At 41.0% G+C, this 60,948-nt stretch overlaps 2 protein-coding genes across 2 annotated transcripts; one reads left to right on the top strand and one right to left on the bottom strand.

Moving 5' to 3' along the window:
* Positions 1–17,229: 17,229 nt before the first annotated feature.
* SWA1 (transducin family protein / WD-40 repeat family protein) lies at positions 17,230–19,195 on the top strand. Its single transcript, XM_028210799.2, has one exon. The coding sequence runs from the start codon at positions 17,380–17,382 to the stop codon at positions 18,958–18,960; it is 1,581 nt and encodes a 526-aa protein (XP_028066600.2). The 5' UTR covers positions 17,230–17,379; the 3' UTR covers positions 18,961–19,195.
* Positions 19,196–21,465: 2,270 nt separating this feature from the next.
* LOC114269477 (NPL4-like protein B) lies at positions 21,466–26,320 on the bottom strand. The gene is made up of 2 exons (XM_028210797.2): positions 25,109–26,320; positions 21,466–22,078 (listed from the first exon to the last, which is right to left on the bottom strand). Exons 1-2 carry the CDS (start codon positions 26,087–26,089, stop codon positions 21,824–21,826), a joined length of 1,236 nt encoding a protein of 411 aa, XP_028066598.2. The 5' UTR covers positions 26,090–26,320; the 3' UTR covers positions 21,466–21,823.
* Positions 26,321–60,948: the final 34,628 nt, after the last annotated feature.

The following is a 60,948-nucleotide window of genomic DNA, read 5'->3' as shown; positions in this document are numbered from 1 at the left end:
TAGGCATACGCAATGACCTATAGTTATACAAAGCATGCATTATTTGATCATGACATGTGAAGACAGATTCAAGGCAGCTCCAAAACAAGCATGTTTACAGTTCTAAGCAAGGTCAAACAGCAAATGCAAATGGGGCTAAACTAGCATGCAAAAATGGCCCCGAAAGCAAGCTAATGAAGCAAGTCACAGCTGCAGGCCTCAAACAGCCGAGGGTCCTTCAACAATGTTGAATAGGGACCCAAAATATGATATTTTACAGTTCTAAAAAGAACCCAAAGACAAACAAAGGTATGGCTAAACCCTCATGCAAGAAATGGGCCAAAGGATGGACAAAGAAGCAAGTGAAGGTTGCTGGCCTCAAACACAAAGGGGCCCTTCAACAATGTTGAAGAGGGGCCCAAAATATGGCATTTTACAGTTGGTGGCCAGACCCAGAACAGCATATATACAAGCCAAAAATACTATGCAAAATATGGCCAAAAAGAGGGATATAACACAAAGTATAAAAAGGATGCCTCAAACAGTATTGAGCCCTTCAACAACATTGAAGAAGGGCTCAAAATAAGCCCCTTTACAGTTTATGACATGCCTCAAAACAGATTATACATAGGCCAAAAATACTACACAAGAAAATGGCATACAAGAGGGATAATGAAGCAAGTGCAACAAGGAGGCCTCAAACAGTGAGAGGCCCTTAAACAAAAGTGAAAAAGAGCTCAAAATAAGCCTAACTCCAGTTAGGGTCGGAGCCCAAAACAGCAAGCACAAGGAGCTAGAATAGCATGCAAAATATGGACCAAAATGAGGGGAATGGAACTTACCCTTGAAGACAAGTCTTTGGTAGCTTCTTGGACCAAAATGCAGCACTCCTAAGCTCTGGAGAACACCTTGAAACTGCTGGAATGGAGGATGGAAGGGTAGGGCTGTGGGTTGGTGAAGAAATGGTGTAGGGTTAAGGGTGTTTGAGCTTGGAAATATAGAGAGTGAGAGAGATATAATGCAAAGGTCTTGGAGGGAAATTTTGTAACCCTAAAACCAGCAGCTGGAGCTGCTGTTATATAGACAAAATAGGGGGGGAAAAGGGGGGAAAAATGGAGGGAAATGAATCAAGTTTCCCCCCAAAAGTTGGCTCTCCCGGATACACAATCTGGGGGGAAATAAAATGCACAGCTGGCATCCATTCGATCTGTAGAATACTCCGGAAGGTCGCCGGCTAGCAAAATTGGTCGGTCGGCTACTTTAACTAACCGGTCGGCAATCTATTTGGCCGGTCGGCCATCTATTTGGTTGGTCGGCAGGAAAAATCTGCTCTGCAGGTCCAACTTCAAACGGGCATAACTTCTTCATATGAACTCCTTTTCAGGTCAATCTTGTGTCCAAATTGAAGCCCCGGAATTAAGCTTTCCAATGGCACCATCCTTGCATCAAAATTCCAACTACGAAAAAAGTTATGCTTTTTTTGCTGAAGGCTGCTCTGTTTCGGTCCAACCGGGATGATGCCCAACTTCAACCAATCATATCTCCGCCCTCCGAACTCGGATTTAAGAGATTCTTGAATGAAAAATGAAGCCCCGGAAGTCTTATTTCCAACGGTGGTGGCCTCATAGCTAAAATCCAAGTATGCAGATGAATAAGCCTGATTCCGCGAGGGTCGCTTGACTCTCTTCTACCCGGATCCTTGCCGAACTTCTTCTCCAACTTGTTTTCTCCCCTCTTCTCCTCTTTTCTTCAACTTCAAACCCCTAAGTAAGGTGTTTTGAAAGATTTTTCAAAGATTTCATCTCTCTTTCATTAATTTCCACTTTGTCCTTGCTCGATTTATCGAAAAGCGCATCATTTGACAAAATGTGAGCTTCGGAACATTGTAGAAACTTTATTTCAAAAATGTTTTGAAAGAGAGGGTTTTAAGGTCTAAAAACCATCCAAAATAAATTTGGTCCAAAATGGGGGGTGAAGTTGAGATTTGTCTCTCTTCTTGCCGAAGAAACTGAACCTTTGCACTGCACACCTTTCTCTACCATGTAAACCATCAGTAACGCCCAAGTCTTAAGGGCGGTCAAAAATGGAGTGTCTACAGACCTCTACTCACACTTGAGCCACTTTCGCCAGGTCATGGCTGTGTATAGGCGAAATGAGGCCTTAATGTGTATACTTTTCCCATCTAGCCTTGGCGACCTAGGCTTGACTTGGTTCGAGAAACTTCCAGAGGGCAGCATAGCCTCCTGGGCACAATTGGCAGAGGCGTTCGTAACAAGGTTCCGAACAAACACTAAAACCCCAGTGAAGATCGACCAACTACTCTCCATCGACATGGGCGATCAAGAGACCCTAAGATCCTACAATAGTCGCTACTGGGAGACATTCAATCAGATTGGGGACTGCCCCACCAATCTCCCTATTGCACAGTATAAAAGAGGCCTTCCAGTCGGGAACAGACTAAGGGACTCGATCACCATGACGCCACCCCTCACCATGGAAGCCCTGATGGAAAGAGTGCATCAGCACATCAGGGTAGAAGAGGATGACGCTCGTGCCAAAGCAAAATATGGGGCGACCATAGTACCAGAAAAGAAGACCTCAGCAAAGGCTAATACGGTAGATCGACCGAACAGAAACAGACGTGGCAGACGAGATAACGGAGAAGACCAGGATAAAAGATGGTTGAGAATCTGCACTGCCATAACCACGGTGTTCAAGAAACCGATATATCGGATTCTGAGCGAAATAGGAGATGAGCCTTTCGTCAAGTGGCCAGCCAAGCTGGGAGAAGCACAAAAAGACTACGACGAAAGATCGCGGTGCACCTTCCATAAAGAAAAGGGGCACCGCACTGAGAATTGCACACCGTTGAGACAGCACCTGGAAGAGTTAATGGCGGCAGGTCACTTGGATAAATACATTGAAGGAGGGACGCAGCCAGCCCCCCAGGACCATAATAACCCCAATGGGATGCCAATCGACGCCCCGCCTCAAGGCATTATCAATGTGATACAAGGAGTTTTTGAACCTAAGTGTGTATGCGAGCTCAGGGGATCGATCAAAAAGGCTGAGCACTTTAGAAAAGTGCTAAGTGCCCAACCTGCCATCAAGAAGGGGAAGACAGAGGCAACAAACGTCATGTCCTTTTCGGATAAAGACTTGGAACGAATTTACTGCCCTCACAATGATGCCCTGGTTGTCACTCTCCGAGTCAAGGATTTTGACGTCAAGCGGATTCTGATTGACCAAGGTAGTTCATGTGAAATCATGTACTACGAAACATTTAAACAATTAAAACTGCAAGACAAAGACTTGGCGCCTGCCGTATCTCCCCTAATTGAATTCAACTCCATGCCAGAATGGCCCGTCGGTAAGATAATTCTTCCAGTCAGAGCAGGAAGCGTGACGAAACAAGTGGAGTTCTGGGTATTGAAGGTCCCCTCCACTTACAACATCATCTTGGGCAGAACATGGCTGCATGCCATGCGATCAGTGGCGTCATCCTACCACCAAGTAATGCGGTTCCCCAACGACACCGGTATACTTGAAGAAGTCTATGGAGATCAGATCATGTCAAAGTAATGCTTCGTCACGGTGAATGGCAGCCGCGCTGCCAAAGGATACGTTCATTCGGTGGAAGAACCTGAAAGTAATGAGCTATTCGCAGATGTCGGCAAAGCGGCGGATCAGAAAGCAGTGGAGGACTTGGTAGAGGTAAAAATAGATGAAAAGAACCTGGATAAGTTCTTTTTGCTCGGTTCGTCGTTGTCCAGCACTGAGAGATTAGAGGTCTTGGAATTCTTAACCTCTAACATCGAAGTGTTCGCCTGGACACCCTACGACATGCCAGGCATTGATCCAAACTTCATCAGTCACCAACTTAACGTCCACCCATCTGCCAGACCAATCATCCAATGAACATGCAGATCGGCACTCCACCACGCCGAGATAGTGGCAGAAGAAGTAGGTAACCTACTAGAGGCAGGAGCAATTAGAGAAGTACACTACCCAAGATGGATCTCTAACACAGTCGTAGTGCCAAAAAAGAATGGTAAGTGGCGTGTCTGCGTCGACTACAAAACAGTCAACAAGGCGTGCCCAAAAGACAGCTTTCCTCTACCACGGATAGATCAACTGGTAGACCTAACAGCGGGGCATAACCGACTTAGCTTTTTGGATGCATATAGAGGCTACCACCAAATCGCCATGCATGAACCAGACCAGGAGGTCACATCCTTTACAACTCCAAGAGGACTATACTGTTACAAGGTCATGCCCTTTGGCCTAAAGAACGCAGGGGCAACATTCCAACGGATGGTCACCAAGATGTTTGAACCATTGTTAGGCAAAACAATGGAGGTTTACATCGATGACATGGTGGTCAAGAGCAAGGATGAGAATGACCATCTCAAGGACTTAGGAGAGATGTTTGAAATCCTGAAGAAGCACAAGTTGCGCTTCAATGCATCTAAGTGTGCGTTCGGAGTAGGGTCTGGAAAATTCCTGGGCTTCCTTGTTACCAACCGGGGTATAGAAGCAGACCCCTCTCAGATCAAAGCAATCTAGGATTTGGAGAGACCAAACTCAGTAAAAGAAGTGCAGCATCTCACCGGCATGGCGGCTGCGCTCAACCGATTTATCAGCCGGTCGTCAGACAGACTACGACCATTTTTTCATGCCTTAAAGGCCAAGTTTGAGTGGGATGAAGAATACGACCAAGCTCTGGAAAGCTTGAAGGAATATATGTCTTCCCCACCCTGCTTGTTACCCCAGTACCTGGTGAAGAACTCTTCTTGTACCTGGCAGTCTCTCAGCACGCAATTAGCGCAGTGTTGGTTCATACAGAAGGAATCCAGCATCTGCCCATCTATTATGTCAGCAAGACATTGCTAGGGGCCGAAACAAGGTACTTACCCTTGGAAAAATTAGCATTGGCCTTAATGATAGCCTCCAGGAAATTGGCACACTACTTTCATGCCCACACCATAGTCATCCTCACAGCCTTTCCACTAAAAGCTTTGTTTGAGAGGGCGAATTTTTCTGGGCGAATCTTGAAGTGGGAAGTAGAGTTGGGACAATTCGACATCAAGTTCCAACCCAGAATCGCAGTAAAGGCCCAATCTTTGGCAGACTTCGTCGCAGAGTTTACTCCTAGAAGTCATCATATCTGCCCAATCGACCTAACTGACACAACCGAACTAGGGATGGAAATTGACGCCGGAATAGCGCAACCCCTAGCAGAAAGCACTTGGTCAGACTCCAAGGCAGTCCAGACTAAAGATAGCAAGGAAGAAACAAACCAAGACTCACCAACAGTACAATCAGATGGCGAGGGGCAGACAGCAAGCATGGACCTTGAAGAAAACACCAGCAACATTCTTGACCCCACGACATCATCTGACCCCTCCACTTGCTGGAAGTTGTTCGTTGGAGAGATGTGGAAGCTCTTTGTGGATGGAGCATCCAACCGGCATGGTGCAGGACTTGGCATAGTCCTCATCTCACCAGACGGCCTGGTTGTAGAGCAAGCAATCAACCTTGGCTTCCCAGCATCAAACAACGAAGCGGAGTATGAAGCGCTTCTCGCAGGACTCAAATCAGCATACTACATGAAGGCCACCGAACTAATGGTCTACAGCGACTCACAGCTGGTGGTAAACCCAATTTCTGGCGACTATGAAGCAAAGGATGATAGGATGGCCAAGTACCAAGAATTGGTCCGAACAGAGATCAAGAAATTTGAAGTAGTAAGGATAGAACAAATCGGCAGGGAGGAAAACAGCAGAGCGGACGAACTAGCAGGCTTTGCCTCAATGGCAGATACATCCATCCCTCATCCATTGCTCAGCGACTACTTACCAAGACCAAGCATCGAAGACCCAGAAGCAGAAGAAGTATGCTGCGCAGAACTAGGCCCCTCTTGGATGGATCCCATCATCTTGTTCTTAAAAGACGGAATCTTACCAGAAGAGAAAAAAGAAGCCAACAGAATAAGAGCGAAGTCGTAGCGATTTTGGCTCTCCCCATCTTTGGCATTATACAAAAAATCATTCTCAGGACCTTACCTAAAGTGTGTTCATCCCAGCAAAGTAGAAGCATTCTTGTTCGAAATACACGAAGGGGTGTGCGGAAGCCATCAAGGAGGAAGATCGCTAGCTTACAGGGCCATTTCGCAAGGATACTGGTGGCCATACATGCAGGTAGACTCGGAGAAATATGTGAAGAAGTACGAGAAATGCCAGAAATTCGCACACCAAATACATCAACCAGCTAGAGAACTCCTACCATTGACTAGCCCATGGCCTTTCGCAATGTGGGGCTTGGACATAGTAGGACTACTTCCAACAGCACCCGGCAACAGGAAGTTCTTTCTCGCAGCAACAGACTACTTCACAAAGTGGGTGGAAGCAGAAGCATTGGCGTCAATCAAGGAAAAAGATGTGAAGAAGTTCGTCTGGCAAAACATCATCACTCGGTTTGGCATACCAAAAGCCCTAATTTCCGACAATGGCACTCAGTTCGACGGCAGAATCTTCAGAGGCTTTTGTGAAGAGTACAAGATAGAGTTCTATAATTCTACACCGGCATATCCTCAAGCAAATGGCCAAGCAGAAGCATCAAATAAAGTCGTCTTGGATGGACTGAAGAAAAGGTTAGAGAAGGCAAAAGGCAAGTGGGCGGACGAACTTCCTCATGTTTTATGGGCTTGCCGCACCACACCTCGACGATCAACAGGAGAGACACCATTCTCCTTAGCCTACGGAATGGAAGCAGTAATTCCACTGGAAGTTGGCCTCCCCACAATTCAAAGCGAAAATTTTGATCCAGACTTAAATGGAAAAGCCATAGCATTAGAACTCGACCTTGCGGAAGAAAGAAGAGAAAGAGCACTGGTTCACATTGCCTCATACCAACAAGAGTTATCCAGGAAATACAACAAGACAGTGCATCCAAGACAATTCAAGATCGGCGATTGGGTACTGCGCAAAGTGATTGGAAACACCTTGATACCAGGAGATGGCAAGTTAGGGCCAAACTGGGAAGGTCCTTACAAAGTGGTTGGGTTAGCAGGCAAAGGGGCATATCACCTAGAAGACAAGGACGGCAAAGCAATCCCTAGGCCATGGAACACGGCCAATCTCAAGTTATTTTATTTTTAGCTTTCTTCTTTTCGAACATATGTAATTTCTTTTCCCTCAATAAAACAATCAATTCTTTTTAACATGAGTTGTTCTCTGTAAAAGTTAGCTTTAGTGACGTTTAGGTACATTGCAAACATTTTATTCTAAGTTAGCTGGAAAAACTAACTTAGAGGTTGGCTGGACTAAACCAACACCCCTCCTAAGCCCAGGATAAGGATCCAGGCTGCAGGACGTTTGGTCGGAATAACCAAACATTATTCTAAGTTGGCTGGAAAAACTAACTTAGAGGTTGGCTGGACTAAACCAACACCCCTCCTAAGCCCAGGATAAGGATCCAGGCTGCAGGACGTTTGGTCGGAATAACCAAACATTATTCTAAGTTGGCTGGAAAAACTAACTTAGAGGTTGGCTGGAATAAACCAACACCCCTCCTAAGCCCAGGATAAGGATCCAGGCTGCAGGACGTTTGGTCGGAATAACCAAACATTATTCTAAGTTGGCTGAAAAAACTAACTTAGAGGTTGGCTAGATTAAACTAACTCTTTATACTCTTCAGCCAAAGTAAGGGTATGGCTAAAGAGTGGTTGGCTGGATTAAACCAACTCTTTGTACTCTTCAGCTGAAGTAAGGGTATGGCTGAAGAGTGGTTGGCTGGATTAAACCAACTCTTTATACTCTTCAGCCGAAGTAAGGGTATGGCTGAAGAGTGGTTGGCTGGATTAAACGAACTCTTTATACTCTTCAGCCGAAGTAAGGGTATGGCTGAAGAGTGGTTGGCTAGATTAAACCAACTCTTCGTACTCTTCAGCCGAAGTAAGGGTATGGCTGAAGAGTGATTGGCTGGATTAAACCAACTCTTTATGCTCTTCAGCCGAAGTAAGGGTATGGCTGAAGAGTGGTTGGCTGGATTAAACCAACTCTTTATACTCTTCAGCCGGAGTAAGGGTATGGCTGAAGAGTGGATTGGCTGGCTTTTAACTCTTTGTACTCCTCAGCCGAAGTAATTATGTCGGCTAAAGAGTGGTTGGCTAGTAAGCATAGTTAGATTGACCAGCTAAAACCGAGATAACAGTTGAAAGTAAAAAGACCATGGAAAAATCATAACAAGTACAAACGTACAAATCAACCGAAATAAGAGTTCAAGCAAATTTTCATTCATCAAAAAGCAAATACAAAGGAGGGGCCATAGCCCGGTTACAAAAACAAAAAGTAACAAAGAAGAAAAGTACAAAATCAAGCGAAAAGGTCTTCAATTTCGGCGTCAATATCAACTTGAACACCGGTTGCAGATGGAAGATCAGTCTCGGTAGCAACTGGCAGAACGATATCAGTCGATGGCTCAACAGTCAGGTCTTCAACCATTGCCTCCAACCGAGCTGATTAATCGTTGACTTGCTCATTGACTACCGGAGTAACAGTTTGTTCGTTTTCATCATCTTCATCATCTGAATCCTGCAAAAATTGTTCTTGGACCGAAGCAGCATATTCTGCTAGTGAGGCCGGAATGAAGTATTATGGAGCAATGTAGACCTCGGTTTCAGGCCCACAGCCGAGCTGTTCCACAGCACTCCTCCAGCCATACTTGAAGAACAAGTCTTTCGCCCCCTCGCATTGTGGAATGTAGAGGCCCTCCGCCTCTTTGAAACCTTTGGCGTTGGCATCACCGACCTTCTTCTTTAGATCGGATATTTCGGTGTCTTTTTTGCTTTCGAGTTTGGCCAACTCACGCAAGTATTTGTCTTTCACCGTTACTGTAATTTTTTGTTTTTCAGCTTCAGCCGAGCTAACAAGTCTGGTCAAGCGACCGTTCTCGAACTGTAGCTCGGCTATCTGCTTCTTGGCTTGCTCAAGTTCGGCTGTCTTTGCCTCAGCATCTGCTATGGCCTGCCGGGTAGTCTTGCGCAGCTCCATCACTTTCTTATGTGCAATATTGTTCTTCTGAATGGCCTGCAAAAGAGTAGTGACTCTCTTTAGCCGGACTGACAGTTGGGATAAGTTAGACAAAGAAAAGGGAGAGCCACTTACCAGGATCATTGATTTTGTTGATGACCGGATGGCCTTCAGCTCGGTGTTTAGTTGTTTGTTGTGGTGCTCCATGTCTTTGGGAAGGCAATCACTCTTGGCTAAATTAAAAGCCATTAAGTGATCCTTCTCAGCAACAACCGAGTCAGTTTCCTGAATATCTCGATTTTGAAAGCTAAGACTTGGAGCCCATTTGGAGGAGTTAGCTCGGTCAGAATACTCCAGTCGAGGGCTTGGTTGTGGGCTGGGCGGAAGAATGGTCTCAACCTCGTCAACAAGTCGTTGCTCGGTTTGGCTAGTCCGGGCACGCTTGTTCGCCCGAGATGAGGATGGCTGTTGGGATGGAAGGGCTACCACGGTCTCAGTCGTCTGACCGGTTTGTGGTACCTCGGGTCTGTTAGTTTCGGTTAGAAGCGCCGTTACTCTGTTCCTTTTGGCCATTTCTTCTTCAGCAGTTAGTGGGATTAGTCTGATTTCTGGTAAGGTTGGGTCCGGTTCTGGTGCGTCTTCAAGAAGAAAATCAGTCACTCTGGCTTTTCGGCGACCACTGTATCTGTAGGTCGGCTCGAACTTTAGCAGTTTGGCCCAACTACGTTCTGGATACCGTAGTGCGGCGCGCAAGGTCGCTAGATTGGGGTAGCTGTATAGAGAATGAAGATGGGTAGAATCTGCGAAAGAAGACAACTGTTAGTTCGGCTGAAAGATTGAAAAACCGAAATATAGTAAAGCAAGCAAGAAAACCGAAGTAAATATACCGGGTTCTCCTTTTTTCCAGTTTATACGTCGGCCAGAAATCTGGGCTTGATGATCTTTAAAGTTCCCAAACACTCAGAAAAAGTCGTCGTCGTTAAAGTCGTCGTCGTTTAAGTCTTTATCCAGTGTATATTTTATTATCTTCTCTCAGCGACGGCGTATTCTTAAATAGTAGACCCACCCATCTTCCTTTGAACCAATGGAGTATTGGTGGAAGATTTCGGCCAAACCGAGGTTGAGACCGGCTTGGCGGTTTAGTTCGGCTATTCCCATTATGATACGGTATGAGTTGGTGGATAGCTGGGTTGGGCATAATCTGGTTTGCCTAAGAAACTCACAAATTAAGGGTTGGACTGGAAATCGTAGTCCGGTTTCTATTATGGACAAAAGGGTGAAGGGGACAAAGCCTTCGTTACCCCAAGGAATGACATCTTTTTTGGCTAAAATCAGTTGGACGTCATCGGGTATATTGTAGTCTTTTCTGAATTCGGCTAGGCCGCCTGGAGTATTTACTAGATATCTATACTTCCCCATTTATTGTATAAATTATGAATAAATTAAAGTTCGGTCCAAAAAATTGTCTCAGTAGCTCGGTTGAGCGCGCAGAGGAGTGCCTGGGCAACCTAAGTCTGCAAAGTAGAAAACAAAGGGGTTAGGCACAGATCATTGGACCGTGCTACAAAATAGAAGTAAAAAAATAGGAGCCCTACTTCGGCTATGTGGATGCTACAGGTTTTATCTCGATTTCTGCAAAGAGATTGGTAGCCCGGTTTGAGCAGGACTTTTATTAGTTCGGGCTTGGGAAGCGTGTAGATATCTCGGCTGTGGAAACAGTTCTGTTTGACCGGTTGATCGCCTAAGGGCAGCTTTCTGAGTTCCATCTAAAAAACTAAGAAAGCTGGTTTAGCCCTAAAGACCTAGATCGGTTGGAGTTCAGGTATCTCTGTATACTAAGTGCAAACCTAGTTCGGTTGGTTACCTCGGCTAAGGTCTATCAAGAAGTGATTCCTTATTCAAAGCTACTGGTGTAAACATGAAGTGTTAGTCCGGTTGTAAGCTGACTAGACTTTTACCTAGCTTAAACAGTATCCTAGTTCGGTTGCATCGTGATTTTGGATCAAAAACTTGTTTTCTACAGGATATTTCATATACTCATGTGTTCTACTGTTAAGTTTTTTCCATAGAAGTACAGAGCAAAGCAAAACGGAAAAACGTGTTTGCAAAAAACACAGAAAACAAAACACATAGAACAAATACGAAAACAAACAAAGCGAGAAAGATGGATTTGCTTACCAAGTCGAAGTAGAGGACCTGGAAATGGATGCAACAGGAGTAAAAGACAAACGCAAAGCAAGCTTCACAGTTGGAGAAGTTGGGAAGCAATGAAGGCTCAGAAAGAAAGAAGTTGAAAAGTGTACCAAGATGAAGAGATTTTTGCTTTAGGGTTTGCTTTTGTTAGAAAGCCCAAAATTTGGGCGGGACTGTTCAAAAAACACAAAGTACGAAGACGGCGTGACAACCGTCCTCAGTCAATCAGAGCGTGCCACGTGTCATTAGAATGGGAAGCGTTACAGTCGCTGTGATTGAAGAGACGTTTTAACCGGACAAGCAGAGCCCGAAGTGAAATTAGCTCGGCTGGAAGGCTAAAGAGTTTTTAGCTCGGCTGGAGAGGCTAAAGGGTTTTTTAGCTCGGCTGGAAAGGCGTAAAAACTTCAACCCGGCTGATAGACAAGTAATCCCTATCATGCTGTGCAGATGGAATTAAGGGGCAATTGAGAGGGTAATTTTGGTGAAAATTGGGCCGAGCTATAAGATGGTCATTAGGGCCCAAAGTACGAAGGGCTGGGTAAAGAGGCCGTAAAATTACTCCGGCCCAGGAGAGGTACAAAATTACTCCGGCCCGAGAGAAATGAAAAGTTACTTCGGTCCGAAAGCGACTTGGAGTTAGGCCAGTCTCAGAGTTAGTCCGGTCATGGCGTATTGTGGTTAGAACGGTCAGAACCTTGCTACTCGGAAGCTCGGTCTAAACACACCATGGGTTGTACATGAGAGAACCGAGATAAGGAGGAGTAAAAGGAAGAACCGAACTAAGGATAGTTCGGCCTACTCTGTGGCTCAGCATAGCCAGTATTATTTCGGTCATGTTGTAGTTCGGCTATGGTAAAAACCATCTCACTTGGTTTAAGCAGTGAGGGGGGTGTTGAAGGATAAGCATTATCTTTCAGGAGTATGAATCCTAGGAGGACTCTGCATGGAGGAGTAGAAGTCCTACTGGGATTGTGCCACACGAAACCTATAAAAGCTCACAAACATCACCTTTGGAGAGGTAACACACAACTTTGCTTTCTGAATACACAGAGGTTTTGTCTATTTGTCAAGCTTACTGACTTAGGCATCGGAGAGGCTTCCGGAACACACCCGCCGACTAGCTCACGATTATGTTTTCAGGTGATAAGGCGATGTCATGCGGAGGGGCGCAGACTTGGTCAACAGGATTATACGAGAAGGTTTATTTCTTTCCTGTACACAACTAGTAGTAATATATTGGTTATCATTAACAATCCAGAATATTAATTTGTGAAGTTGGTTAGAAATTAATTTTGATTTTCAGAAATAATTTATGAGTTTTCATTAGTTAAAATCCTATTTTCAGTATTTTAATTTTTGAAGTGTTACAGAAATATTTTTTTTATGTGGAATTAATTTGTTTAAATAAAATATTATTTTCAAATTAATTGGAAATAAAGTTACAATTCTTGTTTCTTTTATTTTTTCAGAATTAAATTATGTGTTTTGGTTTAATTTTTTGTGTAGTATAAAATTCTAATTATAATTTTGTTTTATAATTTAGAATTCATGGCAACTGAAACTAATGCTCAAACCAGTACTTGTATAGTGACTACAATTGCTCTAACCCCTCATTCTGTTATGACTGTGCCAGTCAATCACAGTGAAAAGTCAGAGAAATTCTTATAAACTGATTTTAAAAGATAGCAGCAGGAAATGATGTTTTATCTTACTACACTCAACCTGACGCGTTTCTTTCGTGAGAATGCTCTTACTCTGAACGAGAATGAAACCGGCTAATAAGTGGTTGCAGCGGTCGATGCCTGGAAACATGTTGATTTCCTTTGTCGGAACTACATCTTAAACAGACTTGACAACACATTGTACAACATCTACAGCCCTATCAAGACGGCAAAGGAACTTTGGGAGTCCTTGGAGAAAAAGTACAAAACAGAAGATGCTGGCTCGAAGAAATTCGTAGTAGGCAAATTTCTAAACTTTGTGATAGTTGACTCTATGGCTATGATCGGCCAAGTTCAAGATCTCTAACTCATTCTGCATAACATTCGTGTAGAAGGCATGTCTCTCAGTGAATCCTTCAAAGTTGCTACCTTAATTGAAAAATTACCACAAGGCTGAAAGGAATTTAAGAACTACCTCAAATACAAGCGCAAAGAAATGACTTTGGAGAAATTGATTGTGCGTTTGAAGATTGAGGAGGACAACCGCAATTTTGATAAGCGGACTAGTAAACATCCAATAGAGTCTAAGGAAAATGTAGTGGAATATACTCCAAAAGCAAAGAAAACAGAAGTATTCTGGAAAAAGTTCCGCACATGGCTTTAAATGAAGTGGAAACTAAGAAGTACAAGTTTAATGACAAATATTACATTTGTGACAAAGAGATATATCGGCCCAAAGATTGCGATATCAAGTACAAAGGCAAAAGAAAATCAAGCAAGAAGCTTGCTCAAGCTAATATGACCGAAGTGGACAAAATTTCCAATAGTGTAGACGACATAAATCTTTCTGTAGTTGTTTCCAAGGCAAACCTTGTCGGAAATCCTAAAGAATGGTGGGTGGACACTAGTGCTATTTGCCACATCCGTGTTGACAAAAAGATATAAGAAATGAAGAAAAAGAAACAAATGAAAAATTCTGTATAAACAGAATAATTCGAATCTATCTTAAGATTGTTGGAACAATATTTCTGTATAAAATAAACAACTTGAAACCAAATCAAACAAATAAAAATAAATTATATACAGAATTTATTCACCGAAATGAGTAAGTACAAAAAAGATCAAGTCGAGTGTGTGACACTCTATCATTAAAACAGATTCGCCTCGCTTCGGTGCTTACAGATAAATGGCGTCTATCTCCCAAGATACAATGATCTACACAGATTGTAGTAGCACTCCAAACAATCTGTACGGCGAACTAAAACATCTGTTCTATACTCTTTGAATTTTCCATAAAAATAATATAAAGAATAAATCTATGCAAAATAGCACGAAGAAGAGAATAAGAGAAATTTCGGAATGAGAAAGTTACTAGAAGAGGGTTTGCTTTTATAGAGCCGAACAAAAATGAATTTCAAATCGAACAGGTGCAAATTTCAAACTGAACAGATGCAGTTTGAACCAAATAGGTAAGGTTTGAATTTGAACCTGTTGAAACAAGTTTGAATTTGTCAGGTGCAATTCTATAAAAACTGTTTGAAAAAGCTGTTTAAATCTGCTAGAAAATGACTAGAAGAAGCACTATTTGGACAGAAAAAATTTGGTGCATAATTTAAATTAATTTCATTTAGAAATTCAAAAAAATTTCCTGCAAAAATGCAAAAAAATTCAAATAAATTTTGTCTAAAATATTAATGTTAGGACTGACCCGATCCACAACCCACACCTGTGCTCGGCACGGCTCGGCTGGCAGCACGTATGTGTGGTGGTTTGAGCCAAGGCTTACTTTGTCCATAACTCTTCCCTTCTACAAAGTTGGGGTGCCCCTTACCCAAGTTTATCCACCTAGAGCTTATATACTCACTCTCTTCAAGTTTCAATGTGGAACAATCCATTTCAATGAAACTCACATTTACTTCTTTAATTGTCTATTCCATGAATCTGAGAACGACGTCTACTTCTCATTCATTCATAAATGGTTTTGACGAACCGTTTGTATCGTGTTACTCATCACGCGGTAAGAAACACGTTACCTTTTTGGACCTACCCCAAAAGACATGTGAACTCTACTCAAATTTAAGTTCAAAATTGACCCAAATAAGTTGGTTGGCTTTTTGACTTTTTTGGTTATTTTAGCTTGGGGCTAAAAAGCCTGGTTTGGGAAGGACTTTTGATTTTTTTGACTTTTTTGTGAGAAAAAGAATGTAATGATTATGGATTGGATGTGATGTTTTGTCTTATTGAGCTAAAAAGTCTATTTTATTTTTTGCGGCTATTTTAACTCAAAAAATCTCAAAACCAACTTGCCAAACGAAGGCAAAATAAGCTTATAAAAATTATAATTCCAACATACACAAGTCTTAAAATTTTTTAAATTTAACTGAAGTTTAGATTGAGTGATCTCAAGTTACACTCTATTCTATTCTTAGTTGGTGGACGTGTCATTTAATTAAAGGCAAGTTAATTTTAGAAATTAAAAAAAAAATGGTCTCTATTATTTTTTATTTTTTCCATTTTTAACAAATCAATGTATTAATTGGATCTGTTAAAAAAGAATGTACTAATTGGAAAAAAATCAAAATAATAATAAAAATGATAAATTTTAGGTTTTTTTTTTTTTTTAGGGTCCCTGGTAGTAAGACTTTATAGTATAAAGGACATCTAATATTTTCATAATGTCTAAGGTCTCTCAATTTGATCCAGAGAAATTCTGGTCCAGAGAAATTCTCTGAGTTGAAAATGTTGAGAATAAATTGATGACAATTCTGGGAAGGAAATGATCATGAAGGGCAAAGCTTGCGATTCAACATCAGGGGATAAATGACAAACTCTATGCTGAAAAAACTTAATACCAGGGACCAATCTAGAGAAATTTTCAAACCAAATCAGAGAATTTCTCTGGACCAACTCAGAGAAATTTCAGTTTAAACTAGAGAATTTCTCTAGACCAACCCAGAAAAATTTCAGTTCAAAGCAGAAACACATAATAGACAAACATACATAGAAAACAAGCAGTCAGCAACAGTGAATTGATGAATTATTGTTGAATTATTGTTTGCAGTCAACAACTCTTTGTATCATCCATTCATCCATCAATCCCAAAAACCCAACTCAGTCAAATCTACAATGAACCAACTCTCTGCATATTTATCAAGTTCCTTTTTAATTCTGTTTTTGGTCTTTGAAATTTCTCTGGACATTTCAACGCAGAGAAATTCTTCAAAACTAGAGAAATTCCCTCTCCACCCCAGAGAAATTCACTCAAACCCAGAGAAAATCATGAGAACCAACCACCCCTTCTGTTGGTGAGTGTACCTAACTTCCAAATATTGGTTCCACCCTCACCGATCTCTTTCTCACTCACCGAACTGTTCTTTTTCTGAAGTGAAACACAGGGACCAAGGGCTCCACAGATTTTCACGCCTTTTGTCGTCACTATCTCAATAGTCACATCAAAACACATCTTCAAGTTCCCTTCTTCATCACGATTAAATAAGTGGCGCAAGAATTTTTTGAATTGCTCTGATTCAAATGATTCCCCTAACATCATGAATCCACCTAAGCTCTCGATAGCGGCACTTAGCTCAGCTGCTTCGACTTGATTAAGAGAACAAACAAACAAATCAAGAACAATAGATGAATTCATTAACCTCTGTGATAATTGTTTATAGAACTGGCTCGACTTTCTATAGTTAGCTGCGTGTCCACTATTCAGGTCTCAGTGAGTTCTAATTGAATGACCAAAATCTGAGTTTACAATCATCCCAGAGCCAGCAGTTCCAGGCCCATATGTAAATACCAAGATTTGTGAACCTGTGTTAATTGAGTATCCTTCTAGGAGTCCAACAACAGCTGATATTGCAGCGCCTGGGTACCACCGGATCACCACCGGTTTGTCCGATTCCGTCGCCAGAGATTGACTAGGGTTCCGAGCTCCTTCATTCCAGTCGGAGAATGTGTCGGTGCCTCAGTGATCGACGGCGGATTTTAGGGAGAGGAGAGAGAGGCCGTCAGAGGAGAGAGAGTGTGTGAAGTTGAGATTTTGGATCTAAATGAAAAAACATAATAGGAGCAGAGAGAGTTGAGACATTTGGGGAAAACAGAGCTGAGCTGAGTTGATATATGTTTAGAGAGATAAAGAGTCAAATTTCTCTAATATATGTTTAGGGATTTTAGACATCAAAAAATAATTTTGTGAATCTCTTCCATTACAAAAAATGGGATAGGGACCCTAGACTAATTTTTTCTAAATTTTAATTATTAAATTCATAAAATTTTCTTGTAGGTAATTATTTTTAAAAATAAATATGATTTGTAATTTTTCCTAGATTATTTTCCCAGAAGAGTCTATAGACTATAGACTACAGACGACGTCGTGCAAGCATGTAAAGGGAAACCAGAGAAGTATACCCTTCTCGCAAACCCTAAACCCTAACCAACTTCAGAGGCCAACAAGACTCTCATCTCAGCCCACTCGAACTCTACATCCACTGTAACTTCCTCAAGCTCTTTCAATGGCGGCAGACCAGCCAGGCATAGCCAAAACCTTCCCAGTGAAACCAAAACTCAAACCCATTTCCAAAAAATCAACACCAGAATCAAAGTATTGGAAATCATTCAAAACCCAACCAACCCAAACCGTAATCTCCTCCATAACCTCCCTCTCTTTCTCCCCAATTTCCCCTCACGATTTCGCCGCCACCCACTCCGCCACCGTCACAATCTTCTCCTCCCAAACCCTAGAACCCAAATCCACCATCTCCTCCTTCTCCGACACCGCCACCTCCGCCTCCTTCCGCTCCGACGGCCGCCTCATCGCTGCCGGCTCCCACTCCGGCCTCGTCCAGGTCTTCGACGCCAAGTCCCGAAACCCCCTCCGCCGCCTCCGCGGCCACTCCCGCCCCGTCCACCTCGTCCGCTACCCCCGCATCGACAAGCTCCACCTTTTCTCCGGCGGCGATGACGCCATCGTCAAGTACTGGGACGTTACGTCCGAAACCCCAATTGCTCAATTCATCGAGCACAAAGATTATGTTCGGTGCAGCGATGGATCGCCTGCGAGTGACGATATGTTCGTTACGGGGTCGTATGATCATAGAATCAAACTTTGGGATGTTAGGGTTTCGAGTGCTAGCTCGGTTATGGAGGTCAATCATGGAAAACCGGTAGAGGATGTAATTTTCTTGCCTTCCGGGGGGTTAATTGCTACTTCTGGTGGGAATTCTGTGAAAATTTGGGATGTGATTGGTGGTGGGAAGTTACTCTATTCAATGGAGAGTCATAACAAGACTGTGACTTCGATTTGTGTAGGGAAGATTGGGAAGGATAGAGGTGAGGAGGCTCAACAATATCGTATTTTAAGTGTATCTTTAGATGGGTACATGAAGGTTTTCGATTATGCAAAATTTAAGGTTACTTATTCCATGAGGTTTCCATCGCCACTTTTGTCAATTGGGTTCTCTCCTGATTGTTTGACTAGAGTTATCGGCACTTCAAATGGGATAATATATGCTGGGAAGAGGAAAACGAAAAAAAATGTGGGGTCTGAGTTGGGGAATTTTGTGGGTTTGGGTCCTATTGAGGAGCCTCCAAAGCGGGTATTGAGGCCTTCGTCTTTCAAATATTTTCGTCGTGGCCAAAATGAGAAGCCTTCAGAAGGGGATTTCTTGATTATGAGGCCAAAGAAAGTGAAACTGGCAGAGCATGATAAGTTGTTAAAGAAGTTTACACACAAGGAAGCTTTTGTATCGGCATTGAGGGGGAAGAATCCGGACTTTGTGGTGGCTGTTATGGAGGAATTGGTGGCAAGGAAGAAGTTGTTGAGATGTGTTTCAAATCTGGAGACAGAAGAACTTGGTTTGCTGTTGGGTTTTTTGCAGAAGTACTCAACAATGCCAAAGTATGCAGGATTGCTGTTGAAATTGGCAAAGAAAGTTCTTGAAATGAGAGCTGAAGATGTTAGATCTTCTGATGTCTTGAAAGGCCATATTAGAAACCTAAAGCGATCAGTTGACGAGGAGATAAGAATACAACAGTCATTGCAGGAGATACAAGGCATAATTTCCCCTTTACTGAGGATTGCTGGGAGGCGATAAATGAGGAGCTTTTTTTTTGTAACTTACCCGGTATTTTTAATTTTTGTTTATCTGCTTGGTTTTCTTTCAAGATGATAGTTATGCAGTTTTGTTTTATCAGAATTTGATATTTGTTTCTCTTTTTAGTTTTTGTGCCTTGAAGGCAATCTGCTAGAAAGCTAAGGCTAGGGCATGCCCTTGTTTTGGTTTGTCCAATTATTGTTTTATTGCTAAATGAAAACATTTCTTTGTGGTATGCTTGTTCTTACTATCTATTTATTTATGCATATATATATGTTAATGACCCATTTGTTATACTGGAAATCTGTGTTAAAATGCCTGGAAACCTATGTTTGGGCTGTTGATTGAAATAAATAAGGATGTGATGTGATTTCTATAACATGTTCTTAGTGTCTCTATTTTCCGAAAGCCACCGAGACTAAGAGATTGTTAGTGATAAATAAATATGCCCAATGGAAAATTTGCAGTAACATCCATTTTCTGTTGGATTTGAACTATTACACCTTGTATTGACGCATACTTGTTCTGTTGATGCCACACAGAAAAATGACTTTCATTAAGTAATATAACTAGTGGTGTTTCATATTGTATTGGAAAGTCTAGATCCTCAAGTTGGAGGATGTACACATTAGGGAAGTTAAAATGTCCTCCAGCAAGCATTTGTCCTGGTTAGTTAAACAACAATTCTGATTTCCCCAAAGAAGTTGGGTTAAATGGAGCTTAGAGGACAGTGGATTGGAGGGAATAAAAAAACAAAATTTGGTGGAATGTTTATAATTTGAGGGCCTATTGTCATAGTTGTTTGGTTGCTTCGACCAATGTTGCTCCATATAACCCAAGGCCACTAGTTTTGACGTCTTTTGTTTTTTGATGAAGGTGGGAAACCCAGCACGACAGTTGACTGAAAGGTTAACAGTTGTTGTTTGATTGAACAAACAAGGTTCATTTTAAACAAAGTTTTAATTTATTAGATTCCTTTGTATTAGAAGAACAATTGCTAAGCTCAATACAATTGGGACATGTATCTTACTCTTAAGCTTTGGAACCACATCATGGTTAGGATTGACTTGCCCTTGCTGCTCGAATGCTTGCTCTTCATTGGTTGAGTGAATATTGCAGGACATGGCTTCATCAGGATCATTGAGGATGCAGGCCAGTCATTATTTGTTAACATGTTTTGCTTGCTTGGAAAATAGTTTAAATGAATTCCTAACCTCCTGTGTTGGGGATTAAGTGGCCTTCATTTTTTTTGTTGGCCAACAGAACCTACTTGTGTAGTGATTACTTGAATGGCTTGTAATAACTGCAAGGAATAATTCACTCTATTTTCATGTTTAAATGGTGCGTGCACCCTTGTGGATGCTACCCTGTTTTCTGCAGTGTTTCAACTTTTCATTGTGTAAGATATTGTGTATTTGAGTTAAAAAAAAAAAAAAAAAGAGTGTATTGAACCTGGCTTTGATGATTTACTTCTAATAAGCAGCAGATTACTGTGTCAACTGCTTTTTTTAGCTCTTTTTTTTTTATGGCAGCTTAAGTTTGCTTTTTAGCAGCTTAAGGTAACTGCTTAAGCATTTCTATGGCAGATTACTGGTCAAGTTCTAAAAAAGATCAAGGTAACTGCTAAAAAAGCTGCTTGCATTCAAGCGTTCAACTTCTCCCATGTGGTCTAACTTTGCATTATGTCGTCATGTATCAACATTGCATAGAATAATAGGTAAGGTTTTATCACTGAGTTAGTCTTTTGTATGACATGTACATGCTAACTCATAGCCTTGTGAGAAAGGGCTAGACTTTCTCCCACTGTTCATGTATATGTTGATGCTTGAGTTGATAAATAAAATGTGATAAGAAAATGTATTGAATAAAAAGTAAATAGATGAGAGTGTAAAAAGGGTGTATAGGTCTTTCATTCATTTGCTCGAGGGTAAAATTGGTAGCATGGTATTACTATTGATTGATTTTTTAGAAAAATTAAATTCAAGAGATTTGTGAAATCTTGCCTATAAAATCCATGTGATTTTAAACTTGTTCATCAAATTTAATCCGTTTCAGAAAATTTTGATTTAAAAGCAAACTTTTAATCCTAAAGTCATGTTTTTCAAAACTCAACTTCAATTAATATATTGCGAACACAAGGTCATTGTTTGAGAAAGGAAAACTTTTAATACGTACAGAAAATTTTGTCAAGAGGAATTTGCCACTTCTTCCTCAGCAATGCTAGACACCTAAAAATTTACATGCTAAACTGCTATTTCCCTCTTAAGTCAGTATCTTTACTCCTCCATAGCTATCAAAAGAAACATTATTCATAATGATCGTCACCATCACAAGCAACAACAGAATACTAGCCAAAAGGAAAAAGAAAATTGCTACAGTAAAAACCAAGCATAAAGAGAGCAAAGTTGATATTTTGAAACCACTTTTGGATTTGCATGTCTGAATTCGGAAAAGAAAGGTATTTGGGGGGAAACACGTACTAATCATAAAAAGAAAAAAGGATCATGCTTCCAACATAAAACGACTTTCATTCATAACAGAAAATGTTTATAAGAAGATTATATAACCATGGTCCTAAATTCTGACTCCAGCTTGATCAACGACTAACCCATGTCCTGTACTAATAAATACACAGGCCGTGTCTTTGAAAACACAAAATATCCAGACAAATTGAAGCAATATAATGCTTAGATTTAAGTTACAGCCAAAACAAAGAGCCAAATTTGGAGGGCCATGCAGATTGTCCAAAGGTGATTGAGAATGCTCCACCGGACATCTTGAGCTCAAGCATTAACACATGGTTGAAACCATCCAAAAGGATTGATGAGGTGTATCAGTTTGCCTAAAGGAATTACAAACAGCATCAAGAAGCACTGGCCATGGACTCAATTAGGAGTTGGTAACCTTCTGGCACAGCAATCTGTGTCTGTACACACTGTGCCAATGCAGGAACATCAGCGCTGACATCTAAAAACCTGGCCAGCAAGAGCAGCAGATGAAAATCAGAAATTCGCTTCACAAATGGAAGGCTCCTTGTTCGGTCCAGATGATTCTTCAGGGCTTTCATTGTCACTGCTGTATTCCTGTTCTCAATGGGAAATGTTGATGAAAGTGGGCCCTGCATTACCATAAAAATTCATCAGAAGCAACGTGGTGAGAATAACTTGCAGATTAAAAGAGTGGCACACAAAATTTGTACTCTACAACAAACACAATAATTTATGTACATTAATTTAGGAAGAAGAAACGTAGCAAGCCATTGAAACAGCAAATGGGTCTCGCAAATGCGCATTACAATGTAGTGATTCTATCAATTAGGTGTCACTGGTGTGTAGATATAGCCATATATGGGGCTAATATTGTGTCCAGAAATGAATTACCTAACACGACCTGAACCCTAAGAGAAATCTAGACGGCCAGTGATGAAGTAGAGTCCAGACAAAAACCAATAATAGAGCAGTGTCATAGGCTTTCTTTAGGAAGGGCATGGAACAAGTACTCCCAGGGGACTAGAACAGGTTCAGAGGCAACAAAGAAATAGAGCAGCAGTGCCATAGGCTTTCTTTCAGACGGGGCAAGGAGTAAATACTTCCAGGGGACTGGGATTTTCATCTCCGTAACTGTGATTTTCTCTGCCCAGACCTATTTATCACCAGTGCTAACCCCGGATCTGACACCTAAAACGGTAAAAGATAGCTTATCCAACAGAATCTTGCCATGCGAGTAAGACAAGTAATTGCTGTACAAGGGGCACATGAAAATGTTCATCAAACTACCCATAACAGGGACATTTTTTTCCCCTCTTCGTACGCACGAAGTTCCTATCGAGTAATGAAAAGAAAAAATGAAAAAATAAATTATTTCACGCTAATAGACATACCACCACAAATAAAACTTCATAAATCCTGAATAGCACAGTGATGCCTTCTAGATTTCAATTGAAAGTTTCAAGTGGCTGTCCAAGGCAGGGGCTTCCTAAAGCAGTTAGCAGAAGTTAGGTGAAGGCCTGGCAAAAAGCTTAAGCAAGCTCTGGGCAATGATGTTCCCGAACAAGGGAAAAGAAAATAAACCACCTAAAATAGTCAAAAAGCCAAAAAAGTCACTACCAAAAAGTACTTTCTACACGTCTTTTCGTAAAAAGCCAAAAAGCTAGCTAAAATAACTAGTTCCCAAAATTTCATCCAAAGTACCTTGCCACATGAGAAATTGAGATCCATACAATAAAATGGTTAAATTTTCCTCTCTTTCACATAGTTGGTTTTCAGGGATGATTGTCCCATCCCATCCTTTAATCAAATTCTGGATTTGTTGAGACTTAGGTAGTGTTTGGTGTATAGATCCTTTCCTCTTTGTACACGAGCTGCACCCCCTTGATGCAATTTTTTCTATAGAACCTTGTGTGTATAAAAATTAAAAAGGGATTCACTTACCTGATGTTGGGCATAATAAGAAACATAAAATAATGATGGCTGGAATTGAATTCATGGTGGATCTTAGTCATAAAAAGCAAGTAGGCTTATAGTTTTAAAAGGTGAAAAAGTAGTATTAGGCTATGTGATGCAGGACAAAGTCAACAAAGGATGCCCCATGACCAAATATGATGGGGCTCGGGCTTTAATGTTTATAGTTTTGAACCAAGAAGGTTGAGTTTAGGTTTAGAAGGTTGAGTTTAGGTTTAAAAGCTTGAATTTGGTAGAAGTTTAGGCTGGATTTGGGTATGAAATCAAAAAAATAAAGACCACTAGAAATTCTGGAAAAAGGGTATTGTTAAGATATTTAAGCTTGCTAATAATTAGGGATGGCAGTTTAATATGAAATAAGGGCTGATTCCCGTTATGCATATTTTTTGAAAACAATCGAAGAAGATAGAAACGCGTACTATGTGTGGTAGGGAGTTAAGAAAGTAGGAGGGAAGGAAAGTTTCATAAACGAGAAGGCAAATCTTGCTACCTAGAATGAATGCTCCATATCAACAGGGTGAAGAGCACATTACCTACAAAATTCACAAGGGAAGTCTAGTGGATTCATCTACAATTAGTGGGTGTGACAAATTAAAGAGATACAATATAAGATGCCTATATGGCCACCCATGTTTAATTAAATGTAGTTAAGCTTCTAACAGTTAACATGCCCAAATAACCCTGAAGTAACCGTTACCAGAGTGAGTGTGACGAGATGGACGAATCGCATGATGAAATAATAAAATAAGGGGAAATAAATTTACGAAACTTAAGGGTCACAAGTCCAAAAGGACTGGAGAAGAAATATTGTTTTTAAGTCAAAGGAACTATAAAGATAGGAGAAATTGACAACAGAAAAAAGTATGACAAGCTTCAATTGAACAAAATACATCCCCCATGCTAAAGGTAATAGTAAATAAAAAAAATTCAGGCCACACCCATTAAAAAAATGTTAAATTGAGATTATATATTAAATTGTTATGTTTCTTAAAACATAAATATGTTTACAACAGTAGACGACACATTTTACTTATCAACCTTTTGTCATAATGAACTAAATTCTGTGTCAGAAGTCACAATTTATGTGAATCAGCACAACGATTTACTTCGCTTACTATGTCAAATATTTTAAAAAGTAATTATTACATGGTCCCTGCCTAGTATAAGTGAATCAATCTCATCCTGGACGCAAATACACACATGGACACGCGCGCGCAAAGAGAGAGTTAAACCAAAAAAAAAAAAAAAAAAGAGCTCATGTGAGTATAACCAACATAAAGACCTAAATGTCATGATATTTCTTACATTAATGGTTAAAGGAAAAAAGACATTACAGCGATAACCACCAAAATAAATCTTTTTCCTCTATAAGCCAAAAAATGTTTAAATTGCTACTATCCTTTTAGCTAAGAGAGATTGTTGTTTCATTATCTTCTTGTTGCATGTGTCGCAAACATGCATCAAAGCTTTTCTCTTTTTGTGTTTTGTTTTCTTTTTTTACTAATTGTCTTCGGTTAATATCTCCAATTAGATAGTCAAGAACAAAAGAGACAATTACTTGTGCCCAAACCAATAATCCCACGATACAGCTTACTAAATCTCCTATAAAAACATGCAAAATCAATATAAATCAGATTGTAAACTACAGATATGATATATAAGTAACCAGAGTGATATATAGATCGCACCTGGTGATCGAAAATCTTAACTACCACCAAGAAAAAGTCGTTATCAACTTCCTTAGTATCCTTCCCTCCAACAACCACTTCTTTCTTCATCTTCGACAACTTTGGATCATCATCTTCCCCAATCTCCGTCTCGAACCACCCTTCCTTAAACAACCTAATACACATATCACTCATCTGAAAAGCCTCGAAATGCACATCAGCACCACCATCCTCATTCACCTCCAATTTCACCACCGCCGTCACCCACTCCTTCAAATCCCCTTCCCCGTGCATCTCCGCCGCCTGCAAAATCTCCGCATTCGACAGGGTATAATCCTTCTTGTTCTGACTGATCGTCTGAGTAAATATAAATCCTACTTTCCTCATCCCCAACCCCATAGCAATCGCCTCCACAAGTTTCTCCTCATCAGGATCTCTCAAAATTATCAAATTCTCCTCCGTGCCCTGCTGCGGCGGCTCGTATATGAAATCGACTTCCACCTTCCCCTCCGACGACACCGTGCCGTACATAACTCCGCCGCGCTTGACTGCAAAAGCGAGCGATTCATTGACGTAGTTCTGGAACGCGTTCGCAGCGTCGCGATCGAACGAGACAAGCTCGCAATGAGGGTTTTCTTGGCGAGTCACCCTCATTTGCTTGGCGATCAGGTCATCCATGGTCATCTTCCGGCCGAACGAACCGGCCGGGTTGAAATTGGGACCGGAAACGGTTCGCTCGCCTTCGTAAGCGAGGTAGATCATGGAGCCGTGGGTGATTCCGAGAGTGGAGATTGGGGTTTGAGGGTTGGACATGTCGGTGAATCGAGCGATTTCGTCTAGGGTTTTGGCGAGCAAGAGGTTCTGGTTGGTGGATAGGGTTTGATTGAGAGTGGGGACTCTGAGTTGGGATTCGATTAGGGTTTTGAGTTGGGCAATTGTGATGAGTGGGTTGTCGATTGAGACTCGCTCTGACCCATCTCTGCTTCGAATTCTGATCATCATCTTGTGAATGACCTAGCAATGGTTAGAGAAATTGATAGATATGGGTATTGATAGAGGGAGAGAGAATAGTTGGAGTATAAGTAATGTTCTGGAATCACTTGGGGAGCAAGAAGAAGAAGAAGAAGAAGAAGAACACGAAGCTACTGCTGGACAACGGAGTGTGGGTATTTATTGGTTTCGAGGGTTTGGATCTGGTACAAGTGATGTCTCAGTCGAGTTCTACAACTGTTACCGTCTCCCCCCCCCCCCAATTGATAAGAAATCCAATTTTGATGGGCTTTTGCCCTAGGATCCTGAGCTTAAGCCCAACAGTACAAATCTGAAATCAAATCACTAATACCATCTTGCAAAGCCCGGTTCTACGAGAGGTGATCCAAAATGTTGAAGCGAAGCCATTGGGCTAATCATAACCAAAGCGATTAGCTAATCTCTTTTCAAAAATAAAAGATAGTGGGCTAATCCATTATTATTATTTTGTTTTTATTTCTTTGGTTTTTTGTTTGATGTGTGTGGTGGTGTCTATTGGCTGATGGTGTTGGGAAGCAAGGGTAGGTGGTGGCTGAAGGTGGTGGAAATAGAGGAGAGAGTGAAAACTAATTTTATTTTTTATTTGTTGTTTTTTTTTAGTCCAAACCCCCTTCCCATAACCATCGCAGTCCTTCCTTAGCATTTTTTTTAATTCCCCTATGAAAATACTAGATTTTACTGAGACAATCTTTTACTTTCTTTATAAAAATCCTAAAATGTGGGTGGTATTATTATTTATTTCATCTCTAAAAATCGTAAATCTAATATGGAGAAAGGAAGATTATGGTGGTGGTTCGAGGTGAATAGGTCACGATGATAATGGTGAGTGGGAAGGAGGTAGGGTTGAGGAGGTAGCGACAAAGAGAAAAAGAGGTGGAGTCAATTGCTAGCGATAGGAGTAGTAGTAATAAGTGATTGTTTAAGGTTAGGATTAGAGCAATAATGTTCAAAATGAGGGTATTATGAAAACTTATTAGAGTGAATTGAGAATAAAAAATACAAATTACTTATATTGAAGTGTAAGCCTTTGTTTGGAATAAAATTTTAGTATGATTTTTTAATTTTTTAACTATTTTATTCTGATTAAAAAAATTCTGTTTGAAATTATGATTGACTTTTTTTTATATTAGATTTGATAATTGTAAAAAAGAAATAATTATAATTTAAATGTAATATTTTATTTTATTAATTAAAATAACTTATTTTATCTTTATTAATTGTCTTAGTTCCCAACCAACCTCCCAAATGACCCTTAAATTTAAATAATGATGTGTGATAAAAGGGTTGATGTGTATAATACATCCCGTTAATAATAATAAATGACTCATATAAACTATTTTGAATTCGAATGGTACCTTTTGTAGGGAGACCAAATGGTCATGGGACCCACGTCGCGGTCTATGGATATTGTTGTCTTCTCCTTGTTTGCATTTGCCATTATTTTATCGAGTATTTTATATTATTTGCCTTCGTAAAGATTAGGAAACGGAAGGGTGGACTTAAAAAACAAAACATACAAAAAATAGTAACGTAAGAATCTAATCATATCATTTAATGAGTTTTACATTTTATGAAAAAAAAAATATGGAGCAGTTTGTCTTGGATTGAATAGTGTTGTTGGATCAGTAAGACTTATCATGACTCATAATTCGAATTGTTCAATGTGTAAAGTCTATTAAATATTTAATTTTTGTAAAAAATTATGTTGATCGGATCAGATTTTTGTCAATAATTTATTTTGAAAATTATATTTACCATTGATAGAAATCTGATCCGATCAAGTAGCTATCGATATTCAGTCAACGGAATTTTTTACAGGAATAAAATACTCACAAAGTTCTACATATTGAATAGTTCGAATTATCGAAACGAGATCCGTGATGGGCTCCCGCAGACAATAGCACACTTCAATTCGATCACACAAACTGGTGAGAAGTCTGACCTAAAAAATATGAAAAATGTTTCAGATCACTAATTCAACACTACTAATACACCACTAATGACATGACACCATGTGGACCCTACTATTGATGCGATAGTTTGGCCTTTGTTTTTGTTTTTTTTTTTGTTTTTTTTTTTCTTTCTTACACTTGCCAGCTCATTAGTGATGCTTTTAGAACTGCTAATTTAGTGTTCTAAATTGGAACTGAAAAAATATTATCCCTATATTTCAATACATCAATGATTATTAATTTTTAGTATATTTGATTGTGTAGATTGGACTTATTAATATATTATTTATAAATTTTTTATATGAAAATTATATTTAAAATTATATGACAGTAATATTTGACTAAACTACATTTTTTTAATATATTAATTTTATATTTTGATATAATTATATTAAAAAATGTTAAATGTATCACATATTTTATGATTATTATATTTGTTAATACATGATTATGAATGTGATACACTTTTCATATATCGATGTGCCCAATTTATGATTATGAATTTGTCACATAAATTGATAAACTATAGATAGGAAAATGATTGGTGGCCCTAAAAAAGTTGCCCATAATATTCTTAATTTTCAATTTTAGAAACTGTTTTCTTTTTTTCTTTCTTTTTTCTTTTTTTTTTTTTTTTTTCACCTAAAATGGAATTTCGGGGCATTCGAGCCCCGAAATTACGGGCACTCAAGCAGCACCGTTATAGATAATATAAAAAATTGATAAATGTAATAATATTATATTTAAAAAAAAAAAGAAAAGCGGAACGGGGCTCCCAAAGACGATAAATATATGATTTGGGAAACACAAAAAATAATAATAAAGAAAACAAAACCTTAAAAAACTTCTAATATGGTATCTATGCAACAAACAAACACGCCATTTGATTTGACATGAAAAGCAACCCCCGCCATTATTGGAAATACCAACCTTGTCCTCGTCGCTTGCTTGCGGGCTGACGGTTTTCTCAAAGGAGATTTGTTGACTTATTTTTTATACAAACACAAATATTATAAATATAAATATGTTGGTAGAGATTAAAATTTTTTTACAGATAAAATTTAAGTTAATTGTAGGGACGTATTTTTTGAATAATAACACGTGGTTAATATGGTATCGAAGTGTCAGTCGAGGTGCTACGTGTCCTGATCATGACGCCAAGATTATCTCGACTAAGCCGAGATTATCTGCAGAAATACCGGAATTTAGGATAAACGGATAAGCTATAAGAGTTCTAGAATAGGAGATGATCTCAGCCTAAATAAGGATAAAATTTTTAGGAAGTTTATCTTTATCTATAGGAGAGTCCAAGATGAGCATTGAGCCAGAGTCTAAGATAAACTAGGCTTCTAGAGGAACCAAGTTAGTGCTAGCTATAAAAGTAAGGCACCCTCGTAGATCTAAGGTATGCTTTTTGTTTATTGGATAGTGAGTTAAACCACTATTTGCTATCTTTAAGAGATAATTGAGTACTGACTTGATCATCGGAGTATCCCTGGGTGGACGAACCACTACCGGAGTCTCATCTTTTTGTGACAGGTCGTTCGGGAACAATCTATTCTGCCGGTGTTCTCTAGCTGAGTATCTGTTTGGCAGTGTGGTCAGAAAATAGCACACACAATTTGGCACCGTTTGTGGGAAAGAAAGGAGAATAAATGACTAACGACAGACAGAAATAGAAGATTGGGGACGACATCCCTGTTGGAAGTGGTAAACACTTTGATCCTAACGTAGAGGAGGATAATGCAACGAAAAAACTCGAGATCAGAATCTCGAAGAGAAAGACGTCGGCCAGGAGGGAGACATATCAAAGAAGGCAGACCGAGGCAGGTATTATAACTAGGACAACCTCCTGGTATGGAAATATAGATGCCTGCGGAGGGACGGCGAGATGAAAGGAATGGCGAACAAATTGGCAGACCTGCAATCGACCGTCAATTTCATGATGCAGAACAACGTCATGCAGCCACCGTTTCCGTTACAAGATACACCGATTCCAGCGGCCAAAAAAGATGCCCAGAAAGGGGGGCAGAAAACAGTTCCTCTAGTCCCTCAGCACAACAGGACCAAGGAACACTCTCACCAGCCTTTACGGGAGGTCGGGCGAGGAGAGTCAATGAAGGGAGAGTCTCGGAAAACACATCGTACCAAAGAAGCCTATACCAAAGAACATGGGTATGTTCAAGGGGAAGAAGCTTTGTTTTGACACGACTAATGGATGGAGGTCACAAAAGGACCTATAACGACACCGAGAGTAGCGCACCAAAGAGGCTAAAATTCGTTGATAGCCGAGCTCCTGGACGGACCAAGGAGGATCTGAGGGATTACCTCCAGAGAAAGTGACAAGATGCCGACGTAACCTGTCCAGTCAAGCCGAGAACGCCGTTCTTGGTAGAATTGTAGAAATTTGAGGCCCCGAAAAGGTTCCACATGCCGAGATTCTAGATATACGACGGTAAGTCTGACCCTAACTTTCACATCGGCTTGTACTTGAACTCAATGACACTATACACCGAGAACGAACCGTTGCTCTGCAAGGTGTTCCCCTCATCCTTTGGGGAAATCACATCAGACTGGTTTCACAAGTTGTCGAAATGAACTGTGAAAAGCTGGGAAGGCCTGGCCAAGATGTTCGTGGCCAGGTTTGTGACAAACAAACTACAGCCGTTGAGGGTAGACTCCCTGATGGCTCTGAAAATTGGCGAGGATGAAAGTCTCAGGGCTTATGCCAAGAGGTATTCTAAGGTATTCAACCGAATACCAAGGTGCAACCAAGAGGTGGCGGTCATGTCTTTCAAAAACGGCCTGAACGATAATTGTCTGCTTCAAAAATCGCTGGCAAAGACACTGTCAAAAAGTATGGAAGAACCTATGGCCAAGATAGAGAAGTATGCAAGAGCCGAGGAAGACACACCAAGGACAAAGACGTAAAAATAAGAGAAGAGAAACGGCTCGCCGAAGCGAGGCCGAGGTAACACTAGATATAACAAGCAAGAGACATGACTGAGGGCTGCACAGGCAGTCACAACCGTATTCCGAATTTCGGTTTACAAAGTCTTGGAAAGAATTCAGAATCAGCCCTATTATAGAGCACCAAAGAAAATTGTCACGACCCAAACCCGTCCCTATGGGTTTAGCATCGCAACCGGCCAGTAATCAGTGATTACCGAAGGCCTGCTTAACAATAATGACAGTAATACAGAGTAAGGGGCTGGCGGAAGCCAAACAGTAATAGAAAGATGTCCAATGAGCTGTGACATTCTGTATGCAAAAAGACTTCTACGAACAAGTCACATACATAACGAAAAGCATATATACATCTCAGACATACATAACATCCAGGTTAGGGACCTAATTCCTTCAACATAACTGTACAATCACATCCTATTCAATTTATTACAAAACAGGGACAGAAAAGGACGAGTCTAAAACACCCCACAGACAGCCTTGGCTTGACGGATTTGGAACCTCGAAGTGAGGCACAGTGGTTGGCTGGACAAAACAAAAGCTTAACTCGACGCTCCTAGCTCCGGTCCGGTGCCTGGACAGCTACATATAAATATAAACAGTGAGCTAAAGACTAGTGAATAACATATGCGTAAAGGGGTTATGTGACGCCCTGATTCTACACTATTGGTTGCAGTCAAGGGAGAGTCACTAATGAGTCCTATGGTCAATAACCAAGTAAGATCGCAGATCGCCGGAGGAGTTAAATTAGCCTTCCTTCTAAGTCCAGCTTTCTTAGGCAGCGCACTACCCTTTTGACAGATCTTAAAAGGTATTGACACAAGGTCTCATAAGTAACGATAGGGTTCACACATAGAATATAAATACATAACAACCACAATATATATATTCTTAATTCAAAAGATGGTTTCATTACATTACATCCCAAAAGAAAGCTTAAATCTTCCAATGGGTCTTTACAAAACATCCAAAAGAAAACTTCTAATTTTTCTAGGATAGCCAAAAGTCTTTAAAAGTTTCGGGCTCATCGTCTCCAGCTATAAGTTTCGCTTCGTCACCTGGCATGGTACGCCGTGAGCTTTGAATGCCCAGTAAACACACACACACCCTACCCCTTTTTCCCAGTCCAATATACAATCACAATTATAACATCAAGTAATAAAGCATAATACTCAAATAAATAAGTAAAGAGTTAGGTCAGATGTTAATAAACTAGAAATTTCCCAAAGAGATTTCGTCCTCCCAACCACAAGAATCGGACGCGGATTATTCGGTATGCCCCCTCTTTTGCTGCTTTGTTGCAGACCTAACCTCGGATGCCTACCAACAGTTATGTACCATGTAGCGCCAACCGCAGGGCCTCAAAAGAGACGGTAAAATAGGGCCTTTCCCGAATCCCTCCTCACACCAAACCACCTAGGGTCCGAATACAACCGCTCCGTTCAAGGGTTCCGAAAACCACTTGCGCAAGACTTTGACTTTCAAATAGGGAACGCAACCCAACAATCCATATATCACATATTCTTATCTTTTCATTACTCAAGTGCTCGAAAACCCAATACCCTCCCAATTAGGTTTCCCGTTAAATTAAATGTTTTAAATCAAGTTAATCCAACTTACAAGACAATAATATCCACATAGGCATGCATCCATAAAGCAAGGAAGATAAATAACATAACCATAACACATACAATATCATGCCGAGATATGATCATAAGCTAATAAACATTTTTATGAATACAAGGGCATAAAACATCCATGCATAACGAATTTTTCATATTTAGCATCACATAAAAATTAAAATGAAAGGACTATTTTAGATCTTCCACCGGACTTGGTCTTCCTATGGTTCGTAGAGAATTTGATCTAGTTTCTAGAACATTTTTCGGAAATGGGATTACTTTTCCAGATTTTAAATTATTTAAAAAATAGTCCAGTGCTGTCCAGAATCTGTCCAGATCCGTCGATCGTTACGAAAACTTGATTTTATTGCAAACCGCTTAATGTTTTTCGATGAAAACAATTTTAGTTGAAAGCTAACTCCTTAAGGAAGGTTTTGACATAAAATATAGGTCCAGAATATTTTTGTACATTTTTCTGGAATTTTTTAAAGTGGGCTAAAAAAACAAGTTCTAAGGTAGACTGTTCAAAACATGAAGATTTGTGAGAAAAGGGTTCCACCAAGGGAAAGTTTTCATTTATTTTGTGAATAAAACATGCTAACTAACATATATTTACTCAGAAAGTTTGCTTGAAAGTGTGCCTTGGAAAGTTGAGAGATTGGTAATAAAAGAGGATGGTTTTGTGCCAAAAGGGAGAAAATACAAGAGAGATGGAATAAATACTCAAATCTTAGTATTTTTAACATAAGAACTCTTTAATGACAGATCTGAAACACATTATTTAGAGACATGTATTGAAGAAGGAAAATAAAAGAGAAGTTGTGTTTGTGGCTTACTTGCTAATTTTGCACAAGAATGCTCTCTTCTCCCTTCCTCTTCTTCTCTAGACTCCTTTCTCTCTTGCTCTCCTCCCTCTCCCTAACCTAATGTGTGTATGTGGGTGTGGTGTTTGTGCTTTGCCAAGCTAGGGGAGGTTGATGTTTATAGACAATTTTGGATGTAAAATGTCCTAAAAGCCCATTAGTTGGAAATAAATGGAAATGTTAGGATTTGTTTGGATTCTAAGTAAATGGAAGGGATTTGGGAGGCTTGGTCAATGATTTAGGCAACACTTAGTTAAAAGGGAACTAGTTTTGGAATTAGCACCCTAGGTCTAGGTACTAGGTTGGTGGTTTTTCCTAGAAGTTCATGATGATGTTTCTTGGAAATTGATTTCTCACTTTCTTCTAGGAAGGCTAGGCATAGGGAAGGGTGAAGGGAAATTTTTTAATTATTTTATGTCCTAGGCACATTCCTCAAGGTGTATACACACACACATATATATATAAAGTTGATGGTACTTCAAGGTACAAGGTACAAGTACTAGTTTTTGGGGCAAGTTTTGAATTTAATTAAAGGGTGAAGGCTTGGAGTTAAATACATGTAACTTATGTAGAATTAAATTAGGTTAGGGAACTTATTCCGGTTAGGGAAATTCCTGTTTCGATAAAAATAAAAATAGTAATGCTAACCGTCAAGATTCGAATTAATTCAAGTAACCGAGGGGCTTTAAGAAAATAATTCAAACATTAGGGTCTTAAAAGTAAATACTTATTTCGGGGGCTTCACAACCTATCCCCCTTAAAATAATTTTGTCCCCGAAATTCAACTATATACTGCCTTCGAAAAGCTCGAGGTAGTTTGCCTTCACCCAGTCCTGTCGTTCCCAAGTAGATTCCTCAATTCCCCGATGACGCCATAGCACTTTCACCAATTGAACCGTCTTTCCTCTAAGGTTCTTCTCTCGATGATCTTGTATTGCTACCGGTCCTTTTTTTTGTCAAGACTGATCTCTTCCCATTTGAGGACGTGTGTCGGGTCGGCGATGTATTTTCTCAACATAGATACATGGAAGATGTTGTGTATCCCTGCTAATTGCGGGGGTAGAGCTAGTCTATATGCTACTTCGCCCACTCTTTCCAATACCTCAAAAGGCCCGATATATCATGGTGACAGCTTCCCCTTTCTCCCAAAACGTACGACTCCACGCCTGGGTTGCACCTTTAGGAACACGTGGCTGCTTACTTCAAACATCAATGGTCTTTTCCTCCTATCTGCATAATTCTTTTGATGGTCTTGGGCAGTCTTTAACCGTTGTCGGATCAATTTGACCTTTTTAGTAGTCTCTAGAACAAGTTCGGGTCCTATCAAATTTGCATCACCCACTTACGTCCAACAAATCGGCGATCTACAAGGTCGTCCATGTAATGCTTCAAAGGGTGCCATACCGACGCTAGCTTGAAAGCTGTTGTTGTAGGCGAATTCAATTAGGGGTAGGTGTCATTCCCATCCTCGTTGAAAATCCATTGCGCAAGCTCTCAGCATATCCTCGAGTGTCTGGATAGTGCGTTCAGATTGTCCATCTGTTTGTGGGTGAAAGGCGGCGCTAAAACATAACTCAGTACCAAGAGCTTCCTGTAGGCTCCCAAAATCGAGAGGTTAATCGTGGATCTCGATCTGACACAATAGTTACCGGAATTCCATGTAGTCGAATGATCTCCCCAATGTAGAGTCTGCACATAGACTCTAGAGTGTCGGTCATCTTATAGGGTAAGAAATGTGCTGACTTGGTGAGGCGGTCCACTATTACCCATATAGCATCGCGCCCTCTAGGTGACTTAGGCAACCCTGTCACAAAATCCATCGTCACGTATTCCCACTTCCATTCGGCTATTGGTAGACGTTGCAACATTCCTCCTAGTTTCTGATGTTCTGCCTTTATTTGTTGGCATGTCAGACATCATGCTACAAATTTAGCCACTTCCATCTTCATCCATTCCACTAATATTGCCTCTTCAAATCTTGGTATATTTTAGTCCCTCTTGGATGTACCGCGAATGCAGAATGATGACATTCCTTCAGTACCGTTTCCCTAAGTAACTCGTCACTTGGTACAAATAATCTACCTTGGTATCTTAAACTCCCATCGGGGTGAATTTCCCAATAGGGCATGGGCTCTCCTGATTCCAGACGTCCCTTGATCTAGGCTACCTCTTGATCGTGCTTTTGGTCCTTCATGACCTCATTCATCAACTTGGGCATCACCTTCTGCGCACTAAGATATGCTTCTGTATCTTGAGATTCTACTTGGATCCTGAACTCATTGAGTGTCTTAACCATATCTCATTCCTTGACGGAGATCTTAGCCATCATCCCTCTACTCTTGCGACTTAGGGCATCTGCTACTACATTGGCTTTGCTAGGGTGATATGAGAGAGTGAACTGGAAATCCTCAAGATACTCTATCCATCGTCTCTGTCTCAAGTTAAGGTCCTTTTGTGTGAATAGATACTTCAGACTCTTGTGATCTGTGAAAATCTCAAATTGTTCCCCGTACAGGTAATGTCGTCACTGCTTTAGGGCAAAAACTACGGCTGCTAACTCCAAGTTGTGTGTGGGGTAGTTGCGCTCGTGAGGTTTTAACTGCCTGGATCCATACGCGACCACCTTTCCATTTTGCATGAGCACGCAACCTAATCCTTCTTTAGACGCATCGCAATACACAGTGTACCCCTCTTCTCGTTCTGGGATGGTCAAAATTGGTGCACTAGTTAACCCCTTCTTTAGTTCTTGGAAGGATTTTTCGTCCCACTCATACTTTACTCCTTTTTGCGTCAAACGAGTCATTGGTTTAGCTAGTTTGGAGAAATCTTGGATGAACCTCTGGTAATAACCGGCCAATCCTAAGAAGCTGCGGATTTCTGACACGATTTTTGGTTGTCTCCAATGTAATACTACCTCTACCTTGGTTGGATCCACCGCAATTCCATTCTCCGATACCACATGCCCTAAGAACTTTACTTCATTCAACCAGAACTCACATTTACTTGCCTTGGCATATAACCGATTATCCCTAAGAACTTGAAGGACAGTCCTTAAATGTTGCTCATGTTCTTCTTCAGACCTTGAATATACCAAGATGTCATCAATGAACACTACTACAAACTGGTCGAGGTATGGTCTAAAAATCTTATTCATTAGGCTCATGAATATTGTCGGTGCATTAGTTAGTCCGAAGGGCATTACTACAAAGTCATAGTGGCCATATCTAGTACGAAAGGCAGTCTTTGGTATATCCTCCTCCTTGACTTGTAGTTGATGGTAACCTGACCCGAGATCGATCTTTGAATAGCACCTTGAGCCTCTAAGTTGGTCAAAAGATCATCAATCCTCGGGAACGGGTTTCGATTTTTTAATTGTGACTCGATTGAGTTAATGATAATCGATGCATAGGCTCAACGACCCATCTTTCTTTTTAGCAAACAACACGGGTGCTCCCCATGGCGAAGTACTTGGCCTAACGAATCCTTTCTTGAGCAATTCCTGTAATTGTGTCTTCAATTCTCGTAGTTTTGCTGGTGCCATGCGATACGGAGCCATGGATATTGGGGTAGTTCCAGGTTGTAGCTCGATGCCAAAGTCTACTTCCTGGGTTGGTGGCAATCCTGGTAACTCCATAGGAAATACATCTGCATAATCGCATACTATGCGCAGGAGTTCTCTTTCCCCTCGGCCTTCCTCATTTAGAATCAGACTTGCTATTCTACCCGCAGGTTGATCGCGCCACTGCATCCGATGTTTTGTTGAAACCACAGGGTCTTGTCTATTCCCCTTAAACTGGAAACGTGTTCCATCTTGCGTGTGAGCTACCACTTTCTTCTGTCGACAGTCGATCACCGCTCGGTGGGCAGACAATCAGTCCATGCCCGAAATGATATCGAAGTCCGACATTTCCATGACACGAGGGTCGCAAGTTAAGCGTAGGTTCGACATTCCTATTTTACAATCTTTACAGATCAATCCTACCCGAATGCATCCTCCCATAGGTGACATTACACTTAAGGCAGTTTCTAAAGGTTCACATTCAAGTTCTAATAACTTAGCACAAGCAGAGGATATAAAAGAATGTGATGCACCAGTATCAAATAAAACATGCACCCAAGAATTGTGTAGTACTAAATTACAGACGGGTCCGCTTCTTCCTCTTGCAGGGCGAAGATTCTGCCGGTTGCTCATTTCTGGTCCCTCGTGAAGTTGGGTCTTCTTTCCACAAGCTCCAAGTCCTCTTGGATTCTACCTCCCCTCATTCTGAAGTCAATGTTGTGCCGATTATTTCCACAAAGATGGTAAGACTCTTCCAAAATTTGATTCTTGATAGGGTTCGGGGTTTTAGCCACGGTTACTAGTCCATTCTTAAGGTTTCGATTTCCTGGTCCTGCATTTCTATTGTTACTTGCAAGCTCATGTTATTACTTGTCTCGAAGTATGGTCCACCATTTGTTTTTCTTTGAATGGGGTGAGGTGTAAGTCAAATTCGAACTACAGAGGCAATTCCTTATGGGTAAGCAACTAATCTTAAGTTAGAGTTTGATTATCTTAGGGTGTTCACACATCATAACTTCATATATACATAATAATAATTACAAGATTCTTAAAATTGGATTAAAGTGGAGACGAAGAATACGAAGCAGTTATGGTGATAACGTTAGGATTAACTAAAATATGGATGAATGGTATGATGTTATGGTTTCGAACTTCAATGTGATCAAGGTTATAGATGTAGTGACTAAACTAGATATTTAACTTGAAACTGCGTTGGCCATCCTCATTTCAAACTGAATATCCAAGATTCATCACCGAGTAAGGAAAACGAAATCATTTACAAGAAGTCTTGGGCTAAATAAAATAATCAAGGGCCAAAGGAGGATGAATTTACAAATAGTAGTATATAAAACAGGACCAGATGGACAAGACTTAATCTTGGAAAAGGGTGACATTGAATAAAGGTTATGAATACAAGATGAGGGTACGACAACCGATAGAAGACGCGTAGAACTAATAGTACCCCCTACTGCGCGATGTGAGGCCTCACTCAAAGTTAAAACCATTTCACGATCCTGAAGTAGATCCTCATGAGTTGATGTTGGCGTGCCCGAAATTCAAAGAAATTCCCTAAGATAGGTCAAGAAAGATTCTAACATAGTCAGGGCAAGGTAGTCTCTAACCGCAGGTCAAAACGCGTGGGTAAAGGGTTGAACCTAGGCTCTGATACCAAGTTGTGACGCCCCGATTCTACACTATTGGTTACAGTCAAGGGAGAGTCACTGATGAGTCCTATGGTAAATAACCGAGTAAGATCCCAGATCGCCGGAGGAGTTAAATTAGCCTCCCTTCTAAGTCCAGCTTTCTTAGGCAGCGCACTACCCTTTTGACAGATCTTAAAAGGTATTGACACAAGGTCTCATAAGTAACGATAGGGTTCACACATAGAATATAAATACATAACAACCACAATATATATATATATTCTTAATTCAAAAGATGGTTTCATTACATTACATCCTAAAAGAAAACTTAAATCTTCCAATGGGTCTTTACAAAACATCTAAAAGAAAACTTCTAATTTTTCTAGGATAGCCAAAAGTCTTCAAAAGTTTCGGGCTCGTCGTCTCCAGCTATGAGTTCCGCTTTGTCACCTAGCATGATACGCCGCGAGCTTTGAATGCCTAGTAAACACACACACACCCTACCCCTTTTTCCCAGTCCAATACATAATCACAATTATAACATCAAATAATAAAGCATGATACTCAAATAAATAAGTAAAGAGTTAAGTCAGATGTTAGTAAAGTAGAAATCCCCTAAAGAGATTTCGTCCTCCCAACCACAAGAATCGGACGCAGATTATTCGGTATGCCCCCTCTTTTGCTGCTTTGTTGCAGACCTAACCTCGGATGCTTACAAACGGTTATGTACCGTGCAGCGCCAACCGCAGGGCCTCAAAAGAGATGGTAAAATAGGGCCTTGCCCGAATCCCTCCTCACACCAAACCACCTAGGGTCTGAATACAACCGCTCCGTTCAAGGGTTCCGAAAACCACTTGCGCAAGACTTTAACTTTCAAATAGGGAACGCATCCCAACAATCCATATATCACATATTCTCACCTTTTCATTACTCAATTGCTCGAAAACCCAATACCCTCCTAATTAGGTTTCCCGTTAAATTAAATGTTTTAAATCAAGTTAATCCAACTTACAAGACAATAATATCCACATAGGCATGCATCCATAAAGCAAGGAAGATAAATAACATAACCATAACACATACAATATCATACCAAGATATGATCATAAGCTAATAAACATTTTTATGAATACAAGGCATAAAACATCCATGCATAACAAATTTTCCAGATTTAGCATCACATAAAGATTAAAATGAAAGGACTATTTTAGATCTTCCACCAGACTTGGTCTTCCTATGGTTCGTAGAGAATTTGATCTAGTTTCTAGAACATTTTTCGGAAATGGGATTACTTTTCCAGATTTTAAATTATTTAAAAAATAGTCCAGTGCTGTCCAGAATCTGTCCAGATCCGTCGATCGTTACGAAAACTTGATTTTATTGCAAACCACTTAATGTTTTTCGATGAAAACAATTTTAGTTGAAAGCTAACTCCTTAAGGAAGGTTTTGACATAAAATATAGGTCCAGAATATTTTTGTACATTTTTCTGGAATTTTTGAAAGTGGGCTAAAAAAACAGGTTCTAAGGTAGACTGTCCAAAACATGAAGATTTGTGAGAAAAGGGTTCCACCAAGGGAAAGTTTTCATTTATTTTGTGAAGAAAACATGCTAACTAACATATATTTACTCAGAAAGTTTGCTTGAAAGTGTGCCTTGGAAAGTTGAGAGATTGGTAATAAAAGAGGATGGTTTTGTGCCAAAAGGGAGAAAATACAAGAGAGATGGAATCAATACTCAAATCTTAGTATTTTTAACATAAGAACTCTTTAATGACAGATCTGAAACACATTATTTAGAGACATGTATTGAAGAAGGAAAATAAAAGAGAAGTTGTGTTTGTGGCTTACTTGCTAATTTTGCACAAGAATGCTCTCTTCTCCCTTCCTCTTCTTCTCTAGACTCCTTTCTCTCTTGCTCTCCTCCCTTTCCCTAACCTAATGTGTGTATGTGGATGTGGTGTTTGTGCTTTTCCAAGCTAGGGGAGGTTGATATTTATAGACAATTTTTGATGTAAAATGTCCTAAAAGCCCATTAGTTGGAAATGGATGGAAAGGTTAGGATTTGTTTGGATTCTAAGTAAATGGAAGGGATTTGGGAGGCTTGGTCAATGATTTAGGCAACACTTAGTTAAAAGGGAACTAGTTTTGGAATTAGCACCCTAGGTCTAGGTACTAGGTTGGTGGTTTTTCCTAGAAGTTCATGATGATGTTTCTTGAAAATTGATTTCTCACTTTCTTCTAGGAAGGCTAGGCATAGGGAAGGGTGAAGGGAAATTTTTTAATTATTTTATTTCCTAGGCACATTCTTCAAGGTGTATACACACACACACACATATATATATATATAAAGTTGATGGTACTTCAAGGTACAAGGTACAAGTACTAGTTTTTGGGGCAAGTTTTGAATTTAATTAAAGGGTGAGGGCTTGGAGTTAAATACATGTAACTTATGTAGAATTAAATTAGGTTAGGGAACTTATTTCGGTTAGGGAAATTCCTGTTTCGATAAAAATAAAAATAGTAATGCTAACCGTCAAGATTCGAATTAATTCAAGTAACCGAGGGACTTTAAGAAAATAATTTAAACATTAGGGTCTTAAAAGTAAATTCTTATTTCGAGGGCTTCACAGGTTAAGGATGAATGTCCTTTCAGTATTTAAAACAGTCAATTACATCAGTAAATCAGTCATTTAGAACCATAGTAGTCATATGTGGTACATCCAATAGCAAAACAGTACAGTAGGTCTTAGCAGGCCGAACAGTCAATTGATGGCCATCAAACAGTGAATAGTAGTGGTCCCAACATTGGAACCGACAAAGATCTCTGTAACAGTAGCAGTAACAGTAACAGTAACGGTAGGTTGCCATGGATGCCACAAGTACAGTTTACAAATAGGACAAACATTCATTCATTAAACAATCACATTGCAGTAAGTAGTACAGTTGATCATTCAGAAAATAATTATAATTGAACATATCTTTACGACATTGTTACTCACAGAGTACTGGGTTACAGGCAGCTAATGAGCGTCATTGGATGCCAACCCTCCAGTTGCAGAACGAACATACACTCGGGATTAATAACTTAGCCCCTAACTATACTGGTGCAGTTCTATAACATTATCCTCATTAAGATGCCTTAAACATGGCTTAGGAATGACTAGGATGGAATGAGGATGCAAAAATGCACCTTAAAACACTTTTCAAACTTTTGCTGAAACAGGGGTCTCGTTCGAGCGTGGCTTTCTACGCTCGAGCGGACATGCAGACAAAGGATCTCCGCTCGAGCGTGACTTCCTTCGCTCGAGCGGGCTGCAAACTCATGAAAAGTACAGGATGCATGAAAATCACGCTCGACGGACGCTCGACGGACGCTTGACCTCCGCTCGAGCGTGAGACTCAGGCCCTCGCTCGAGCGTGAATTCTCTCGCTTGAGCGGACTGCAAAATGTATGAACTTCTGGGCATATGCATTTCACGCTCGAGCGTAATTTCCTACGCTCGAGCGGAAGTGCATGTACTCAGAGTGTACGCTCGAGCGTGAAGTCCTCCGCTCGAGCGTGGATCCAAAATCTGGAATTTCCAGATTGATCCTCAAGCACAAAACTCAACTTTTAAGGCTTCAAACTAGATCCTTTTGGGATAATTTTCTGAAAAACACTTGAAAACTCATACTACAACATGTTTAGAAGATCAATTTGTAAAATCAAGCCCAAAGGTGAAGCAATTGAACATAATTTCAAAGAAACATCAAGAATATGATGTAAATATAACATGCATGTGTTCATTTGAATTCCAATGCTCCAAAGCATAACCAAATGCAAGTTTGAACTCCAAAACATGGTGAATTCATGGACTATAACAAAAACATGGACATGCATGCAATCATAGCTACTCAATACAACACTTTGAGCCAATTCTAGACTCTAATCCCCAATATTTCCATGAACCATGCAAGAAATAACTTAAATTCACAATTAAGAAAATGAATTCCTACCTCAGGTCTTAAATTCTAGGTATGGAAGCTCAAATTTGCAAAACCTCTTCAATTCTTTTAAGTCTCCAAGCTAATTCTTGTTAAAACCAAACTTCTCCTACCTCCCTCTCTCTCACGGTTTGGTCAAGAAAAAGGGATGTAAAAAAGATGCAAAACTAAGCTCTAAACAATGTTTTCAACAAAGTGACCCACTACAATGGCAATTTGGTAGTAAATTCAAACTATTGTAATTTAGCATTATTTAATCTAATTTAACCGTTCAAAATTGAATTTTAATTAAACCTATCATAAAATCACATAAATCCTAGTTAGCATATAACACTAATCAATTTCTGATTAGGCCGCCGATAAGGCCTTCAATTCGCAATTCGAAATTAAAACACGAACAGATCATTTAACGGCAAACAGATAGAAATGCAACTAGTGCAACACATTCATATAAACAGATCAGGATTTCATTCTTATCAGTTACTTATCATGCTTAATCACAGATTAACACTAATCAGAGGTAAGGGTTGTCACAGTCTCCCCTCCTTACAAAGAGTTTGGTCCTCCAAACTCGGATTACCTTCATTTTGGAAGAACACTGGATTCAGAGGAAACAGTTCAGGATATCTCTTGATCATATCGTCTTCCCTTTCCCAAGTGGCATAGATGCCACCATGGTTTTGCCAGTCTACTTTCACTAACGGAATCTCTTTATTCCTCAACTTCTTGATTCGTCAGTTTACAATCTGAATAGGCCGTTCTTCATAAGTGTAGTCGTCACCTAGCACTACACGGGTAGGCTCAATAACATGGAAGGGATCCCGGAGATAATCCCTCAACATCGAAATATGGAAGACATTATGCATATGCTCCATTTCAGGAGGAAGAGCTACTTGATATGCCACCGGATTAATCTTTTCAATGATCTCATACGGTCCAACATATCTCAGTGCTAGCTTACGCTTGACTCCAAAACGAGTCTGCCCCTTCATTGGTGTCACTTTAACAAAAACATGATCACCCACTTCATATTCCCTGTCTCACCTTCGGACATCTGCATAACTTTTCTGTCGACTTTGTGCGGTTTTCAATCTTTGTTGAATCAGTTTCACTTTTTCAGTGGTTTCTTGTACAATCTCGGGCCCAAGCAAAGGCCCATCTCCAACTTCTACCCAGAAAATAGGAGATCGGCATTTTCTGCCATATAAAGCCTCGAAAGGTGCCATACCAATGCTTGAGTGAAAACTGTTGTTGTAGGCAAATTCAGCTAACGGTAAATGGCTTTCCCAATTTCCTTGAAAATCAAGAACACACATACGCAGTAAGTCTTCCAGAGTCTGGATTGTTCTTTCAGACTGGCCATCCGTCTGAGGATGGTATGCCCTACTCAACCTCAGTTCGGTACTTAATGTTGTTTGTAGACTTTGCCAAAATCTCGATGTGAACTTCGAGTCCCTATCAGAAACAATAGATACAGGCACTCTATGCAATCTGACAATCTCATCAATATAAATTATAGCCAATCTGTCCGCATTATAAATTGTTTTGACAGGTAAGAAGTAAGCAGATTTAGTCAATCTATCAACAATAACCCAAATGGAGTCCATACCTTTACTAGAGCGAGGTAAACCAACAATGAAATCCATAGTGATATGTTCCCATTTCCACTCCGGTATTGGTAAGGGCTGAAGTAAGCCTGCGGGTCGTTGATGTTCGGCTTTGACTTGTTGGCACTGTAGACATTTTGACACAAACTCGGCAATTTCTCTCCTCATTCCTGGCCACCAGAAATTAAGTTTAAGGTCTCGGTACATTTTTGTATTTCCTAGGTAGATGGATAGTTTTGAGTTGTGGCCTTCCTGCAAAATTAGCCTTTTCAGTTCAGAATCACTTGGTACACACAACCTTCCCTGAAATTTCAACACATTATTTTCAAATCTGAAATCCGACCTCGGTTTGGATTCCCCTTCATCAATGATCTTTTTCAGATAGTTATCTCGGTGTTGTTTTTCTTTAATCTCCCAATCGATTTTCGACTGAGTGCATCAGCAACGGTGTTAGCTTTCCCCGGATGGTACAAAATTTGCAGGTCAGAGTCTTTTATCAGTTCTAACCATCTCCGCTGCCTCATGTTCAACTCTTTCTGTGTGAAGAAGTATTTTAAACTCTTGTGAGCGGTGTACACCTCACATGTTGCCCCATAAAGGTAGTGGCGCCAAAATTTCAATGCAAAAACCACTGCGGCAAGTTCTAGATCATGAGTGGGGTAGTTCTTTTCATGTGGTCTCAGTTGTCGGGAAGCATACGCAATAACTTTACCGTTCTGCATTAACACACATCCCAAACCCTTATAAGAAGCATCACTGAAAATAGTAAATCCATCCATACCTGAGGGTAGGGTGAGAATCGGTGCAGTCACAAGTCGGGTCTTTAACTCTTGGAAAGCTGATTCTCTTTGGTCGGTCCAGTCAAATGATATCCTCTTTCGAGTTAATTGAGTCAATAGTAAAGCAATCTTAGAAAAATCTTTCACAAATCTTCTGTAGTACCCGGCTAAACCCAAGAAACTCCGAACTTCGGTAACATTCGTCGGTCTAGGCCAATTCACTACTGCTTCAATTTTCTGTGGATCAACTGAAATGCCATCTCTACTAATCACATGTCCCAAAAACATAACATTATCAAGCCAAAATTCACATTTCGTTTCTGTTCTCTTAGGGTCTGCAAAGCAATTCTCAGATGATGTTCATGTTCTTCCGTGCTTTTGGAATAAATCAAAATGTCATCTATGAAAACAACTACAAATTCATCGAGGAACGATTTAAAAATTCTGTTCATGAGGTCCATAAATGCAATAGGCGCATTGGTAACTCCGAAAGGCATAACAAAAAATTCACAATGTCCGTACCTCGTTCGGAAGGCAGTCTTTTCAATGTCCTCTGGTTTGACTTTCAGCTGGTGGTATCCGGATCTAAGGTCAATTTTGGAGAAAACCTGGGCACCTTGCAACTGGTCAAGCAAATCATCAATACGAGGCAATGGATATTTATTTTTCACTGTTACCTTGTTCAGTTCACGGTAGTCAATGCAAAGTCTCAGTGAGCCGTCTTTCTTTTTCACTAATAAAACTGGTGCGCCCCACGGCGAAGTACTGGGCCTGATGAACTTCTTATCTAGCAATTCTTGTAGCTGAATTTTCAGCTCTTTCAGTTCGATAGGTGCCATTCTGTACGAAGCTTTGGATATTGGCTGTGTACCCGGTAATACTTCAATAGTGAACTCTATCTCCCTATCAATCAAATCCCCTGGCAAGTCATCTGGAAAAACATCTGGGAATTCTCTGACTATAGGAACACTGTCCACATTAGTTTTAGTATTAGTAGGTACAGTCAATACACAATATAGATATCCTTTACACTTTTTTTTAATCAATTTAAAAGCTTTCATGGACGAAATCAGATACGAGTGAGGTACTACGCCAACTCCGCTAAACACAAATTCAGGCAATCCAGGTGGACGGAAAACAACTTGTTTCGTTACACAGTCTATGGTAGCATGATATTTTGTTAACCAGTCCATTCCCAATATTACATCGAAATGATCAATGTTCAAAGGCAGTAAATCAATATACAAATGCATATCCCCAATAACAATTTCACATGCAGGATACATATAAGCACAAGTCATGGATCCCCCAGCAGGTGAAGATACAGCTAGCAGATAGTTCATGGGTTCAATGGTCTATTTAATTTTTGTGAAAAAGCATACGAAATAAACGAATGTGTAGATCCCGAATCAATTAGAATATATGTATTTTGAGCACAAATTGAGAGTATACCTGACACAACGGTCTCGGTATTCTGCACATCTCCCGGTACAAGTGCAAACACCCGGCCTTGCCTTAAAGGCTCCTTTCCAGTAGCTTTGGGGTTGGGTTTTGGTGGAGCAGTTGATGCTGCGGCACTAGCCGCAGCTTTACTATTGCCTTGAGATGTGGAAGGGCAATCTTTAACCGTGTGGCCCACCTTGCCACACCTGTAACAAGCACCAAAAATTTTATAGCAAACCACTTTGTGCCTTTTTCCACATTTAGAGCAGGGTGGTATGGAACCACTTCCCTGACTAGAACTGTTTGTTGACTCTGTGTTCTGTTTTTTATTCAATGAACTGTTCCGGCCTTTCTTAAACTTAAAGCCCCGCCTCTTACAGCGCCACTCAGTCGCGGGTGTTTCAATCTGTTTTAATGCTTCGATATTCGACTCAGCTATTATTGCTCGGTCGAGAACATCCACATATTTAAGCAGTTTCAGGACATTAATTCGATCAAGTATCTCGACATTAAGTCCGCCTTCAAACTTCCTGGCCTTTTTATAATCAGTGTCCACCATGTGTGGTGCATAACGGGCAAGTTCAATGAACTTTGATTCATATTCGGCTACAGACATGGTACCTTGCTTCAACTGTTCAAATTCGGTTACCTTGCGGTCCCTGACACACTGAGGAAAGTATTTTTCGAAGAAGGCTTCTTTAAATTGAGCCCAAGTCATGACATTATTTGCATCGCGGATAAGCATCCACCACCGCCTAGCTTCTTCTTGTAAGGTAAAGGTGACCAATAACACTTTGTGTGCCTCCGAACAAGGAAACACTTCGAATAATTTTTCGGTTTCTAGAACCCATACTTCGCCCTTTAATGGTTCAAGGCCTCCTTGAAATGATGGTGGTTTCATTTTGCTAAACTTCTGTGTCAAAGCAATTATATTATCATTAACATTTGGTTCCGGCTGTACTAGAGGAGGTGGGGGCTGTTGGTTCTGTTTTTGTCATAAAGCTTCGGTCAACAGTTTGACTGTTCTTTCTAACCTCGCCATTCTGGCCTCAGATGATTCAGATTCGTTAGCAGTTCTTGTATTGTCCATTTCACTATATGCAATACAGTAATAATAAACATAGGAAGCTGCTTACTTAAGCACATTAGCACATATATTCATGTCGTGGCCACACACACTTTTTTATGCTCATGCCATGCCCTAATTACTCTTCTAGGACATCCTATAGCTCACTTGGACATGTGTGTGCTGTACAATTCATGCTTGGTATCGCTCTGATATCACTCTGTCATGACCCAAACCCATCCCCATAGGTTTAGCATCGCAACCGGCCAGTAATCCGTGATTACCGAAGGCCTGCTTGACAGTAATGACAGTAATATAGAGTAAAGGGCTGGCGGAAGCCAAATAATAATAGAAAGATGTCCAATGAGCTGTGACATTCTGTATGCAAAAAGACTTTTATGAACAAGTCACATACATAACCAAAAGCATATATACATCTCAAACATACATAACATCCAGGTTAGGGACCTAATCCCTTCAACATAACTGTACAATCACGTCTTATTCAATTTATTACAAAACAGGGACAGAAAAGGGCGAGTCTAAAACATCCCAAAGATAGCCTTGGCTTGACGGATTTGGAACCTCGAAGTGAGGCACAGTGGTTGGCTTGACAAAACAAAAGCTTAACTCGACACTCTTAGCTCCGGTCCGGTGCCTGGACACCTACATATAAATATAAACAGTGAGCTAAAGCCCAGTGAATAACATATGCGTAAAGGGGTTAAGGACGAATGTCCTTTCAGTATTTAAAACAGTCAATTACATCAGTAAATCAGTCATTTAGAACCATAGTAGTCATATGTGGTACATCCAATAGCAAAACAGTACAGTAGGTCTTAACAGACCGAACAGTCAATTGATGGCCATCAAACAGTGAACAGTAGTGGTCCCAACATTGGAACCGACAGAGATCTCTGTAACAGTAGCAGTAACAGTAACAGTAACAGTAGGTTGCCATGGATGCCACGAGTACAGTTTACAAATAGGACAAACATTCATTCATTAAACAATCACATTTCAGTAAGCAGTACAGTTGATCATTCAGAAAATAATCATAATTGAACATATCTTTACGACATTGTTACTCACAGAGTACTGGGCTACAGGCAGCTAATGAGCGTCCTCGGATGCCAACCCTACAGTTGCAGAACGAACACACACTCGGGATTAATAACTTAGCCCCTAACTATACCGGTGCGGTTCTATAACATTATCCTCGTTAAGATGCCTTAAACATGGCCTAGGAATGCCTAGGATGGAATGAGGATGCAAAAATGCACCTTAAAACACTTTTCAAACTTTTGCTGAAACAGGGGACTCGCTCGAGCGTGGCTTTCTACGCTCGAGCCGGACATGCAGACAAAGGATCTCCGCTCGAGCGTGACTTCCTTCGCTCGAGTGGGCTACAAACTCATGAAAAGTACAGGATGCATGAAAATCATGCTCAACGGACGCTCGACTTCCGCTCGAGCGTGAGACTCAGGTCCTCACTCGAGCGTGAATTCTCTCGCTCTAGCGAACTGCAAAACGTATAAACTTCTGGGCATATGCATTTCACGCTCGAGCGTAATTTCCTACGCTCGAGTGGAAGTGCATGTACTCAGAGTGTACGTTCGAGCATGAAGTCCTCCGCTCGAGCGTGGATCCAAAATCTGGAATTTCCAGATTGATCCTCAAGCACAAAACTCAACTTTTAAGGCTTCAAACTCGATCCTTTTGGGCTAATTTTTTGAAAAACACTTGAAAACTCATACTACAACATGTTTAGAAGATCAATTTGTAAAATCAAACCCAAAGGTGAAGCAATTGAACACAATTTCAAAGAAACTTCAAGAATATGATGTAAATATAACATGCATGTGTTCATTTGAATTCCAATGCTCCAAAGCATAACCAAATGCAAGTTTGAACTCCAAAACATGGTGAATTCATAGACTATAACAAAAACATGAACATGCATGTAGAAATTTTCAAAGAAAAGACCTTAAAACTCAATAACATGGATATGCATGCAACCATAGCTACTCAATACAACACTTTGAGCCAATTCTAGACTCTAATCCCCAATATTTCCATGAACCATGCAAGAAATAACTTAAATTCACAATTAAGAAGATGAATTCCTACCTCAGGTCTCAAATTCTAGGTATGGAAGCTCAAATTTGTAAAACCTCTTCAATTCTTTTAAGTCTCCAAGCTAATTCTTGTTAAAACCAAACTTCTCCTACCTCCCTCTCTCTCACGGTTTGGTCAAGAAAAAGGGATGTAGAAAAGATGCAAAACTAAGCTCTAAACAATGTTTTTAACAAGGTGGCCCACTACAATGGCAATTTGGTAGTAAATTCAAACTATTGTAATTTAGCATTATTTAATCTAATTTAACCGTTCCAAATTGAATTTTAATTAAACCTACCATAAAATCACATAAATCCTAATTAGCATATAACACTAATCAATTTCTGATTCGGCCGCCGATAAGGCCTTCAATTCGCAATTCGAAATTAAAACACGAACAGATCATTTAACGGCAAACAGATAGAAATGCAACTAGTGCAACACATTCATATAAACAGATCAGGATTTCATTCTTATCAGTTACTTATCATGCTTAATCACAGATTAACACTAATCAGAGGTGAGAGTTGTCACAAAAATTCTTGGCGAATTTATAGGAAGAAGTCTGGGGAAGCACTGCGCCTACCATAATGAGGATAGATGTCTAACTCAGGGGTGCAGAGCCCTAAAAACACATCTGGAAGACCTCGTAAGACAAGGTCATTTAAGGGACCTAGTAGATGAGGCCAGGACGAGGGAGGAACAAGCGAGACTGCCTCAAGCTCCAACAGCACCACCCCCGCCAGCACCACAACTACAGACAGGCGGACCTCGAGTGATCAATGTAATTCACTTGAAGGTGAATAAGAACGAGATATATGGGGAAACTCAGAAGGTAAAACACTTCCAACATGTGTATCAGGTCCGGCAGAAAAGACCTAGGGCAGACGAGCACCAGGGACCAATGGTGTCCTTTACTAAAGACGATCTAGACATGGTGCAGCATCCACACAATGACGCCCTGGTAATATCCCTCAAAATTAGAGAGTGCCAGGTAAAGCGCATCTTAATTGACCAGGGCAGCTCTTGTGACATCATGTATGTCAAGTGTTACAAGGAGCTTGGCTTTTACCAAAATGATCTAGAGCAGTTCAATGGTTGGGTTCAATAGAACGCCAACATGGCCCCTAGGAGCAATAAGTTTAGAGGTGCAGGCTGGCACCAAGAAGGTAAACACGGAGTTCACAATTATTGACACCCCATCCCCTTACAATGTTATCCTAGGAAGGCCATAGCTGCATTCAATGGGGGCTGTTCCATCAACACTATACCAGCTGTTACGGTTCTCAACAGAGCATGGAATTGAGGAGGTCAAAGGGGATCAGGTGCAGGCAAAGAATTGCTCCATGGCAACAATGAAGTTCCACCTGCAGTGTGCGAGGAGCAGAAATTGAGGACGAGGACATGGAGGTCCTGGACGACGTCGGCAAAGAACCAACCGAGAAGAGTAAGGAAGCCCTGAAGAAGATCCTAGTCCAGCAAGGGGATGAAGAACGCTTCTTTCTTCTCGGCTCATGCTTGGCCGAGAAAGAGGAAAAAAAGTTAGAGGCATTCTTGAGAGCAAACATTGAGGTGTTTGCTTGGACACCATACGAGATGCCTGGCATTAACCCCGAGGTCACTTGCCATAGACTAAATGGGGACAGGTCAGCCAAACCTGTCATCCAGTGAGCAAGGAGGCCTACGTTGATGCATGTTGAGGCAGTAGAAAAGGAAGTGGATAAACTTCTTGAGGTCAGAGCCATTCGAGAGGTAAACTACCCAGCATGGTTATCAAACACGGTTGTTGTGAAGAAAAAGAATGGGAAGTGGAGGGTCTGTGTGGATTTCACCAGCCTGAACAAGGCCTGTCCCAAAGACAGTTTCCCACTCCCCAAAATTGACCAATTGGTGGATGCCACCTCAGGACATGAAAGGATGAGCTTCTTGGATTACAGGGGGTACCATCAGATAGCCATGTACCCCCCAGATGAGGAGAAGACTGCATTTATCACCCCAAAAGGGCTGTATTGCTACAGAGTGATGTCTTTCGGGTTGAAAAATGCATGAGCAACTTACCAGAGATTGGTGACTAAGATGTTCAAACATCTAATAGGCAAAACAGTGGTGGTATACATTGATGACATGGTCGTGAAGACCAAGGAACCTGAAGATCATCTGGCCGACCTAAAAAGCAGTCTTTGATATCTTGAGGACATTTTGGCTCCGACTCAATGCGTCGAAATACGCATTTGGAGTTGGGTCAGGAAAGTTCCTAGGATACTTGGTATAGCGATTCCGGTTTTCCCCCCTTTGTGTATTGTATTCGGAACTCGAGTTCCATGGTTAGTTGTTGAGGTGTTCATCTTGTTTCCGTCCTTTAATTCTTTATATTCGAGTTTTGGGATGTGTTGGGCAGGTTTGGAACAGGTTAGGTGTGTTTTGAAACAAATGGTTGCTGTCCAGATTTTGGTATCTTCGCTCAAGCGAGGTTCTTGTCGCTCGAGCGAGCTTTGTGTTTTAGTTCCTTCGCTCGAGCGAGAGGTCTTGCGCTCGAACGTGCATCTGCGTCTCTTTTGGATTTAAAGGTTGTCATTCTTGGCTCGAGCGAGCTTTCCTTCGCTCGAGCGAGCGAGGTCTATGTTTTGGGTTTCTTCGCTCGAGCGAGCGGTCCTTCGCTCGAGCGTGCTTCTGGGTTGCAGACCTGAAGCTTCGCATTGTTCACTCGAGCGACGCTTATTGCGCTCGAGTGACCACTCCTTCGCTCGAGTGAGCCTCGTGTATATCAGTTCACAGCAATGGGTAAAACATCACTTTTTCATCTTCATTCTCTCAAAACCCTAGATTCAGCACACTCTCTTTCTAAAACACCCATTCTCTCTTCAAGAGCACTTGATCTAGAGGGTTTCTACCCTGCTCCCTTTGTAAAAAGTGTGGAGCTTTGCGTGGGCTACGTTTTGATCCGAAAATTTTGGGATTTTGAGCATCTAGAGTTTCCCCCTTCATCTCCTTTGAGTCTCTCCATTTGAGGTAGGAATTTCTTGAGTTATATATACATGTTTTTCTATCTGAATGTTGATTTTAAAAGTGTTTGAGATTATTGTGTTGAGTTTGATCTTTGCTCCAAATGTAAAGAGAGTTTTGAAAATAGGGGTTTAAATCTCAACCCTTTTGCTAACCCTAGAGGGTTTCCACTTTATTTAACTCAAGGAACATGATTTGGGTGGGTTTCACCATGAAATGGGAAATGTGGGGCTTTTGATGAAAACCCTAGAGATTGGGGATTTTTGGAAAAATGTGGAAATGTTCTTGGAACCTTCTTTTTCTTTTGATAAAAAGATGAGTGAGCCTTGATTTCACAATGTGCTTTGCAAATATGAAAAGGTTTTGACATATTGAAATGGGTGTTTTGTTTTAAAAACTATTATTGAATAAGTGATAATATATAGTTGTGGAATGACAATTGTTGTGCACCATGGATAATGATTGTAGCTATGTATTAATGGATCATGGTGATCTTGTAAAAGAACAGTGAATAGGGGAAATGGAAATTGTGAATGTTGACATTATTATGGAGACATTGAAAATGGAGAAATGTTATGAGATATTATGTATTGCATCATGTTCTCATTTGATTTATTATCATTGTTACACATATTGAAATGAATTGGAAAAGGTTTACTTTGAAAAAGATTATGTTGCAATGAGAATTATGGAATCGTGAATGGGGTAAATACGTGGCAAATCCAGATAGGGGGTGTAGTTGAATTTGATAAGTTGGCCTGAGTGTCTAGGGTGAAAGACCCGAAAGCCGCGCGGATAGGTGTCAAGCCTTCCGGTTAATACCAGTAAAAATGACAGTTTAGTAGTACTCGTAGAGTCTACTTGCAGACACCAGCCTAGGGAATACCAGTGTCGTATTTACCGTCCCTGTTGATTAATGATTAGAAATTTTGAGAAAAATGTTGAGTTGGCAAATGATTGTTGGAAAGATAGAAACTTTTAAATGTGCATGAAGTGGACTTTCTTATAAGGATGCATGGCATGGCATTGACAATTGCATTTGTTTTAAAGAGTATGCATAACTGTATATACTTTGTAAGGATTCTCTACTGGGCCTTGTACTCACCCCTATGGGATTTGGTACAGGTAAAGATGTGGTGATCCCGCCAAACTGAGGGCGTGGATATTTTGAGAAGAGTACATAGCTCTTTTATTTTGTGTAATTCTTTTGAGCCATTGGCTAATGTGTATGGGGGTTGCAGAAACCATTTTTGTGTAACCAGGCTTATGCCTTGCAAGATATGAGCCCTTAAGGGCATTATATTGTTTTGAGAATGGACGCTTTACATGCTATAGATTCATATGTTTGTATTGATGAATGTATACCCGCATGTAAAACCTTTGTAAAGACTCTTTATTAATTATGTAAAGATGGGCAGATTATTGTTATTGTTGGGTAAATGTTGAATTATTTCGGCGCATTACAACTTGGTATCAGAGCTACTGGGTTTGAATACTTAGGGCTCGCGGGAAGTGGTCGTTATACCACAATGGGTTCATTTCGCATGATTAGGAAATGTCTTGCTTCTTTGTGATTATGTGATAGCATGCTTATGTGACTATGTGGGTATGGAATTAGACTTTTGGGATGTTGTTTGCATCTATTAGTTTCCTTGAAGTCTTTTTAGAAGGGTACTTGATCACTACTCATTCTATTAAGAATTCTTGGTTTCTCATGGGACAAATCTCATCACTAAAGGATAATTCATATGTGTTTAGGTGACTGAAGTGCTTATGTGGAGTGAATTAAATTATTTGTGTAGTAGGTTGTATATGGTTGCTTTAACCTAACGTGTGAAGTTAGTGGCGAGCACATTTGGAATTTTGTGCTAAGTTATTTATCTTATCTCTCAATTAGGATGTTAGGAAGAGTTCGAACTCGAGATGGTAGGGGTCGAAGGCGAGGTCGAGGTCGCCGGGGTGTATTTGATGTGCCGGTCCAAGAGGTCCCGGTACAAGAAGAGGGTTTAGGCCAAGCAGACATGGTCGAACAAGTGGGGCAAGCGGAGGTGCCGGGGCAAGCCGGCCAAGCTGCAATGGGGGCTTTAGCCCGGGAGATGGCGGGGGCATTGAGGGAGTCCATGAACATACTGAGGGCGGAGACCCAAGCGAGGGAGGATGTCGCTAAGACTAGAGCTAGCTTCCTCACGAGGGAGTTTTTAAGGGCCAAGTCGGATGAATTCCATGGCAGCCCCAATCCAAAGAAAGCGGACGAATGGTTGGAACAAACCGCGAAGACCTTTAATATGATCCATATAGAGGATGGAGAGTTGAGGGTGACTCTTTCTAGTTATTACCTCAAAGGTGACGCCGGCCAATGGTGGAAGTATGCAAAGGGTCGGATAGCACCAACATGGGAGGCATTTGTGACGGCCTTCCAAGACAAGTACTTACCTCCCATGGCTAGGGAGAGGTTGAGGCAGGAATTCAAGGACCTTAAGCAATTGAATATGTCCGTGGCCGAATTTGAAGCGTCCTTTTCTAGTTTGTTCCGGTTTGCACCGAAGTTAGTAGCGACGGAGGAGCGCCGTTGCTTTGAGTTTGAGTAGAGGTTGAGGAAAAAAATTTTGTTCAAGGTTGCCGGGAACATGATTTGAGAGTATGATCGCGTTGTGGAGGCGGCTGCACATGTGGAGATTACGATAGAGGCCGAAGAGGAGAGACTTCAAAATTCGAGGTCTAGGGGCCAAGGGTCACAGGGGGACTTTAGGCCTAACAAGAAGAGCATGAGCACTTTTACATCCCAATCCCAGCCGTAGTAGTCTAGATCCACTTTCCCCTTGCCTAGTGCAGGCTCGGGGAAGAGTGCATCGAGTGGATTTTTTTGCTTCAAATGTGGCCAACCAAGTCACAAGGCCATTGCATGTCCACAGAAGGGCGGAGGAAAGCGGATGTTTCCACCACCGCCTAATCAATCTTAGAGTCAGTCTCAGAGTAGGAGTCAGGGGCCTACTTGCTTCCAGTGTGGTCAGTCGGGGCATATGAAGAGAGCATGCCCATAGTTGGGAGGCGCATCTAGCACATTAGGGTCTAGGCTGACATAGAGCCACCAGCAGTCTCACTCAGCTCAGGCTTCGAGAGTTCATCAGGGAGCCGCTTCAGCTTAGTTAGTACAGTTGGCCTACACTCCGAGGGAGGAGCAGGGGGTTGACCAGAGGCCACAAGGGCGCGTGTATGCTGTTACAGCGCCAAAGCAGTTGCCAGGACCTTCGGTTGTGAGAGGTATTGTGTGTAATTCTCTAGCCAGAGTGTTGATAGATACGGGTATCTGCTGCATTCGCATCTGTATTGGGGTTAGAAGTGGTACCGTTAGCGTCTCCCCTCAAAGTTGAGTCACCAGTTGGGGGTACAGTTGACCTAGACCGGGGATGTCGTGGTTGTGAGATAAAGGTTGCTGGACGTAGACTTCTGTTTGCTTTTGTGTTGCTAGACATATCCAGTTTCGATGTTATTCTAGGCATGGATTGGTTGACTTCGTATCGGGCAGTGATTGATTATTTTCGTCGGAGGGTCACAGTGTGCACCTTGAGTAGAGATTGTTTTTACTTTCTGGGGGACAAGAGTGATCGGGCTTTGTCGCCAGTATTTGATCCTAGTGGTAGAAATGAGCTTAGCGGTTTTCTAGTTACACTATTGGATAGTTAGAGTGACGGGATTCGAGTTGAGTTGCCAGGAGTAGTGTGTGAATACCCGGAAGTGTTTCCCGAGGACCTTACTAGTTTGCCACCCCACCAGGAGGTTGAGTTCACTACCGACTTAGTGCCTAGAACGACACCCATTGCTACGGCGCCTTATAGATTTGCACTTGCGGAGTTGCATAAGTTGAAGATTAAACTCCAAGAGCTTTTAGACAAGGGCTTCATTCGCTCTAGTACGTCGCCTTGGGGAGCGCCGGCTCTCTTTACAAAAAAGAAGGACAGGTCGTTATGGTTGTATGTAGACTACCGTAAGTTGAACCGGGTCACTGTTAAGAACAAATACCCTTTACCCAGAATAGATGACTTGTTTAATCAACTTAGAGGGTCTCGTTGCTTTTCGAAGATAGACTTGAGGTCGGGGTACCACCAATTGAGAGTCCGGGAGGAGGACATCCAGAAAACGGCCTTTCGTACGCGTTATGGCCACTACGAGTTCCTAGTAATGCCCTTTGGTTTGACTAATGCACCGGCTTCTTTCAAGGATTTAATGAACCGAATATTTAGAAAGTACTTGAATCGTTTTGTGGTCGTCTTCGTGGACGACATCCTAATCTATTCAACCTCCGATGAAGAACATGAGGCTCATTTAAGGATAGTGTTTGACTTGCTTAGTGTTAGATTTGCATAAAAGAAAGAAAAGGAAGAGAACTGTATATTATTCACACTCATAAACCTATTAGGGTTACACATACTTATAATAAAAGACTAAAGGAACAAAAGACATAACTATCCTTAACTACCCTTATACAATAATACTTAACACTCCCCCTCAAGTTGGTGCAAAGATATCTCTCATGCCCAACTTGCAGCAAATAGGATGGAAAACTTTACTACTAAGACCATTAGGAAAGACATCAGCCAATTGATTTGCAGACTTCACAAAAGGCATACATATGAAACCCTTATTCAATTTCTCCTTGATGAAATGTCTGTCAATCTCAATATGCTTGGTTCTATCATGCTGAACAGGATTGTGAGCAATACTAATGGCAGCTTTGTTGTCACAGTACAGTGTCAATGGTTCACTACAAACAAACCCAATATCATTCAACAAGGACTGGAGCCACATCAATTCACATGTACCATGCGCCATAGCCCTGTATTCTGCCTCTGCACTAGATCTGGACACCACTGTTTGTTTCTTACTACGCCATGTCACTAAATTTCCCCCCACAAATGCACAATAACCGGAGGTAGATCGCCTGTCATCTATAGAACCAGCCCAATCAGCATCTGTGAATGCCTCCAACCTCAAGTGACCATGATTGGAAAATAAAATCCCTTTTCCAGGAGCAGATTTAAGATACCTCAAAATACGATACACTGCATCCAAATGAGGGGCACGAGGCTCATGCATAAATTGACTCACTATCCCAACCGCATAGGCAATATCTGGACGAGTGTGGGATAAATATATAAGTCTTCCAACAAGTCGCTGGTACCTTTCCTTCTCCACAAGATCACCAACACCACTACAAAGATGGTGATTAGCCTCAATTGGAGAATCAGCAGGTCGGCAGCCTAACATGCCAGTTTCCTCAAGAAGATCTAGAATATACTTTCGCTGAGAAAGAAAGATGCCTTTGTCAGATCTGGCAACTTCAATCCCAAGAAAGTACCGCAATGAACCAAGGTCTTTGATCTCAAATTCCTTGGCCAACAGCATCTTAAGATGTGTCACTTCTTCCTCATCATTACCTGTCACAACTATGTCATCCACATACACTATAAGCACAGTTACCTTATTTGCGTGACGTTTGACAAACATTGTGTGATCTGCATTGCTTTGCTTATACCCGAACCTCAACATAGCCTTTAGGAATCTGTCAAACCAAGCCCGAGGAGATTGTTTTAAACCATATAACGCCTTTTTCAACCTACAAACTTTCCCAACTGTAGACTGAGATGAGAATCCTGGTGGTATATCCATATATACCTCCTCCTCCAAATCACCATGGAGAAATGCATTCTTCACGTCTAACTGCTGTAAAGGCCATCCCAAATTAGCTGCACATGAGAGAATAGCTCGAATGGAATTCATCTTCGCCACAGGAGCAAAGGTTTCTTGGTAATCAATTCCATATGTCTGAGTAAATCCCTTGGCCACTAACCGTGCTTTGTACCGTTCAATTGTTCCATCTGCTTTCTGCTTGATGGTGAACACCCATTTACACCCTACAGGCTTTTTTCCACTAGGAAGAGAAACCAACTCCCAAGTGTTATTCTTGCTTAGAGCTTGCATCTCTTCTACCATAGCTACTTTCCACTTAGGATCATTGATAGCTTCTGTCCAACCCTGGGGAATACATGCAGAAGACAAAGACGAAACAAAAGCACGATATGTAGAAGACAATGAATCGTATGACACAAATTTAGAAATGGGGTGTTGAGTACATGCCCTAACCCCCTTTCTAAGAGCAATAGGAAGACTCGAATCATTGACAACAGGACTCTCAACTACAGGTAGAGGGATAGACTGAGATGCATTACCTGGAACTGGCATGAGGAATGATGATGGGTTTGGTGGCACAAGAGATGCTTGCTCTTTCGGACGTCGAGAATAAGTCTTAAAATCAGCCCTGTCCAAACGACCACTAATGTCAGGCTCCACATCAAGAGAACTATTAGGCTCCCCCTCACCACAAATAATAGTCCGCTGACTAGGAAGGAAAAAAGACAACTCGTGTTGATAGGCCATCTCCTCATCCGCAATCTCATCCATACCACTACTCTCCCCCGGAGGAGATGGCGGAGGAGAAGGAAAGAAGGACAGAGCTTCACGGAAAGTGACATCCATACTGACATACACTTTGCGAGTGTGAGGATCATAACATTTGTAACCCTTCTGAGTAGCAGAATAACCAATAAAGACACAACGCACAGCCTTAGGATCGAGTTTCCCACGAGTACGAGGTTGCAAATGAACAAAACAGACACACCCAAACACCCGAGGAGGAAGAGACGAGGTGGGATATGCGACAGGAAGCAGTTGAAGAGGAATCTGGAATTGGAGGACACTGGAAGGCATACGGTTGATAAGGTAAGCAGCGGTAAGAACAGCATCACCCCAAAAAGACTTAGGGACATTCATGGTAAACAAGAGAGAGCGAGCAACTTCAAGAAGATGGCCATTCTTGCGTTCGGCAACCCCATTCTGTTGAGGAGTACCAACACAACTAGTCTGATAAAGAATGCCATGCTCCTCTAAATATGCCCGAAAAACTCCATCAACATACTCAGTCCCATTATCACTACGAAGAATTTTGATTTGAGCATTAAAAAGATTGGTCACCATTTTATGAAAAGTTTGGAAACAAGAAAAAACTTCACTCTTAGTTCGAAGCAAGTAAATCCAAGTCACACGGGAAAAACAATCAATAAAAGTAACAAACCATCGATACCCAGAAGTAGAAACCACAGGGGAAGGGCCCCACACATCAGTATGAATAAGCATAAAAGGAAAAGTACTTCTTTTATTAATTGAAGGGTAACAAGTACGTTTATGCTTTGCAAGTTCACAAGCATCACAACCAAAAATACTCCTAGGACAATCACGAACTAAAGAAGGAAAAAGTTTCTCTAAAACATTAAAGGAAGGATGACCCAAACGGCGATGCCACTGATGAAGGAGAGAAAGAGAGGAGCCAATAGTGCACTTGAGAGCTTGAGATGGGACGACAGGAGGAACGGCATCCAGAAAGTACAGCCCACCTTGTGCTCTACCATTGCCAATCGTTTTCCCCGTAGCCAGGTCCTGAAAGACACAATGAGTAGGAAAAAATGTCACTGAGCAATTTAGAGAAGTAGTAAGACTACTAACAGAAAGCAGATTAGTGGAAAAAGTAGGAACATGAAGCACAGAGGAAAGAGAAAGCAAAGATGAACAATGAACTGAACCCTTGCCAGAGACAGAGGATAAAGTGCCATCAGCCACTCGAACCTTGTCTCGGCCGGAACAAGGAGAATAAGAATAGAAAAGACTAGAAGCACCTGTCATGTGATCGGTGGCACCGGAATCAATAATCCAAGAAGGCGATGATAAGGTACTAAGAGCACTAGCAGGAATACCTGTGTTGGCAAAATTGGAAGAAGCAGAAGTAGAAGAAACTGTGGTAGAAGGAGAGTCAAGTCGAGCCATCAAACGTCTGAGAGTGTGTAACTCATCCTGGGAAAGAGTGTTGGGCTCAGAAGGACTCACAGCAATCTCGGACACATGTGCTTGGGGTCGAGCTGTACTACCACGACCTCGACCCCGAGTAGGGCGACCATTCAGTTTCCAACAATGCTCTCGATCATGTCTGTCTTTCCCACAATAATCACACTTCAAGCGATCTCGATCAACCAGTGTACCCTGACTCCCAGACTGAACTGGACTAGGCCGAGGAGCCCGAGGAGGAGGAGCAACAGCTAAAGCAGAACGATCCTGAATAGAGGAATGTACCATAGCACTACGGCGACTCTCCTCTTGCTGGACAAGGGCATAAGCCT

Source organism: Camellia sinensis, chromosome 14, assembly GCF_055761805.1.
Source record: "Camellia sinensis isolate YWXY chromosome 14, ASM5576180v1, whole genome shotgun sequence".
Classification (NCBI taxonomy): Eukaryota; Viridiplantae; Streptophyta; class Magnoliopsida; order Ericales; family Theaceae; genus Camellia; species Camellia sinensis.
The sequence above is the reverse complement of the archived record's forward strand: the minus strand, read 5'-3'. Positions and strand labels throughout refer to the sequence as shown.

Excerpts from the sequence above, each read along its gene's own strand:
- SWA1 (XM_028210799.2), top strand. The coding sequence starts at position 17,380 with ATGGCGGCAGACCAGCCAGGCATAGCCAAAACCTTCCCAGTGAAACCA.
- LOC114269477 (XM_028210797.2), bottom strand. The coding sequence starts at position 26,089 with ATGATGATCAGAATTCGAAGCAGAGATGGGTCAGAGCGAGTCTCAATC. Across the intron at positions 22,079-25,108 it reads TTAAGATTTTCGATCACCAG|GGCCCACTTTCATCAACATT; the intron begins GTGCGATCTATA and ends ATGGTAATGCAG.